Source organism: Mytilus galloprovincialis, chromosome 9 (assembly GCF_965363235.1).
Source record: "Mytilus galloprovincialis chromosome 9, xbMytGall1.hap1.1, whole genome shotgun sequence".
In the NCBI taxonomy this organism is placed as follows: Eukaryota; Metazoa; Mollusca; class Bivalvia; order Mytilida; family Mytilidae; genus Mytilus; species Mytilus galloprovincialis.
In genome coordinates, this window is record NC_134846.1 from 2,281,937 (window position 1) to 2,354,025 (window position 72,089).

The following is a 72,089-nucleotide window of genomic DNA, read 5'->3' on the forward strand; positions in this document are numbered from 1 at the left end:
AGGACCCCCACGTGCAGAGTTGCAGTAAGCATGGAATGGTTCAAGATGGCTACCGTTTCCATGGAAACAGAACAAATGTGAAAAAATCCAGTTTTGTCTTTTGGTGAACTGTTTGGATATGCTTAAACTCAGAATCATTATATTTTAATACAATGTAGGTGCCCACTATATACAGGTGTTGGTTGATTTTGGTACTCATTGGAACTACTATGTTGCCATGGAAACTGCACCAAAAATTTCAAGAATATCAAAATGCTCAAAACTTAATGAAACTTCACAGTAACGATGAGCAACATTGGAAGATGTGGAATTTGGCGTTGGAATTTCCAAAATATCTGTTTTTACCATGGAAACAATGCAAAAAGGTCAAAACTTTGAATTTTCACAGAACATTCCAGAACATCAACGTTGAATTTATTCTAGAGACATTAAATGGTATATGATGGTATATATAATTATGGAGGGAAAAATTGCAGCGGGGGTTTGACTTTGGAATATTCAAAATGGCCGCCGTTACCATGGGAACAGCAAAATTATGAAAAACTTCAGAATGCTTTAAATTTAATGAAACTTATAACAAATGTTGCCTAGCTTATGTAGACTTAACTTTTGAGTTTCGAATTTTCAAAATGGCCGCCGTTGCCATGGAAACAGCAAATTTTTTTCTAAATGGCTGCCGCTGGCCTGGCAATGGGGAAAGGGTGCCATCCGCTATTGCTTGCAATGGCAAATTTAGTTATTATTTTTATTCTTCCACACTTTTTTGTCCATTCTATTTCTCGGAATTGGCTTGAACAATATTGATGGAACTATACCATAATGTAGACCACCACATTCTATAGTGCAGTGGGGTATGGCACCATCAAGATGGCTGCCGTTGCCATGGAAACGAAACAAATGTGAAAAAATCCTGTTTTTTGTTTTGATGAACTGTTTTGATATGCTTAAACTCAGAAACATTATATTTTGATACAATGTAGGTGCCGGCCATATACAGGTGCTGGATGATTTTGGCACTCATTGGAACTACTATGTTGCCATGGAAACTACACCAAAAATTTCAAAAATATCAAAATGCTCTAAAACTTCATAAAACTTCACAGTAACGATGAGCAACATTGGAAGATGTGGAATTTGGCGTTGGAATTTCCAAAATATCTGTTGTTACCTTGGAAACAATGCAAAAAGGTCAAAACTTTGAATTTTCACAGAACATTCCAGAACATCAATGTTAAATTTATTCTAGAGACATTAAATGGTATATGATTATGGAGGGCAAAAATTGCAGCGGGGGTTTGACTTTGGAATATTCAAAATGGCCGCCGTTACCATGGGAACAGCACAATTATGAAAAACTTCCAAATGCTTTAAATTTAATGAAACTTATAACAAATGTTGCCTAGCTTATGTAGACTTAACTTTTGAGTTTCGAATTTTCAAAATGGCCGCCGTTGCCATGGAAACAGCAAAATTTTTCTGAATGGCTGCCGCTGGCCTGGCAATGGGGAAAGGGTGCCATCCGCTATTGCTTGCAATGGCAAATCTAGTTTTTTTTGTTTTTGTTTTTTTTTTATGATTAAGATTATCACACAATGTTGACTGCTGTAGCCCTATTTTTGACCTTTTTACCTATTATGTCTGTTTTGTTTTGTTTACGCATCGTTGTCAATATAATTAAATTTGATGTAACTTTCATAAAAGAGAGGTTCCGCTAGCTATATACCAAGTTCAATCCACCATTTTCAACATAAGAAAATGCATGTACCAAGTCAGGAATATGACAGTTGTTATCCATTGTTCAATGTGTTTGTGCTTTGAGTTCGCCATTTGATATTAGGGACTTTCCGTTTTGAATTTTACTCGGAGATCAGTATTTTTGTGATTCCACTTTTTAAAGATCAGTAACAGTAGACACGAAACGTCCTAGAGAGAAGGACAAAATAAAAGATTATTCAGCCTTAGAAGATATGTATCTATTTCGATACTCAGTCAATAACTGTTGTTTTAACTCTGTTGTAGATCATGTTAGTTAAACAGATGTGTTGATACCGCTGAGTAGAAAAAGTTAAAGATTTTTTGTACATTTCGCGCCAAAAAGTGACCTCTAAGGGAAATAGTCTTGTTATAATTAACATTATAAAAGGACCGTGAGGAATGTTTTTTCCTATTTTAAATAAATCGTTTGTTTTTAATGATAATTTTCCTAATTTCTATGAGTGCAATTTTTCAGTCATTCGATATGCGATTGTTCGAAGGGGTGTTTGGTATTTGATTAGAACAACTATTTTTATTAGGAACAAGATGACTGCTAAAAATATATTAGATAAAACAAAATTTCTTGGTCAAAACTGAGGTTTTCCACCAAATTTGAGATAAATTGAGGAAGTATGAATCATTCTGTACGCAGGAATTCGTTACACATTAGTATATTGTATCCAGTGTTTTTTCGAAAAAAAACAATACATCGCTCTAAAGTTTGTTTTGTGTCGCATTAACTACACATTTTTACAATCAAAACCATATGCCGTAAACCAATACTTTGCACTTTAGATAAAGGCAACGGAAGTAGACTGCTGTTTAAAAGTCATAAATCGATTGAGAGAAAACAATCTTTGATAAAAACTGCCAAATTCCTGACTTGGTACAGGATATTTACAAAAAACTGGTGGGTTGACCCTGGTTTAATGACTGGCCAAAGCCCCCGTTTTATGACATTGTGAAAACAATATTGCTAAAATGACAAAACAATCTGACAGAAATACAGCACAAACACACGCAAAAACATTCATCACAGAGAAACGCACAAATAAATAATAAAATAGTGAACACAACATGCAAACCGCTGAACAACAACGAACATATCACATCTACGACAAGCACCACATAATATCAAAAACAGTGACACGCTTACGTAACTAACATGCAATTGCGAACTTTACACAATTATTAACAGAATACTCGTTCAAACAATTTTCATGACAATGATGGTATTGAAAGGCAATTTTATACGTCGGTACTGGCATGAAAATACGGGTTTTGTATTATTGAAATTTCCTGAACTACAGAGTTTTTGAAAATTATCTAAAATTATGCAATGTATCTCTCTAATGCTAAATTCTGATTCCATGCTCTGCTTTGGCTGTAAGATTTTGTTCCTTTTGGTTTATAGCTCTGCATCTGTTAAGAAGCTTTGAATTTTCAAATAACTTGACCTCGAGCATCACCTAAGAAGCATTTATTATCAAAATGCGCATCTAGTGCAGAAAAGTTGGTACCGTTTATGTTATTATAATATTTTGGACTACAAACGATAAGACATAATAGGTAATCCAACCGAAACCATAATAAAAACCTCAAAAATAAAATCATGAATGTTGTAAGTACAAAATACCGAGAAACGTCGTATAACAATAAAAATTCACACTCGGTATTAATGATAACAGTCATAGAAGCCAACAGGGAACTGCTAACTTGATCAACAGAACACCCCATATAAATTCATGTACATATTTCAAGCTTCTGATTTTCTATGCTTTACACTTAAATTGCATATAGTAATTGAAAGATTGACTTCATTGTCTCATGAAACAGTCGAATCGTAAATAACAATTCCATGTTTTCGGTTATGAAAATTCTGACTGTGCGAAGAACCCCACTGATCCCAACAACACATACGCAAAAAATAAGATTATTTGATCGACACCATATGAATATTTGTTGAGTTTGGACGATTGGTATGACAACAGAGTTAGCATTCCAATTGGTACTAAGTATACACCCTACTGAACGATTTGTTGTGTTGCTAATATGAATCAAGCTCGTGCAGATAAGTACGTTAATAATTTGACTATATTAATGTTGGTCAGAAACTCAATTACCACTTTTTTTCAAATATTGCTTATATCTCATATACTAGTATCCTAGTGAAAATAACAATGATGATTGTACAAAAATAAGGTGGTATAGTCCACATTTAGTCTTTTCGTCGATATATTGAATAAGACGAGCGACTCTCAAATTGTGTGTTAAGCCTGTGCATATGCATACTATACGAAGATAATTAACAGAGGTAAGCTTATTTCTCGATCAAAAACTGCTTCATCTGTTTTTCAGTGGTAGTCGTTTGTTAGTGTTGTTCATAGGTGTTTCATGTCCTGTCCCGCGTGTTTTATAAAGATAAAACTGTTTGTTTTCCTTTTTTATTTCAATTACCATCCCTATGATGATTTCACGGACGCCATCACGAGTTGACCATTATGGAATATCTGTATCACAGATGATAGCAGCTATGTTCCAATTGTCGTAACTATATATACTCCTGTCGCCTATTCCAAGTAATAACCGAATATATAAGACGTAGTACCAGATTTGTACTTACAATGAGCAATACTATAGTTGTCAAATGTTGAGCAGTATTTGCTTACCCTTCCGACGCATCTGCGATCATCCTCAGTTTTATGTTCGGGATCGTGGTGGGCTTAATATCAGGCTTTATGTGTTGTCTTTTGTGTTTTTTTGATACTGCTATTTATCTGTTTCTGTTTTAACAATGGCGTTGTCAGTTTATTTAGACTGAGTTTGCATATTCTGTTAGTATGTTTTGACTCTCGTTTAGATCTTTGGTGATCAGATTAGAATCTTAATTTGTATATACCGATTGGGATATTCAACTTAGTGAGTGTTTAATGATTAATGCAAAAAAGGATGTTTTAACTGTTTTCATATCGACTTTATCCTTATTACCAGGTTTGTAATAACATGAGCAGCACGGCGGGTGCAACGTGTGTAGCAGGATTGGCTTAACCTTTCGTAGTGCTTAGTTTTTTTGGTAGGGCTCGTCTTGCTCAGACTTTGTTTTTTTATGTCGTGTTCTATGTACTATTGGTTGTCTTTCTGTCTGTCTGTCTGTTCTTTTTTTCATAGCGTTGTCGGTTTATTTTCGTAATTATAGTAAACGTAAACTTATAGTTTAGATTCCCGGCCTCTGGTACCTTCCGCCCCTCTTTTATGAAAACTCATGAAACTCATTAATACAAATTTTTTTTTATTTAGAACATACCACACAGTTCACCTGCACATTATCCGTGTATGGAGGGCATGGTATTGATCCACATTTCAAATTTGAGACGTACAGACGATGTTCGTCGTTATTTCTCTGACCTCCATTCACATAAGATGGGTGAGCATCAACACATATATATGGTGATGGGTTGTGACTGTGGGCACTGGACGCTAGGACTCCATTGTATTCTTCTTTCCAACCGGAATAACATGTTTTTCGTCCTGGAAACATCACCGTTGACGACGTGTTGGTACTTCTACATAAGGCACACGAAACGTCTTCATTTAATGCACCAGTTACCAGGTCATTGTCTTCAAATTCAGTTCCATAAATTTGGCTGTTAGTTGAAGCTGTTCTATTACTGAGCTCTGGGTCATCTGGGAGGCACAGCATATTTGATGCACCACCTCTATAACTTGAACTGTAGAAATACTTTTCTCCTGCAGCATAACCTTAATATACGAAACTACATTTTTTAACAGAATTAAACTGGGAAAAAATATCGATATTATGACAGACACAAGATTCGGTTGTGGTTCTTATCAAGACAAGAATATACTAATTAACAAATAGACTCTAAAACCAAAGCATTGCAGCAACAGTAGAATTATTGCATATTTAGTTCAGTATTATAATACAATTATGGCCTTAATCAAATGTTGATATCCAAAACTATTAAAATTAAAAAAATGAAAATCCCTATACCATATTTCTTATATTTTTGTCGCAGCTTTAAGTAACTTGAGCTCATTTAAAAATTTATTTCCAATCTTATAATAACTGTTGCTTATAACATCTGAAAAAAAGAAATATTTTGTTTCTCTAAATTGCAGAGAAAGATAATTATGATGATATAATATCTGTTCTGAACTACTAATTTGCCATAAAAAAGAACAAATGTTTACTTATAATACTATTGAAAATTAATTATTTACTAGAACACACCCGTGATATCACGGGTACGTGACTGAATTATAGTATATAACTATGTGCAAGCCTTATTTTAGTATTAGTATTGTCATCTGATAAAGTCATGCCGATTATAAGATACACAGTTTTTTCTCTGCTTTCAAGTCTTTCTGTTTGAACCCGTCGAACTGAAACAATAATATTAATTATTTGGAAAACAAAAGGTCCTGGAATGGAGTATTTTTTAATCAACAGCATTGTCCTATATAAGTTATAAATACAGTTGAATTCTTTGCTTCGCTGTTTTACGTCATGCCCACTAACAAATTGAAAACTGTACCGGCTATACGCCTTATTTTTAGTCCAGATTTTTAGCATTCGTATTGTTATCTTAGAAAGTCTTACTAATTAAAATACTACAATAGGTAACAATTTGACAATTTAGTAGTGTCAACCCTGTGGTTATGACCCGTGTATATAGCATATTAATCCTGAAAACAACGTTTGGTGGTGCGCCTGTCAGATGCGGAACGTACAGATAAGGTAATAGGTAACAGGTGAATATACTATTGGTATCGGTAGCGGACTCGACCCGGAACTTCTTAATTATTGGCAATATTAATTACATGGAAAACAAAAGGGCCTGGAGTGGTGTAATTTTTAATCTACACCTTTGTACTATATTAGTTATATATAAAGTTGAATTCTGTGATTCGTCGTTTTTACGTGATGACGGCTAACAAATTGGACCTCGTAATTTTAGTATTATAGATGAGTATCATTACAGACTGGTATATATAACGATAAAGTAAAGAAACAGCGCTTTATAGCTATTCTCAGTCAGAAACATTCAACAACGAGCCAACAATGGATAACTAAATACTTGCAATAGAATAACTTTTCGATGTTCTTTTTATTAAAAAAAACCACCAAGTAAACAAATTTATACAAATACATAAGTCCTTTTTTTTTATATTGAATCACATAACAAACTTCAATCATGGTTTTTTTAAATGTATTGTTTCAGATTACTACATGTAGTAAACAAGTGACGACCTCGACTGTGGTCGTTTAAAAGAAACAACATCATGGCCGACACTCGGCTAACCGAGAGTTTGGTCGGTTAATCTATATTGAGTATGCGGCTATATCGGCGGTTGGTCTGTTAATCGGGTTAGCTAAAGTCTGTTAATCAGGTGTTATCGAGAAAATCATTGAAAGTTCAGCATGTTTCACTGTATAACTTTTTAAATATATATTTATCAGAAAAAATATTCTATCTAACAAAACAATTCAATGTACTGAATCCAGTGGTGTAATTATTATTTTTCTAGCTTCAATGCACGATCTATAAAATGAAAAGGCGGGTTACTCATCAATAAATTTATACACATTTTACACACACAAACTGTACACAAAATGACACGTTGGTTGAATTTACGTGCATGCAATATTTTAAACATCGAAAAAAGACAGGCATTATGTTTGTTAACCATACTGAAATCATTGTGTGAAAAATCTTCACGAAAATCTGTATTTTGGTGACATAAATTAATCTTTAATAAAAACCTGGTCTGTTAATGGGTCGGATGTATAAAACCCGGTCTGTTAATTGGTCTGTTAAGAGTTATGAATGGCAATAAAAGTATAATTTTATTGCTATATGGGGTGTTATCGGATCAAATGGGTAGGCTAAAAACGAGCGGCTAAAATATACGGAAGCAACACATGAGCAATGAAACATGAAATATACGGAAGCAACACATGAGCAATGAAACATGAAATATACGGAAACAACACATGAACCAGTGGCGGATCCATGGGGGGGGGGGGGGGGGGTCCGGGGGTTGGAACCCCCCCTTTTTTCTGCCGATCAATGCATTTGAATGGGAGCATATAGTTGGAACCCCCGCCCCCTTTTACTCTGGGTTGGAAACCCCCCTTTTTTTAATGGCTGGATCCGCCACTGTGAACAATGAACAATTTAAACAATGGAAAAAGAAAATTGATAAAAACGGTTTCAAAAAGTGTAAGATTAAAGTAATGTTAATTTCATCCAAGAATGGTCTCATATGTAATGTGGATTCTGTTTAATTGTCATGCATGACACCAACTTGTCATCTACATTGGTAACCAGTATATAAATCAGAGATAAACGTGGTGATGTAACTAAACATCAGTAAATAAAATATATTGGGATGCTAAAATATAAAGAATAGAGAAAGAATAATGAGTAAGATAAATAAAAGGTAAAAGGAAAAAACGTCACGGAAGAAACGTGACATAACAATTTAAAGAATACAGAAATAAACAACACCCCCAATCCGAACCCTCATGGTATACACGATAATCTGGATGGAGTAGCAGAATATAGAATAGTAGATAAGGACAGTAGAGAGTGATGCATTGCTAAAAAAGAGAGAAAAAATAATAATTGTTTAAGAATACACACATGAAACACCCTTGGGCGTTGAAACAGTAACGGATTGCGATGTACTCATATTGGTAACAAATGCTAGAAGTTTACATGCGGACAACTGCCGTTCTCCTCTACACTTATGAAGAAAGGAAATAAACGGAATAAAATGTATTAAAACTTAAGATGACCAAATGTAGCTGCATTCGCTCCTTTCCATTTACTTCTTGAGAATGACTAACATTGCCTATGAAAATTTTAAAATCGTTTGTATGCACATTGAACGACAAATTTATGTGACGTATAAAATTTTCTGATGTCAGACACTCAAATCAATGAATGTGTTCGTAGATAGTAGATGCTTTTGTGTTCTGTTAAATTGTTCATTTTAAAATTGTTATACGATGATGACTGATGTACCCATATTTTGACTATTTTATTTATTGTGTCTGTTTATTTAACGCCATCAATGTAAATATAACGAAAGTTTTTGAGACTGTCATTAAAGTGAGAGGGTTAGCGCTATAGAACCAGGTTTAATCCACCACCATTTTCTACATTTGAAAATGCCTGTACCAAGTCAGGAATATGACAGTTCTTGTCCATTCGTTTTTGATACGTTTTGTTATTTGCTTTTGCCATGTGATTATGGACTTTCCGAATTGATTTTCCTCTAAGTTCATTATTTTTGTGATTTTACTTTTTTTTGTAAACAACATATGATTAAGTAATAGAAATAAAGAACCAATTGGAGGATGCTTACGAATTAGGGTTTTTCGTCCAGTGACAAATATCATGTGCATATGAGAATGACAACACGTTATATGCACTGGACAGATGTACAGTTTATATTTATTTAACCTATACCCTGTGTTGTATTAGAAAGACAATTTCAGTCGGATTTGAGAACGTGCTACTTTGAACAGACACAAAAATTGTGGCTGATTGAAAACATTAATAATAAATTCATGCATATTCCAGCGGCCAATTTATATCACGCTATATTGAAGTGACACCCTTCAATAAAATGCAAAGAAAGTCAAAATAAAAATGCTCTTACTAGTAAATCACAACCGAAATGAATGACAGACGGACATTTTTTTACAAAACTTAATGAACAATTGCAATCAAGATATTTGAGGTCTGCGTTATAACGCAAATATAGGAAGAAAGATTTTTTTTAAAATGTGTGGCGCTTATTCGCTTCCGTAGGATACTGTTGCACCGTATTATCATTTTTTTTTATTACTTAGGAATATCTCATTCTTAACTTTTTCTATGGGAAAATATAAAGGTAGCAAAAATAACTGTGGCTAAATAACTCTTAACTGACACAATTTCAATTGTCCAACCCATTAACAGACTTTATTCCCATAATTTTCACTAAAACGTGGTAATATTCACGTTATATTACAATTATGAAATATTCACCAATGCAAATTTATTTTTTAGACCCAAAGTACTATTTTGTGTCCTTTAAATGATATCTAAAATTGTTTGTTTCGACTTTTATTAAAAAATTCCTATGCGTATAAGCATAAATACTACATACGTGCGCGACGCCTTTTAATTTTACTGAAAACTGCGTAGACTATGAAATGTTTTTACAAGTGGAAAATGTTCTATGATAGATATCATTTTGTCAGACACTTTTCTTTTTTTGATTTGGTTCTTATAATATGCCAAAAATCTGTATATTTGATACAGTTTAACATTAAATTGTGCGTTTTACTCTTAACAGACGTATAACCAACCCGAGTAACAGACCAATCTCCCATATAGCCGCATACTCAATATAGATTAACCGACCAATCTCTCGGTTACCCGAGTGTCGGCCGTGAACATATACATTGTACTTAGGATTGAAGACAATAAGCAACCAGTTTTTAAGATTACCTTTATATATAAGCTCTGTATTTTGTGCGACACAATCATTTCGTCCCCATCGTATGTAGGTTGATCCTTGATCTATTGAATAGATAAATAGGAAAATGTGTATCTTTGTTTTACATAGTTACTTAATATTAAAGTTAACGTATTAATTGTATCTGGTATATAATAACAAGTTGTTCACATTACTTAAAACAAACATTTTGATGCCATACAGGTATATTAATTATATATAAAAATTATATAAAAATGAAGATGTGGTATGATTGACAATGAGGTAACTTCTCAACTAAGTCATGTTTTATTTTATGAACCATCGACTTCTTGTGTCATTTTTAAAATGTTTAATTATACACAAAAAATGCAGGTAATAATGATGTCGTCTTTATTCCCATTTAATTCCGATAACATCAGAATATCAACGGAATATCAACGGAACAACAAGAAACAAAAGAAACACTGCAAATGTATCTCTCATGACAAACTAAATGAAATCCAGTTAAATACATTCGTTGAATTATTAGAGCTAAATTAATAACGTATTAGGTACATTTTCTGTATTATTATTTTTTTCCAACTAAATGTGCTATCCTTTGTCTTATTGAAATGGGAAAATAATTTTTACAAGAGAAGACTTGCATGGTATGCTTGCCAATAAGTCAACTCTTCACAAGTGACCAACTGACCAAGTTAGCAACTATAAGTTACCGTACCACCTTCAACAATGAGAAAAACTCTTACCTTAAAGCACCTTATAAAAAAACAGATGTGACAATATATAAATCATCACTATGTGATTATTGGCATTATTTTCATATGTTTCTTTAGGGGGGCAAGGAGTTTAACTGTTATGCTGTTATGGGGCAATTTAATTCTTTGTTATCTGTTATTTTGAAAATATATTTGCTGTTAGCTGTTATTGTCTTATTCTTTGTTAGCTGTTATTGGGCTTTTAGTTTTTTTGTTATCTGTTATTGTGATAATGTATTTGCTGTTAGCTGTTATTGAAAATTGGAATGTTAGCATTTTTTTTGACAGTCAATATTCGGTATTAATTGAAGATCATTGGCCATTGGGGTCTACCACTACTAATACGTTTGTCCCGTATTCAGAGAAGGATTCCATTAACATATACCCATCAACGAAGTCAGGTCCAGGACAATTCAAGTATATCTTATGATTATCCTTTGTAATAAATTCCATTTTTTTTTTATGAATGTGTATTAAGAATTATCTTAATTTTTTGTATGAGAATAATGTTCCTTGTTTTCCGTACGAACATATTAAATTAAAACAATTCTTAATATGACAAAAAGGAAAACATATGGCCAGGAATATCTGACAACGATCTCAATTAAGGACTAGGTCCTAACAACCACTTAACCTTTTATATACATTGTAATATGGTACATAGACTCAGCTCTGTGATTCTTTTCAAAGCAGAACCAAATGCATTGTACAATGAAAGTTCCAACCATGTACTTGGGTCCGAAGCTGTACATAACTCATTACAAACAAAGATTTATTTCGTTTCAAGCCATTGTTTCCCTACTAAACTATGTATTCGACTTACTAGTACACTTGGTACAATCAAAAACCTCAGCTGATAAAAAAATTGTTCAAATAAGGCCTTTGAAAATAGTGGAATAAATTGCTTTTAGAAGGTCAAAATTCGTTCGAAGTACTTGATAAATTGCATGCTTATAATTGGTGCTTTTGATTTTTCTACCCTATATACCACTTTGTCTCATAGTTTTATTAAGAAAAATTCACACACCTCATTAAATGGTCATTTAGAAAAAGTCAGAATATTTAAACTCTTTTAGGTCACTCTTTTGATTAGCAACAAAGGGAGCTTCAGTCAATATATATATATAAACAATACACCAACGTTTCATGAGAACTGCTGAAAACATTTTTGTGTTAATGTCTGAAAACTAGAAAATCACCCCTTTTTAATTAATAAAACCCGTTAACTTGGAAACGTAAAATCTAAAATTTATAAAAATTGAAAGTTACCTCATGTTAATAGATATAAACAATTCACCAAAAATCCTTGCTTTGTGAAAGCATTTTTGAGATATTATCAGAAAACTGAAAAAAAAACATCCATTTTATTGAATAAAAACCCATTACCCAGAAACTTAAAATCTAAAATTTATAAAAAAAAAAAAAAAAAGGAGCTCACGTCAATAGATATTTACAATTTCCCAAAGTTTAATGCAAGAGTTTTTGAGTTAATGTCCGACATGTTGACAACAGTATACCATAATACGTTCCGTAAACGAGCGGATAAAAATATTATAATATATTGAGTAGTACTGTAATTTAAACACATTCTAGATACATAAATTAATACTAAAAACATAGTCATAAAAAATGGAATGCATTACAAAGGATTATATCCGTAATAAGAAATACTGATTTGTCCACGTGGATTTGTCAAAGACCGAAATATTTTAATATTTCATTTACTGTTATCTGTTTTTGTCCATTCTAATTCCTTGTTATCTGTTATGAGCCAAATCAATTTGCTGTTTTGCTGTTATTGGGACCCCCTTGTCCCCCCCTCTATACTATATCAATGATCACCATGGATCGATTAGTAAACTTAGAATTGAAAGTAAATACACTGTATTTATATAGTAATGAATGTTCATAATATACAGATAAGCGCTTAAATTATTCATGTGAACTTTTGATACCTTTTCTGAAATTCTCCAGTCATTAAATATTTTACAAAATTCATTGATTACAAAAAAAAGAAGATGTGGTATGATTGCCATGTTGAGACAACTCTCCACAAGAGACCAAAATGACACAGAGATTAACAACTATAGGTCACCGTACGGCCTTCAAAAAACGAGCAAAGCCCATACCGCATACTCAGCTTTAAAAGGCCCCGAAATAACAATGTAAAACAATTCAAACGAGAAAATTAGCCTTATTTATGTACAAAAAATGAACGAAAAACAAATATGTAACACATAAACAAACGACAACCACTGGATTACAGGCTCCTTACTTGAATGTTCATAAAATACTAAATGTATGTTCATATTGAAATTGATAGAAAACCCAAAATTGGCAATTTTGAAAATAAAGGTGGAGGGATAAAAAAAAAAAAAAATCCTCTCCCAAATAACCTTATGATACTTTTGCTATAATTCTCCAGTCATTCAGTATTTTACAAAATTCTTCTAACAATACTTTACATACTTTAAACTACGTTCTGAATGCCCGCGATTTCGCGGGTGTGTTCTTGTGTTCATTAAAGATTGCATATTTTGGCGTTAATATTGATTCACTTATAGGGTCTTTTCATAGGAACTAAACACATTTATTAAAAAACCAGTTGTTGGCATGACACGGCATATGTTCTTCTCATACATGTATATGTTATGATGGTATGATACTAAACCCCTAACGGAAAGGATTGTGCCTGTAATTCATATGATGAAATCATAATCTTTCAATCTGTTTAATTGAAGTCTGGAGCTGGTATGTCAGTTAACTGCTAGTATAGTCTGTTGTTATTTATGTATTATTGTCATTTTGTTTATTTTCTTTGGTTACATCTTCTTTCCATACTATATATTATTAAAAACAGTTATAAACCAGAGTAAGATTACGTGTCCCGGTAGAGAAAGATTTGTTTTTGCTTTATTCTGCTTTATGACTCTTTATGTACAAGATATTTTTACTTAAGTTTAGGGAAAATTTTGCAAAGACTGAAAATGAAAGCCCCCTGAAGTTGGTCATTTTTTTGTGGTTTATCCGGCTTATTTGGCTGTCCAAATCGAATTAATTTTGACTTCGTTTCAAAGATACAATTTTCAAACCTTAAAATGAAAATGCATACTCAATAACTCATAATTTTATCTATCAAGTTCAAATTATTAAAACGTAACAATGTTTGTATACACCAAAAACGTTTTATTCTGGCTTTGTCAAATGCTTAGGTGATTTTTTTCTGACTGGACAAATCCCATCTTTTTAGCACTTCTATGTATTCAATATTGCCAACATTGTCACTTGTTTGTATGCAGATGCAATAGTATTTGGTGGGAAAATTTTATGTGTGCAAAGGAGTTGAGTTGGTTACCGACCGTTCAGATCCTAATATTGAACACACCTGCATGAAATTATGATTAACCAACTTGTTGTTTTAACCAACAACCAGTGCTATAAAAATTATGCATGATCTTAACCATTTTTTTTCTTTTCTGTGTTTTTTTTTTCTCCATTTTTTTGTCAGTGAGCCCGCAATAGGAGGCAACTGCCTACATGCCTCTGTGTAATTTACGGCCCTGATTAATATTACTTTTACTGTTATGTCTATTTTTTGGGATATACATTTGACGTGACTCTGTACTTATGTATCTCGTCATACTTTGAACCACACTATTATTTTATCTATTATTATTACATGTACTGTTCAGTCTGTTTTTGTTATATCTATTTTACGTGACTGTATTTATGCCATATTCCGTCATAAACCATAAAAACGACAAAATTATTTCATGTCTACCTGTGCGAATTTCAAACGCGCAATTTTACACCAGTACTTAATACCCTCCATCCTTTATGGGTGCACATTTTAAATAGATAAATTAAATCGTATAATATAAACAAAATGAGGATGTTAAATTTGATGTATGCCTTTTTGTGCTTCTTCGTTACATTTGTTTTTTTTATAATGATTAAGATGATAACAAAATGTTGACTGCTGTACCCCTATTTTTTGACATTTTTACCTATTGTGTCTGTTTGTTTTGTTCACGCATCGGTGACAATATAATGGAATTTGATGCGACTGTCATACAAGTGAGAGGTTTAGCTAGCTATAAAACAAGGTTCAATCCACCATATTCTACATTTGAAAATGCCTGTACCAAATCAGGAATATGACAGTTCTTGTCCATTTGTTTTTGATGCGTTTTGTTATTTGATTTTGCCATGTGATTATGGACTTTCCGAATTGATTTTCCTTTGAGTTCAGTATTTTTGTGATTTTACTTTTTACACAACACAGAGTTTAGATCAGTGAGAACACGGCCTAAGCCTCTCCTGTCAGTACATAGCCTCTACACTGTGAAGACGTATACAGTGCCTAACCGCGACAGCGCATGGTAAATTGGATATATTATCTCAAGCTTCACTGTAAGTGATCTTGAAGCAAGCAGTAAGGGCCCTAAAGATGCAGAGTGTAGGCAAACCGGTGAATAAGCTGGTTCTCGGCTGACTACTACTCTTTTTTCATAGAGTTTGAATGTAGCGAATACGAGCGGATTCCAGTTTAACCGGTAAACTGACACACCCTTACACTCATCAACCTTGCCCTGGCTATGGGTAAATAGCCGGTTAGATGAAAATCGTTAACCATTGATGATTATTCATCTAGAAGAAAGAAAACTCTGAAATAAAAACGTGCAGCTAATGGATCGTCAGGCTTGATCGGCAACTTATCTAAAGGAAGGAAACCTCGACCAAAAATCCCTTGTCCTCCAATAGGGGGTACAGCATAGGGCCAACAACTCTTTCCTGTAAAAAGATTTAACGGAACGGAAACAGCAACAACATTAGCTACAACATATTAAAAAGTGTGAAGATGAAAAATAACTAAAGCTCATATGTGAACCACGGCTCCGTGTTGAAGACCTTGCCTTGACCTATAATGGTTGACTATAATTTATAAATTGTTATTTGGATGGAGAGTTGTCTCATTGGCACTCATACCACATCTTCCTATATCTATGTGTTTCAGTTCCTACTTACTTTGTAAGCTCTGTTCGTGTTTCGACTTTTCATCGGCTAGTTCCTTCTGCAAATCCTGAAGCAAAGATTCAATATGCAATAAGCGATTGCCAAGTACATCAGGGTCATTGAGAAGGAGGCGCTTCGACTTCTCTTCCCCACATGTTGCCAATATCACCATTGACAAAATTAATATAATACACATCTGCATTTCAAACATTAATGTAAACTATTATACATCGAAGGACAGATAAAAATGAATTAGTACACGAAATTGAACTATGGTCGTCCTTTTTTTTTATCTAATTCGCTGTAGTGCATGTGTTATATATTAGATACCATTAGAATGGAGGGAATATATTGGTTTTATATGTAAAATGATAACAATAGTCTATGTTTTGGAAACAGCTATGCAAACAGTATACATTTTTCAGGAAGACCTTACATATACAATCATTATTTCGTTTAGCTCTTAAATGACATTTGTTAGAGCCTATTGTTGATTAAACCAATGTACAGATCTCAATAATTTTGGAAATGGCTGGCTACAAGCGAGTCTACCTTAAAAAAAATATCAAAGTTAAATTTTTGAATTTTTTTTTTAAGGGATTCTAAATCTGAAACATTCCCACCCTTTGGAGTTGCCAATAAAACCAAAAAAGGTCCGCACTTCATAACACCATCACTGTAAAGGCACGGATAAGTCATGAAGGAAGCTTAAGGGCATACGATACAGTAAATATCATAAAATGTATTGTGTCACACTGCATCCTATATAGCTATGTCATACAATCCGTACTCCGAAGAAAACACTAAATACTCATATTTTTTTTAAAATAAAATAAATTTAAAAAATATTTCCCCATTTAACAAATATTTTTCACGGAATCGTTATTCACTGTTAAGACGACACACTTTTATAAAACATTTGAAACCATAAGTCACATGAGATTCTATCTCTAGTCGACACGAGAAATAACAACACACGGACATATACATGTACATATAACAATACTAATAATTGTTTTTTTATAGAATGCTGAAACACATTTTTTCACGGAGAAAACATGAATTTATCATTTCATCATGAAAACCTATTATAGTCCAGGCAATCTATGAAAAAAGGTTAAACTAATTGCAACATAATATATTATTGCTTTAATGTTATCAGATGACTGCCATATACAGCATATGAAAATCAAAAATGTATAAAGAGGTCAATTCGGGGGGTCTAATTTGTGGATTTTGGCATGCAGATATTGTCACAAAGGGAGACAACTACAACAACAAGACTTTTAGTGTCGGTACAAACGTTATCGTTGATTTATTCTTTAAAAATAATTATACAATGTGAAATTTCAATTGATGGTAAGTATCTCTAAATCCTATCTGGTCACGATGTTACAAATATGAATCTTTACTGTATATACCCGTATTTTTTTTTTAAATCTTTATAACTGTATAACAATTATACATCTTGCTCCAAATTTTGTGATTTATCAAGAGTATTATCACATAAACTTCCTTTAAAGAGAGGGTGCATGTTGTTCGTTATACATTGCTGGGTGTACCAATTGTACCTTGTATATTACTTAACCAAACAGTATAACCAATGTTTAAATGGTTATGGCTGTCCGCTTGATTGTCCGGGATGTTAAATAGCCACGTTTAGTCGGAAAAGGGACGTACCATCTGATTTAGAGAAAAGGGTATAAATAAAATAAACATGGAGCTATAGATGGCATGTTGCAAGACAAAATATTTGCCCCTGTATTATATATTTAATTTTCAGTTGCAGTTGCAATTCATGATGGTATCCTGGTCCACCTACTCTATTCATCTTTTTTCTTTTGTTTCTTCTCCTGAATATGCATGCAGTTTTTGTCACCCTTGTATCAAGCAACAACAAAAAAAATCAACCAATCAAACCGGCATAAATGTTTGTAATTACTGAAAAATATTTCGTTATTCTGATTTGCCACTAACCGTCTACTCCCTATTGGAATTGAGGCCTTTGAATCATGTTGATGCTGAGATTGCTACCACTAAAACCTTTTGAATCACTTTAAAATAAAATTCAAGCTGTTATATATACTGTTATATTCTTGAAAAAGTTGTTATCATTATAATATTTAATAAATAATCTGCTTTGGTTTCATAATATTTATACAAGGATAAAATTTAGTACTGTATATGGTGTTCTTTAAAATACTATCTCAAGTTTAAAAAAAAACAACATCACATTTGCATGCCATGAGGCTGTATTGTACGATATCCGAATTAAGAAAGTGCATTAGGAAATCAGCGCTCGTTATCGTTAAGCCCCAGTCCCACTAGACCAAGATCGCACCACGCTCACCGCGATCTTAAATAAATTCAGATCGTGATGAGGTCATAGTATGAGCGGCATGAAAATGTAGATTTCCGTTGTTCTCACGATGCTACTACATCTTAATTACTCTTCTACAACGATCTCGCTTCGACTATTATTATACCACATTTTTACCGCGCTTATTCTGAGACCTCACTACGCTTATCAAGATCTTTCTACGCTCATCACGTTCACACTACGATCATACCACGATTTATGCGATTGCAACACGATCTCACCACGCTTCTACTGCGATTATAGCACGTTCTTATCACGATTATACTACGCTCATACCGCGATCTTACTACGTTCTCAGCAATAATGTCAACATCGTGTTCCATGTCAAAACAGTTCCATTCCTTCTATTTTTTATTAAATGAGGATTTCGCGGAAACAATACAGTCATGCCACCAAAATCTACTAGAACACGTGGGCGTGGTGGTAGGGTTGATGTAGTGGAGGAGGAAGCTCTGGTAGTAACGAGTCCTAATCAAGCAGAAATTTTGGACCGACCAGTCGAACCTAAATTACAACCTATTGCTGGTCCATAAAGCTCAAATGACGATATTTTAGTGAACGATACCAGAGATGACACAGATGTGTCAATAGATATAGGAATATGTGGTATGAGTTCCAATGAAACAACTCTCCATCCAAGTATGATTTATAAAAGTAAACCCTTATAGGCCAAGGTACGGCCTCCTACACGGAGCCTTGGCTCACACCCAATAACAAGCTATAAAAGGCCCCAAAAATTACTAATGTAAAACCATTCAAACGGGAAAACAAACGGTCTAATCTATATAAAAACGAAAAGCATGGTTTAGCCGTTAGATAAAACGGACAAGAGGTCATAATTACATACAGACAAACAAAACCTGGAAAGATTTAATATATTGTATGCGAAAATGATAATGAGAATGAAGGTTGTAGTATGAACGTAGTCAGGTCACGCTCTCGGTACGATGGTCTGCGCTCTCACTACGCTTCTACTACGACCTGATTTCGCCAAGACCGCACCACGATTGTTTTGAACATGTTCAAAGTTGGCCACGCTCATCACGATCTTGAAGATCTCACCACGACCATGATACGACATTACTACGAAATTACTACGATCTACACGATCGTTCTACGATCATCAAAATTTGCATTTATTTCATAGATCGTAGTGCGATCGTGGCCTAGTGGGACTGCGGTATTAGGTGTTCGTTTGAAACATCAATGGGCAAGGTAATTAATCCCAAAATCTGCATTGCAATGCATATGATAGGTGGTCACCGTTAATCAGTATTCATATATTATGGTTCGTTTCATAGGAACCAAAAAGTTAAATCACCATATGCAACTTCGTGGTGTTTTCGATTTTTTTATTTATTTCAGAACGAAAGTGAAGTCAGAAAGAGTGTTATAACATATTGACAAACTAGAGTCCTCTATATACCTTATGCTCTTAACATAGCACCAATCTCAATAAAAGACAACAAAAATACAAACGTATGTTTGTCTACTAGCTTGTATATAGAAATAAATAACTATGATGCAATTTTAATATGGATGAAAAGGTACAAGCATGTAATGGGCTAACAAAAAGTTGAACATACAAATGTATGCATGCGACACAAACAATTCTAAAAGGTAACTAATCATGTTGCTGTTGTATTTAGACCTTACGCAGTGATGACTTTGGATTTATAAGACAAAAGCAACTTCTGTTAGGCAAATTCTTTATTTAGAGCATACAATACAGTTCACCTGAACATTGTCGGTGTATGGCGGACATTGAATGGATCCGCACTTCAAAACAGAGATGTACAGTAAATGTTTTTCGTTATCTCTCTGACCTCCATACACATAGGCCGGATGAGCATCTACGCAAATATAAGGTGAGGGATTGTGAGTGTACGCGCTGGCCGCTAGAACACCATTGTACTCTTTTTTCCAACCCGGATAACAAGTTTGTCGCCCGGGAAACATCACAGAGGAGGAAGTGTTTCTACTTCTACACAAAACACATGATACATCTTCATTATAAGAACCGGTGATGATTTCATTTGTATCAAATTCTGTTCCATAAATCCTACTTCTGCCGGAAGCTGTTTTATTACTGACTTCTGGATTATCTGGGAGGCACAGCATTGTTGAATCTCCACCTTTATAACTTGAACTGTATGTAAACTTTTCTCCTGTAGCATAACCTAATTAATAGTATAACGTCAATTATTAAAAAAACTATTTGTTATTTTAAGTTTAATGTTCTGCAACTGGCTAAATATAACATCTCTCATTCAACAACAGTCAAAATATGTGCTATTTTAATACTTCTGGATTATCAAACATCTATTTTAAGGTTAATATTTAACTGGAATATAATTAGTATATGTTGTGTATAAGGTGTAATTTTGTACATGTTATAATTTTTATAATGCAAAAAAAATAAAAATTTATAACATCAACAAAAGTACCTTATACATGTTAAAGCATATACAAAATATTGTTTACAAATGGTTTTAACTTTAAAAATTTAAATATAAACTGAATAAAGCAGAATTTACATTTAAGATTTATTGAATAATAAGGAACCATAATCAAACCCTCATTATAGTGTTTGCTTTAGGTCACACATATCCCAAAGTTTCAGACTGAATGTTTTTATTGCTTCACTATTTGTATTGGCATAATGCATATATATATATATACAAGTCTAAATTGAAAACTACATTCAAACCTATGATTGGCTAGGATAAAACACGCATTTTTAATACGTGTGCACGTAAAACAAATTTCATCGTAGAAAGGTCTAAGTACAGCACAAACAACATTTTCCAAAAGACCAAAAACATGAAAAAGTATATTTAAACAAAACGCATTTGACTAACAGGTCGAACAACTGATGTTCTTTAACCCTGCTGACGGCCATTGGCGATTGCTAAATAAAATTTATCACAAGATATAACAAAATGGATCTTAATATAACTTTAATACTAAACAGAAAATACTGCTGGTGATCCGATTGACAAATCTGTTGTAGAGTTGTCACTGGCTCAGACGTACTTATAAATATAATTATTTTCTGTGACTGTATCTTCCATTAATTTGTAGGATCCTTTTCTATAGATAATTTAGCTTATCTGTAGAATAACATGTTCTTGCCTTATATATCATGTACTGTAGTACGACGTTAGATTAAAAACTGACGTGGAAAGGTAACACCCGGCCACCGAAAGCTTCATTTTTATGAAGCCCAGGTGATTGTGTGGTCTAGCGGGACGGCTACAGTGCAGGCGATTTGGTGTCACGATATCTTAGTAGCATAGGTTCAAATCCCGGCGAGGGAAGAGCAAAAAAAATAAATTCGAAAGCAAATTTACAGATCTAACTCTGTTGGGTTGATGGTTAGACGACTTGTATATATATACAAACCACATACATATTATCTCACAGTCTGATATGTGTTTTGGGATCGCTTCAATGGTATTTTCAACTCAACAAACAGTTATTCGATTTTGTTTAATCTATAAGCACACTTGGTTTTTTATAAATAAATTCAGATCTAACTTAAATGTTGATACATGTGACTGGAAATTAAATTAGACAATTATACACTTTATAGGCATTGAAGAAGTCGCTTTGTATCATTAAAAATGCAAACTTCTAAAATTACCTTTATATATCATATCTGTATTTTTAGCAGAACAATCGTTTCTTCCCCATCGTATGTAAGTAGATCCTTGACCTATGGAGTAAAATTTATAAATTGCTTTTTAGGAAATTGTTTTTTGATTCTGTGCATTTATGCAACAATATACATTTATTTACATTATGAAGGCTTGTTCCCCAAAGAATATTCTTAATTCACGAGAGTATCACAAGAAGGAATTTATTTTCCAGGGAATACATATCTTCGATTAATAGTAAACTCCAATGATTTTTTTATTCAAATAGAAAAAGTAGCGTTTTTGGCACCTGAAATCACCCCATGTTTCATGTCGTGGCCTTTTATAGCAGACTATTCAATATTGGTTCAACATTGTTGACGACCGTACGGTTGCCTTTAATTGCTTAAATCTTCTTAATTTCACTATATCAATAAGTCATGCCACCATGTGACCACATGTGGAACAGGATCTGCCTACCCTTTCAAAGCACCTGAGATCAACCTTGGTTTTTGTGTGGTTCGTGTTGCTTAGTCTTTAGTTTTCTATGTTGTGGCTTATGTACTGTTATTCGTCAGTTTGTCTTTGTAATAGTCATAGCGTTGTCAGTTTAATTTCGATCTATGAGTTTATTTGTTCTTTTGGTATCTTTCGTCCCTCTTTTTGAAAATATAATAATAAAGTACAACGTTACGAATTTAATTTCTTGTTCTGGTTTTGAATTTAAACGTAGTCTTTTCTTAATGTGAGTACTGCAACAAGTTGTGCTAGTGGTAGAAAAATGCTACCGTTTTCCGTCTTACATGGTTTGGCAAAGGAAAGAAACGTATATTCCCGGACATTATTCGTTTTGATCTTCTGGTCAAAAACCAACATAATTCAGATTTTTTTTGCTGTAAAAACTGCATACGTTTCTTGTCATATACCCTTAGATAGTGTACGATTGAAGGCCTATAAATAACAAAATATTTCGGAAAAAACGATCAAAACAATACGTGTTTGCCCCAAGGTGTATGTGTAACATTAACATGATGATAAATACCTGTTTCCACTTACTAATTAGGCTCTGTTCATGTTTTAATTTTTCATCGGCTAAACCTTTGCGCAAAGACGTAATTTCAACTTCTTGTTGTGAATATTGTAACTGCAATTTGTCCTGTATCAGCTTTCCGTTTGCTAACTCATTACGCAAAGACGTTATAACACCTTGTTGTTGAGAATATTTCAAATGTAGGTCCTGAAGTAACATGTCCATATTTGTTAAGCGTTTTCCAATAACATCCGGGTCATTGAGAAGTATACGCTTTGACTGTGAGTTTTCAGACATCGGTTCCTCACATTTTGCCAGTATAACATTTGACACCGTCAACATAAATACAATAAGCATCTCAGTTTTCCACATTTCAATATATAGAACTTTAAACCTATGATAGATAAGAATGCACTAAGTACACGACAATATTGAAATCTATCTAAATGTCGTGTTTGTGTATTTATAAAACAAGAGAACATTGAGAACGAGAAAATATTGATTTAGTAACCACCTTGATTCATAAATGTGGATAGAGTGTTGTCTCATTGACACTCATACCACATCTTCTTATGTCTAAAGAATGGCTCTGATGTTAATAAGCTAGGCTAGCTTACTCGGTTACAGTTTTCGGGTACGCACGTCACAATACTATAACACAATTTGAAACTTCTTATTCTCAAAAGTCTTCACTTACTCAGAAATTACATGTGCAAAGTCATGTTACTAATCAGAAAATGATAATAACTTATTATTATTAAGGTTCGTCCATGGTGCTTTTTTTTTATTAGAAACGCTCAAAATTTTAAAAGAAAATAATCCGATTTAAATTTAGAAGATTATCAATTTTGAATCCTGCGTCCATGACGTTCACATAGTTATAAACTTACGTAGTATTATGGAATGTACTCTTCCGTTTTAAAAAAAAAACTTATCACCCGGTTCTTCCCTATGCAACACGACAAGTTCTATATGTGACAGCGGATCGGCGTACCCTTCCAGAATACCTGATATCACCTATTGTTTGGATTGGGTTCGTCTCGATCAGTCTTTATATTCCTATATTGTGTTTTGTATGGGTAATTTTGTTTGTCATTTGGTCGGGGTTTTGTTCGGCAAATTTCGTATATTGTCCTTACGCAAAGCGATCACTGGAATACCGGAAAAAGCATACAATAAAATGAAAATAGAAAAAAAAATAGTTTTAGCTCAGCATCATCGGTAGAAAACGACATCCACACAGCGTTTAGTAGAACAATACTACAATAACTTGTCAAGGTATTCGTGTTTGTTCCGTCTGATAAGGCTGATAATAATATCATTATTGTATGACGTAAATTTTACATTAAGGTTCTACAAAAAAAAATCACGAATTCACCATTATTCCAACTGACTCCATTTTCGAAAAAAACAAATCTGTAACAATCATGGAAAATGGAAAGTCCTTAATCAAGTTGCAAAATAAAATGAGATGTGCCAATGCTAATACAACTGAATACTCAATATCATTGACCTACCACAAGTAGTTCCCCTTAAACTGATATAATCACAATCTGATACATGTAAGAGGGCGAAAGATACCAAAGATACATCACACTGATAAGTCTAAAATAAACTGACAAGGCAATCATGGCTAACAAAGAAAAAAGACCAAAAAACAAAAATGATACACAAAACAAAACATAGATAGGTAAAGATTGAGCACCACGAACCCCATCAAACAAACTTATCTCAGTAAACCATAACTGACCGAGGAGGACAGCATAATTTTTATGACAAAGAGATGTGCTTACAATGTATATACATGCATACCAAATAAAAAGAAGGCTTGCCCAAAACAAATAAGCATCATTATGCATTCAATACCTCCGATGGATTTGAATTTTTTAAGGTATTTTTTGTCATATAGCTCTCCAAATGTTTCGGTACTTATACATCCACAACTTTAAATATTTGGCTTTGAGCGTTCCTGATGAAGGTAAATAAAAAAAAGTGCCTCAGACGCATGAAATTAATAAACGTGTTGTTTTCATTTTTTTAACATCACTGGGTCGATACCTCTGCCGGTGGACAATTAGTTCCCGAGGGTATCATCAGCTCAGTAGTCAGTACTGTACTGACATGATTTATGTTGCGTAGGTAATTGTTAACGAACAATGTCTTGGCTGAGAGGTTCACCAATAATTCCACACTTTATAATGAAAAACACATCAACGTTTTAACATTTATTCTATCATTTATAATAAATCATGCATACAATTCACATATTCCTATTCAATTCTTACGTAAATCAAATATTTTTTTCCATTCTTATTTATAGGAAAAAGTGAAACATAAAGCACGAGAAATTAGTGAATATCAAGTGTTCTATAACGATTAACGGAGATACTCAAATATGATTAAGAGAGAAACACAGTTTACCGGTTTACAGTAACAATAAAAGAAGATGATTAACGACAAAAGATATGATTAAAGGAGCATGTTTCATGTAAAGCAAAATGTCAAAGGAGAAATATGTTTAAACAATAATAGTGTTGATCGTAATTCGCGACAATTTATAACAAATCTTTCTACAATTGTCCGTTTATAAATTTTAAAATCATAATGAAACTTAGATTTCAACTCCCTCAGGCAAAGTTAACTTAAGATGGATTTGGGTTTTTTAGGGTATTTTTAGCTACATTTGTAGCTCTTCAAATATTTCGGTACTTATACATCCTCGGATTTTAAATATTTTGCTGTTAGCGTTCCTAATGAAGGTAAATCCAGAAAAGCGCTTCGGACGCATGGAATTAATAAACATTTTGTTTTCAATATTGTTTACGAAATTGTGTGCAGACAACTCTGTTAAAATTGTACCTAAGTTAGAGTTTTGATATGATAAATTAGGGTTTAGCTTAACAAAAATCTTTGGCCGGTTCATACCCAGACTCACAATCATCTTCCCATCTTGACCATTCTCTTTATTAAATATTTTAGCAATCTTGGTTATAAACTATAGTAACCGCAGATCAGTGGTGTAGACGACTATACACGATTAGTATTTTTTTTACGCAAAACTCATTCATATCCAAAAGCTTTCCGAATGTTTATTAGTTTCGGTTTGTGGACACTTAATATAAAAACAATGATATGAATATGAGAAACTGTACAGTTAGAAATGGAAAGTAGTAGTACAGGTTAGAAAAAACTTACGGGTTCATTTTTCCTACCGTATAGGCGTTATACAAATGCAATTTATAACGTCAAAATTTAAAACAAGAATTGCCATTCATATACATTCTACTTGATCAGAGATCGTAGGTTTTACAAAGTTTTCGCAACATACTTTTAGGGTTCCACTTTCCAAATTTTCCTTATAACAAAAAGACTTCTACAGAGACATCTGGTCATTTGTTTGTTTTCCTAGGATATCCATCAATCTTAAAAGTCGCTTTTATTATCATCTGAATGAGTATCATACAATCAGTACAGTACGTATTTCCAAGTGTTAAAAAAAAAATGATAATATTTATTCTAGAAAAAAATCCTCTTAAACGGTCGATAAATATATATATGATTGTAAAAAAAAAGAGTAAATGAAACGTATATCCTTATTTAGAACAGACTACACAGTAAACTTGAACGTTATCCTTGTACGGAGGACAAGGCAGTGATCCGCATTTAATCGCTGTGACATACAGCAAGTGACCAGTGTCGCTTCCGGCACCGTTTACATACGTAGGATGAGCATCTATACAGATGTATGGAGATGGAGTGAGACTGTATGCGGTTGCAGCAAGTATGCCATTGTATCCTTCTTTCCATCCCGTATAACATGATTTCCTACCAGGGATCATTACTGATGATGACGTGCTACTGCTCCTACATAAAGCACAGGGTACATTCTTGTTTGCAGAATCGGTGGCAAACTGATTTCCAGCAAATTTTGTACCGAAGATATAGCTATTCCCTGATCCAGCTTTATCACTAAGTTCAGGATTGTTTGGGAGGCAGAGCATGTTTGAAGCACCGCCTCTATAATCGGAACTCCAGAGATATTTTTCACCGGCAGCATAACCTGTGAAATACCAATTGCCTATATCACTTTATACATGAAAAATAATCATATCCTTTAAAATATATAGTGAAACTTACATGACATTGTGTACTTTTTAGTGGACTTTTTTAAAGTGTCCTGTAATGTTTTGCTATAAAAAGATTAAAAATAAACAGCGAATATTGTTTCATTGCAGCTTTTAGTAAGTGTTTGTTCTTCTACTAATCTGTTTATGCCTTTTACTAGTTTTCTTACATTTCTTGAAGAACTTGTAATAAAGCATGTAAAATATTGGAATTAACAAGGTTAGAAAGTTTAAAAGAACGTGTTTTCGATGGTCCTTCTAGGTTGGCTGACAGTTATGACTTTTCAATAACTTGAGTATCATTCACAAATCTCTAGTTAATTGTACCAATAGGGTCCATATCAAAAAAGGAAGGTTGGAATTGAGTATGGGGGTTAACCGTTTAGGAATAAGGGACCCAAAAATAAAACTTTTCTGATATTTAGTATACATTTCTAATTTCAAGATCAATTTCAATATTATTTAATTCAAAGTCTTATAGTCTTGGGGGTCTTTGATATGCTGAATCTAACCGTGTATTTAGATTTACGATTTTCGGCCTCATTTTTAAACTGGTCCCCATTGATGTCAACAGGCTATTGAGAATGGAATTGGGGAATGTGCCAAAGAGACATCAACCCGAACATAGAGCAGACAACAGCAGAAGGTCACCAACAGGTCTTCAATGCAACGAGAAATTCTCGCACCCGGAGGCGTCCTTTAGCTGGCCCCTAAACAAATATATACTGGTTCAGTGATAATGAACACCATACTAAACTCCAAATTGTACACAAGAAACTAAAAGTTAAAATGATACAAGACTAACAAAGGCCAGAGGCTCTTGACTTGGGATCGGACAGGCGCAAAAATGCGGCGGGGTTTAACATGTTTGTGAGATCTGAACCCATAAATTAATTCTTGGCGAAGGTGAACATGGCCAACAGTCATACAGTGGAATTAGCAACAAACTTACAGAGTATATAAACAGCAGGTTATGTTTTCATTGAATTAAGATAAAAACTCTATTAAATTGACTCGTTTTAAGACTTAAATAAAATATGACCAACATATAACAAAACGAGTATCAAAACAAATATCAGAGAACAATGAGGTCTTTCAATCATTGAATTTTACATTCATTGATTCGGTTTACACAAAATTACTAATAGTGTTAAATCATAATAGGTTTATGTACACTGATTTCAAAATTATATGGTTTTTATGTACTTTTTCAATGAAAAAGGAAGATAATTTGTTATTTCTGTTTAAGAACATGTCATTCCGGTCTCACATTAATTCCAAATTTTATATATGGTTTTGATATACTATTAACGGTTTACAAAATGTCACGTCCGGTTTGAAATGATAGGTTTAAGCGAGATAATTAAACATATTTTGTTTCTAGGTATTTTTTCTTGAAGGATAGGCAAAGATACCGCTACTTCTGGATGACACAAAGTCCCTTCCTGTTGACATATTTCAAGGTATGAATTCTTCAAACCTAATGCCAAAACAAATGTTTGTATTTATCATGAACCTTTATGAAATTATAGCAAATGTCAAAATATGGAATGTTAAATTCTCATTGACCATGATCTCAATTTAATCCCCATGAAGGGAGGATCTCAAATTAATATAACATGGGTTTTAACTATGTATCATTATGAATTACAAAATGTAACTTCATATGACTTATTTCAAACTTTCAAGAAGAGAAAAATCCTATTAAGGTGGTATGGTCTAAGGTCCGGATTATCAATCCAATTAGCAACATTTGATGCAGACATGAATATGCATTTAAAAGAACTAATTCATAAGATTATGACTTTAAAATAGTAATATTTTTACAAGTAGACGTGTCACGGTACTTTTCTATCCAAAATTCATGTATTTAGTTTTGATATTATATTTGTTTTTCTCATCGGATTTTGTCTAATGCTTCTGTGTATGTTACATTTTATTGTTGTGTTTCTGTTGTGTAGTTGTTCTCTTCTTATATCTAATGCGTTTCCCTCAGTTTTATTTGTTAACCCAGATTTGTTTTTATCTATCGATTTATGAGTTTCGAACAGCGGTATACTACTGTTGCCTTTATAGCTTTTTTTTGCTTGATTTTTAATGTTTTAAAATTGGCATTTTAAGGGGATGTAACTCTAAAATAGTGCATTTTCTGAAGGAATGTACATAGAATTTTGCTATTTTGTATTTTAGCAGGAAAAAATGCATGGTGACCCTATCTTTACTTTTTATTAGTGTTGTCAAATCGTACACTTGTGCCTAACCTGTTACTTGGATAATCGTTCGACCGATTAACCGGTTAACCGGTAGTTTAAGTTGATAGAACTCTACACACATATATATATATATATATAAGTTGTGGTATGGGTGTCAATGTGACAACCGTCCATACAAGTCATAAATTTACGTTTATGATACGATGAATCGATGTTTGTCCTTTGATATTATAAGGCTTGTTTGTGAGGATTCCTGGCGAAGTTTGACTTTTCATAATAAAATACACCGAATCAACTATGGCGTTTGTACTACATGTTACTTTAGATTGAATAATTAAAAAAAACGTTAAATTGAATATGTCTGAAACCGATAATTCTTTTATTTTTTCTTGTTGTCTCCGAAAATAAATGTTGAGTGTTCTAATTTGAAATGATTAAGCACTCGTACTATCAATTATAATACATTGATTACATTCACACTGGTTTGTATTTCAAAAGTATAACACAGCTTTTCACGGCAGAGGTTGCATATTCAGATGTAGCTACTAGGTCTACACAATATTAGACCAAATATGAAATAATGAAGTAAATTGTAAAATTTAATCGTATTACTGATTTAAAGTTACTGTTAAAAAAAACATGTATACAATTGTGTTTTCTTAATATCTTGCCCCCAGCTGATAGATAAGTTCTTATTAATAATGTTTTTTGATTAACAATAGCAATCAATATACTGGACAAGTAATCTGTCAAATTAATTACCACGACGACAATTTTTAAATAAAACATAACTATTTAATGATTTCAATACAAATTTATCCAACGGGACAGTCAAACTCATAAATCTAAAAAAAAACTGACAACGCCATGGCTAAAAATGAAAAAAGACAAACCGAAAAACAATAGTACACATGACACAACATAGAAAACTAAAGAATAAACAACACGAACCCCACCAAAAACTCAGGTGATCTCAGGTGCTCCGGATCCGGAAGGGTAAGCAGATCCTGCTCCACATGTGGCACCCGTCGTGTTGCTTATGTGATTACAAATCCGGTAAATAGTCTAATTCGGTAGGTCACATTCATGAAAGGGAAGAGGATTGTAGTTACGACGTAAGAAACATATCCGATATCATTTGTGAAACGGTTATTCCATAACGGTCAACCAACTCGTGATGGCGTCCGTAAAATTTACGAAGGGATGATTTCAACTTAACCATTTGGAACTCTTGGTTTAATAGCTTCCTTGTGAGCAGTAACCCTCTTTCAAGAAAATCATGATAGGAAATGCAAGCACGGGAATATCGTATCAATTGGGAGATATATAAGATGATATTAAAATCGAAAAAATGTCCGGTTAACCGGTAAGCATTTTTGGTATTCGGTATTCGATCGTTCAACCGATTAACCGTTGACAACACTACTTTTTATATTCACAAAGCATTTACTTAAAGCTATGTTTTCGTATTTTTTTTCACAGTTCTATCATTTAGTTTAGCTTCTTATCACATAATGATGCTTTATCCTGTATAATCCATACAAAATGTGTCAATTTCTCACAACCTGTCGCTTGAGAAAATACGCGGTGACCTATCATTTTTATTATATTTTTGAACATATATCAATATATACTATGTTTTGGGTGAGTATGAACAAACACAAGGTCATGTTTTTATCTGACTGTTTATGACGTTTTTACACTAAATCCATTGGATGTTGGATGTGGACGAATTGATAATTTAGTTTTAGATGCATGATTTTTTTTTATTAGTTATAAGTGGCTTTGAACTAGCTGTCAGATAACTGCGAGTACTCTCAGATATGTTCCTAGTTCCTTTTTGTTGTCGGGATTACAAGAACCCGGCCACATCTACTTGCATTTTTGTGCATCTGATGAGTTCAGCCTTTTTCAACTGGTCTTTATAGTTCGTTCTTATGCTGTACAGTTTTACCACTGTCCCAGGTTAGGGGAGGGTTGGGATCCCGTTAACATGTTTAACCCCGCCGCAATATTAATGTATGTGCCTGTAGTCAAGAGCCTGTAATTCAGAGGTTGTCGTTTGTTTATGTGTAAGTTACATATTTGTTTTTTGTTAAAAAAAAATTATATAAATAAGGCCGTCAGTTTTCTCGTTTGAATTGCTTTACATTGTCACATCGGGGCCTTTTATAGCTGACCATGCGATATGGACTTTGCCTGTAATTCAGTGGTTGTCGTTTGTTTATATGTTACATATTTGTTTTCCGTTCATTTTTTTACATAAATAAGGCCGTTAGTTTTCTCGTTTGAATTGTTTTACATTGTCTTATCAAGGCCTTTTATAGCTGACTATGCGGTATGGGCTTTGCTCATTGTTGAAGGCCGTACGGTGACCTATAGTTGTTAATGTCTGTGTCATTTTGGTCTTTTGTGGATAGTTGTCTCATTGGCAATCATACCACATCTTCTTTTTTTATATTTGATCAATATATTTGATGGCAGTATCGATCAGATTTTATATATTTCTCAAATACTTTTGATCGGAAGCATTGTCGATAAAGAAAATTGGTAATTGTCTATGAGATTTATAGAACAACACATATATCAAGTGTTCTGGAGATAAAATAACGATATAACCAATTTTATTTGCTAATTGAAAATTAAGCGGAATAAAATAATTTAAGACAGCAGAGAAGATAATTCTGTTTTAATTGGTTTATTTTATTACTAACCGACTTAAATAAAAGAGTGAGCTATTAATACTCTGAATGTATGATGTCTCTAGTCTGGTCAAAGGTTCAGAGTGTCCTACTTAGTTAAACTATAAATTGTAGAAATTAGATAACATGTTTCCACGTGCAGAGAAATTTCACTTATGACCAATGCATGATTGGATTTCATCTTTCTTATTGGTCAATGATCTTGCGGGTCAGCCCGAGTTCACGTGTAAGTGCATTATGGTCACTTCCTTTTATCATCAGCATTTGATGTGTTAACTTGTGATTCTTATCAAACAATTTGTTCAAAATTATCTTTATTTCACACAATTTCGCCGTATCTTGTTTTGGGTCAGTATTGCCTGCTAAAACGTTTAGGATCTTTATTTCATACGATTGTGTCTTTATTGCCGTCATCCTGCCGGTGCTGACTTTACACATTGTTCAGACTGTCAATGCGATCATTCGATAGGCTACCTTTAAATTGTGTTTTAATTTTATGGCCTGTTTGTATACATGCTTTGTTCGTAAATCATGATATGGTTTTTAATGTTGCCTATCTAATTCATATTAATTATTCAAATTATATATATAAAAAGACTTGATGGTTTATTCCATTGTTGTACTAAATGCTATGGTCTTTAGAGGTAAATCCATCACAAACTAAAGTTTTATATTTAACTTAACTGGTTATTTTTACTACATTGGTTTTTTTTCTTTTCTTTTGGCATGTTTGGTTTAATGTTTAACGTATGTGTCAAAAGCTATAAATATTTTCTCGGTTAAACTTACTTCTTTTAACTTTCATCGCAATTAAGGTACAGTTTAATTATATGAAACAATATTATATTTTTCATTTTACAACTTTATTTACTTCCATACAATATAAACCTTTTAAATGTATTACGAAAATTATTTCTATAGTCTCTATCAATTCGGATCACAACAAATATAACTGTCCCAAGTTAGGAGTCTGTAGTTCAGTTGTTTCGTTGGTATATGTGTTACATTTTGTTTTTCGTTAATTTTTTATATGAATAAGGCCGTTAGTTTTCTCGTTTAAATTGTTTTACATGGTCAGCTTGGGGCCTTTTAAAGCTGACTATGCGATATGGTCTTTGTTCATTGTTGAAGGCCGTGCGGTGACCTATAGTTTCTGTGTCATTTTGGTTTCATGTGGTGAACTGTCTCATTGGCAATCATACCACATCTTCTTTTTTTTTTATATTTATACAATTTCGATTGAAAAATGTTAAGTGTAGTATGAGAATCATTTGCTCATGATTCCATACAGAAATAGTCAAATACAAAACTTCGTTTTAGAAAGGATCCAGGGCTTCGTAAAATGTACTTTAGTTTTGTTTGAACTTTTTAGATTAAAGATACAGTTTCGATTAATTAATGTACTAGTTGTGTGTACTAAATTATATAGAGGATTCTATTCTTAAATGTCTGGATGTACGAAGAAATATGAATTCTGGAACATACTTAACGACGATTCCATTGTAATTTTATTGCTGTGATCCTGACCGGAATAAAATTTACACCTTTAATCATTTTTTACCAGTAAGAGAAAATTGAAAAGTAATATCTTGGTACATGTTATTATGAAGTTTTAATATTTCTGCTAAATGTGGAAACGTTTTACATAATATAATGATATGTGTTTGGTGAACATATCATATATATCTAGTCATATATAAATTGTATTCACGTCGCCAGAGTCCTCGGGTGGGGGATCCACTTTTTCAGCCTTAGAGTGGATTTCGGATCCACTCTTTCAACCTAAGAGTGGATTGGTGGCAGATTTTTCTCCCCACCTTTGCTATTCTTTGTCATTTATTCAATTGATATGATATTAGTTGATGTAATTTCGTATTAATTATGTATTATTATTTCATATTAAATATGAACTTTTATGTCAAATGTTTTATTTGCAAAATGTATTTTTTGCATTTTATGATTTTGAATAAATGACCTTTTTTCGTCAGTTTAGTTTTTATATCATATAGCAAATCAAGCTCAGACTCTGGCATGTGTATACATAGTATGTTTCTGGTATCTAGCTGTCTGTCTTAAAATGGTTATATACGACTTTTAAAAAAACGAGACGCCGTACGTAACTTTAAGAATGAAAATAGAACAGCTGTTCGTAACGGATCTTATGGCCGTGCGTAACTAACTTTTAATTTTATCGATTTGTCAAATGTATATCACTAACTTCTCTCAATTTAACAATTTTCTGGTCATATTATTGCATTGTTTACAAAATACATAAAATCTTGGAATACAGATAAAAACAACATATTATGTACGTAAGTTTTTAGTCATTGATATAATGTAATTCCGTGACAAAATATATTTTATTATTTTTGGGTGATTTCCCGGTATTAAGGCCACCCACTGTCTAGCCCCTACCCCATGTTTTTGACACTTCATTTGAAAAAATGCATCTTAACAAACTCTGATGAGTAGATTTAATCTTCTATGATATTTTCCCCCAAATCCTTTTGAAGAAATAATTACGTTTTTTTTAATGCACTATTTCAACTGATTGCATGCTGATAAATTATCTTGTTGATTTGTTATTTGCGGACTTCATATGCATGTAAAAAAATATGAGTAAGTATCTTTGTGGATATATTCTTGGACAAAAAGGCAAACTTGCATTGTATGTTCAGTTTTTTTTTTCAATGTAACGTTTCTTTTGTCCAGTGTTTAGTATGTTTTGCTTGTTTCGTGTCGGTGTTTTATAGAATAAAAAACAACAAATGAAGAATGATCTATAAATTATTTCTTAATGAGAAGAAATAAAAAGCGAATGAATGAATTGTGATTCCGTATTTTTAGAATTTTATCTTTTTTAAATTTTATCCAAATCTTAACTACATATCTAAAAAAAAGTTTACACGACATATACAGCGTCCAATGAATATTACGAATACTTTCCATTTTTATATACATTTCTATATATATATACGTCTATTAGAATGGTGGTGTTGTCTTATATATCTATGAAGTGCCATCCGTACTATCTGTTTGATATCTATATATTGTTCTGTTTTTACTTAGTAAAATGTCTTTTTGTTATCTGTCATATAGCATAACAATACAACATTCGATGCGTACATTTTGTTGATGTAGTAAAATGACAACTTGCAAAATTGTATGTTCCAAAATACAAGTGATAAAGCCATAAACATTATGATGTACGCATTGTGCTAAACTTGTTTTCTTTAAACGTTCCGTACAGCCGTTCTATATAAATACCTCACGTACGAACAGCTACCTTCAAAGTTACGTACGGCTTCTCGATTTTTTAAAAGTCGTATTAAACCATTTTATCGTTATTTTATCTCCAGAACACTTGATATTCGTGTTGTTTTATATATCACACAGACAATAACTAATTTTCTCTGTCGACAATGCTTTCGATCAAAAGTATTTGGGATATATAAAATCTTACCGATACTGCCATATGCCATATTCGGCGGTCCGTAACGGAATTTACGGACGGCCGCTTTCCTCCAGTGATATAGTCTTATATAATTCAAAAGAAAAATTCCTATAGGATATATTCAAGCACCAAAAAAAAAAAGAGTGAATGATTCCGGAAAACAATTGGATTCTTTTTATTTCATTGACAAAACATCTGTACAAAATTTAAACTTACAGTTTTGTACATATATAGACTTGGTTTAAGAGAAACTTCATCAAATTTAGGTGTAAGAGCTTATCGGGTAATACTTCCTCTAGAACGAAATATTGATTTTCAATCTATGATGTATCTTATTAGATTATATTCGGATAACATAAATATTGATCCTCTTTTAAAAGAACCCTTTATTTTCTCTCAAAACTTAGACTCTGTTGAAATTTATTCCTGGTTCTCATATGTAAAACATGTATTAGAAGAAACAGGTATGGATTTGGACACTTTGAAGAAATAATTTGTACTCTTATAGTCTTATTTATCTTTGGTGAGGACTATAATATTCATGACAAAAGATAACTAAAACTAGAAGAGTACAAATAAAAATGAAAAGCTAGTTAATTATAGAATATCAGATATAAAGGATAACAGCAAACTCACTATTTATAAACATGTAAAAATAAATAATACAGAAGAAAAGTATTTAACTTACTAAAAATTTAATTTACAAAACTGATAACAAAATTAAGAATAAGTAACCACAATTTAAGAATAGAAAAGGGAAGATACAAAATGTATCCTACAAACCAAATGAAGAAAGATTATGCAAAAACTGCAAACAATTTGAAGATAATCCATTTCTCTTTGTATTGTTATAGTATCAACAATAATAGAAAAGTTTATTTTGATTTTTTGATAAATGAGACTGTGCACTTTACAAATTCAAATGGCATAGATACAGTTAATATATACTCAACCCAAGATCACACATTTAGGTAAATAAGCTAGGGTCCTTTTTTAAAACAGTCTATTGAACTGAGGACAGGAGACTCTTGAAATATTTACTTCTATTATGTATATTAATCATCTTGTTGTTATTGTTTATTTTTAATTTTGTTATGTTTTGTCACATACTATAAATATGAAGTTTTATGGCAGTAAAGAATTGATTCGAATTGATTTGAATTGAATTATGATTTGTGATGAAAAGCGAAATCAATAAAAGTTTTAAATTTAGATCATCACCTTCACCTCAAATTTCTTTATTTACTGAAAACAAAATACAGTACATGCGAAATAGTGTTGGTGAAAAAGAGGGACGAAAGATACCAAACTCATAAATCTAAAATAAACTGACAACACCATGGCTAAAAATTAAAAAGACAAACAGACAAACAAAAGAACACATGACACAACATAGAAAACTAAAGAATAAACAACACGAACCCCACCAAAAACTAGGGGTGATCTCATGTGCTCCGGAAGGGTAAGCAGATCCTGCTCCACGTGTGGCACCCATCGTGTTGCTTATGTGATAACAAATCCAGTAAATAGTCTAATTCGGTAGGTCACATTATGAAAATGACATGAGTGTGCTTGTATATTAAGATAGACGTTTGTATGTTCATTTTAATATCGATACAAAGCGGAGTATTATATGTAAGACAGCAGTTGAAGGTTAATAGCACATATTTTATATTTCATATTTCATATTTTGATAAAAAGTAAGAGGATGCGTAGAGCCTAACGAATAGTCGTTAAGAAGTTGATGAACAAAGGCGACAAACAAAGAATCAACAAAACCTGTCTTATAGAAATTACGTAGACAATTAAATCCTCCTCCTCCTCCTCCTCCTTCATCATCAACGTCATCTTATCTTAGTACCATATTTGTGCTTATGTTACTTGTGTTTTTGATTAAGATTGTTCTTGGAGGGGTATTTAAATCAATAGATCACATGTTCAGGCCATTTGTACTTGAAGGAACAAAATACTTTCACTATGCACTGCATTTTTATATCTTCGTTCCTAGATTTGATCAAAACTTTGTCAACATCCAATATATTTAATTCTGCCTTTCGTACCTTGTACTTTAGTTGCTGAACAAATATCATACCTGAATAGACAACTTCTGTATTAACTCCAGAACAGTCACTTCTTCCCCATCGAATGTAGGTGGAACTCTTCCCTAGAAAAGAAATTTTGAAATTAAAATTAATGTAACGGTATTAGTTAACGTAATAAAGTGACATTTTCTAAACACAATATTAATATGATATGATACGAATAATAAGTATGCTTATTTGATACCATTTTTACCTTGAAAATAAGAGACATTATAAAAAAAAACTGTTTTAACTTTAAAATACAAAACATTATAAAAAAAATCGTATCAAAATAGAGTTAACTGTGTGTTTCCTTCAAAACGTATGGATTGAGTGTAAAACAATGGTAAAACAGTTGTTTACTGGTTTTAGTTTGAGTTTGTCATGGATCTTGAAAATGCAAATGTTTCATGTGGTTTGAATAAACATTATAATAAAAAAAAAATGAGTGAAATCTTATCCTTTGAGATCTTGCTTGAAAAAGTAAGAACGTGTTCACACCTAACGCAAAGTACAGTAAACATGTTTACAATTAGTTTAATGTTATGTACACTGGTGTTCACATCTATACACATCTATAACCTGTACATAAGAGTTGTTCACACTTGTAAAAGAGGGACGACAGATACCATGCAGAGGGACAGTCAAACTCATCGATTGAAAATAAACTGAGAACGCCATGGCTAAAAATTAATAGACAAACAAACAAATAATAATACAGCAGACACAACATACATGTATCTATATAGAAAACTATAGACTAAGCAACACGAACCCAAATACTGTTTGCTGTTAACACTAAAACGTAACTTTATCTACGTATCATGTTGCAGATACAAGTTTCACACCAAAACATGAATAAGAATCACAAAATAACGTCAGGGTAATGAATATGTCACATTAAATATTTTAAACCTCAAGGTTGGTTCGAGTATGGTAAAAAATCGGGAAATCTCTATATAACGATTTACAAGATGTGAACATGTGTAAAACACTGATAATAGTTATCCGTAATACAAGGTTATGTGGGGCAAATGCAGCAATAAAACCAGGTGCTATACAATTGTTAGGTATTAATTAAACTTAATGAAAAGTACAAGATGTATTAAGATATGAATTACAGATACCGTCGAAAAAAGTGTAAACGGTAGACATATCTGTAATTCTTACTAACTATTAACAAATACATTTTATAATTTGTGAAGCATTATTCTATTTATTAAACTTGCAGTTAACACTTCTAAATTATCATCGATATGATCATAGTTATCAATTAACTCTTTGCAGAACTTTGAATTTTTGAAATAATAAGACTTTTTCTACCTCAGGAATAATAGATTTTTACTGGGTAGATGATATCCTCGGGGAATGCATCTCCACCAACAGTGGCATCGACCCAGTGGTTGCAAATAAACTCATCATAGATACCAGGATTACATTTTGTAATTTCGCCGTTTCCTCATCATAGATACCAGGATTACATTTTGTAATTTCGCCGTTTCCTCATCATAGATACCAGGATTACATTTTGTAATTTCGACGTTTCGTCCCCAAGGGTATCACCAGCCCAGTAGTCAACATTTTGGTGTTGACATGCATATCAATAATGTGGTCACTTTTATTTGAATTTTCGAAAAAAAACTTAGCATTTCTTATTCCAGTAATAGATTACCTTAGCAATATTTAGCAAACCTTTTTTGGAATTTTGGGTCCTCAATGCTCTTCAACTTTGTACTTGTTTGGCTTTATTAGTATTTTAATATGAGCGTCACTGATGAGTCTTATGTAGACAAAACGCGCGTCTGGCGTAATAAATTATAATCCTGGTACCTTTGATAACTATTATTAAATATTCAATTCACTTTAAGTATCATGCATGCACTTTTATTCGTGACTTTTAAAGGCTTGAAAAATCTCGACAGGTTCGTGCCGTTCTTCTCATATGGTCCGTCTTGGAAACGTTTACATTTCTGTTGGTCAATACAAAATTTCAAACAACACTTCCGTGTATTATGTGGTTTGTTTCAGTGTAATGTCCATGCTAAATATTTGAAGATGGGGGTATATTTCGATTGGTTGCTAGTGCACTGATATTTAACCTTACAACTCTTGAATTTTTTTCAGATAAAATATAATCTGAAAGTGTGGAATTGGGTGATCTTCTGAATCAATTATGAATTATAATTGACACAAAAAATTAATAGAATGTTTTATGAAGAAAATTTACCTTTCCAATAAATATATTTTTCTTACCGTTTTCTTGGTCTACCTTGACAACCATTTTGTTAATGTAGTCAGTCAGCTGATCGGTCAAATTCCTTTCAAAATTAATAATTTGAGATTTCATGATCCCTTCTATAGCTTTCATTTTCGCATCAAGTGTTTCAATAACAAACTGCTTAGATCTCATCGTCTGCTCTATATTTTTCATTTTTGCTTCGATTGCATCACTTACAAACTGCTTAACACGTTCGTCTGCTTTCGACATGTCCAATGTGGCCATTAATGGTGCATTTTGATTATCCAGTAACCGAACCTCTACACCCCCTTCAGAGTTTGGTGTGGTCGTTGATGCCAGCACAACCAATGTGAATCCATAAATTAAAATTCGGAACATTATTATTTCCTCTTGATTTAGTTGCATGTAGCACTGGTGATTGAATCAATAGGAGTGACCACTTCGTATTTATACATTTCACTCAAATTAATGTGTTTGTTAAGATGCCAAGTATTTTGTTTTTCTTCTGTCAAAACCAATGTGTTTCAAGCTTGGTTTAAACCTTCTTGTTTCAATTAAAGCCAGCTGTTTTTTGTTTTTGTTTTTTTGGATAGGATTTTCACTTTCGCATAAATGGCTTGTTTGTAATACATGAATAATTATGCCGAATCATATTAAAAAAATAATTGGGGATCGGAAGAGTAAAGAAAGGCGATACAGATTAAAGTTTTCGCTTCACAATTGTGAACTTTTCAATTCTATGTAGCATCACTCAAAAATCGTCTGCATTCGGGAGTATATATATCCCAGTTGATACTATATCCCAGGGCAAGTGTTTCCTTTCCCGATGTCCTTGATAGAGGATTGCTGATCACAAGAAAGCTATTGATATAAGAGTTCCAAGTTAGTGAATATATGTTGATGATCAGATGATTACAGATATTCTCTTAATGTCGTAACTACAATTCCGTACCCTTTTCAATAATGTGACCTACCGAATTAGACTTGTTAACGGGATTGTAATAACATGAACAGCACGAAGAATGCCACATGTGGAGAAGGATTTGCTTACCCTTCTAGAGCACATGATGGCAGTATTTGATGGGCTTTGTGTTGCTCAGTCGTTAGTTTTTTTTTATGTTTTGGATGATGTTCATTGTTTATTGGTCGTTTCTTTTTTAACCAGGGCGTTGACTTTTTTTATATTTGAATTTGTATGTTCCTCTTGTATCTTTCGACCCATTTTTATTATCAATAAGATTCAATAGATATATCTGCACATTTAAATATAATTAGTAATTGACTGGAAGAACAACTCTTAAAAACGACTACTGTACACACTTTAAAATGTGTAAGTTAATTGTAAATTCAGATCATTTGTAAAATTTATAATTACAAAATTAAGGATCATGCACTAAAAACATTTGATGGAACACCAATTGAATATTATAGTACATTATTTGTTTTTATCTTGGCAAGGTATAATCTCAAACAGAAATGTGGTCAAATTCCTTAGTTACAATAAATCTTTTAAGCTGGAGTATAGAGATATAACATATTTTAATCGGAATTTTGTGACAAACAAAATCTATGAAGTTGGAGCCTGTTACCTTTCATTTGTCCTGTTGACTTCCAAATCAGAAAGATAATTACAAATTGCTGTTAATGTATATTTTCCTACATATTTTATATTGTTAAAATCTATGATAAAGTAGTGGTCTTGTTTGATTAAAGATTGACATATACTATTGTAACTATTGATAGTCTTTTTTTTTTTTTAGATTTTTTGAGTGCAATATCGCACAATCCTTTAATAAAATGAGAAAATGGATTACAGCAGAAAGTGTTATATTTGACTAACATTTGTCTTTATGTCTAACCTTAATAACATCATAGGGACAACATTTAATTCAATAATAATCGTATGTCATAATTGATATCTTATATTTTAATCAATTTTTTTTAAAAACTAAGGATTTTCTTATCCCAGGCATAGATTAACTTAGCCGTATTTGGTTCAACTTTTTGGAATTTTGGATCCTCAATGCTCTTCAACTTTGTACTTGTTTGGCTTTATAAATATTTTGATATGAGCGTCACTGATGAGTCTTATGTAGACGAAACGCACGTCTGGCTTACTTAATTATAATCCTGGTACCTTTGATAACTATTATATGCTATGAATGATAATTTTCTACATGTACCATAGAATAAGTGTTTTAATATATAATAACAATTCTCCGAAGAGTAAAACATATTTCTATAGTGTAAAGCTTTTGTTTTTTGCGTTTTATGACGTTGTTATTGTTAATGATTCTTTTTCAATAAACTTCCATATAAGTTAGATGTTTTCTGTATACTATTGCTGCTGTCTATAGTTTGTTGGTAATATTTATCGACTCTGCATTTAAGAGCACACATTCAGTGTTAACGAAATTTTGTCATATTTATTTTCCGATTATGACATAACGGAATGAGATTTGCTTACCGGGAGCTTCGCCTCATATGACCCTAGAGTAAATAGGCACTGCAATCGACCCGTTGCATTACATTTGCGAACAATTCCTCTGCATTACCCCTCAAAATCATTACGTTTGCGCGCGTCTTTTGGTTACATTTGCGCGCATTTCTGATCAAAATTATGATGTCGGTATATAATAAGTTGCAAATTTTAATAGACAATTACATCTGAAAAAACATGCTTGGTTTTTTCATGTTCTTTTGTAAATTTATGATAAGATGCTATCTGAACTACAATGCTCTTCTGTAAATTACCATAATCAAGTCAGTTTTTGTTATCTGTACTGAAAAAAGGTATTAAACGGAACAAATAGTAATTCATGTGCATTATTTTACTTTACATGTCAGATTTTCATGCCTTAAAACACACACCTGGGTGGTTCAAACTTTAGTCTGTATAATGCTTATCCGTTACAACTTAGAAAGTTATGGACTCAAATCATAATTAGCAGCAATTCTCAAAGTAAATTAATAACTGTTTCAGTTGACGTGATTAAAATGTTATTTTGTTTGATGCTTCAAATCATTTCATGTACAGAATGCCTTCCCAGTCTGAAGTTCTTTTGACCGAAATTATGAAGATGCTTGATTTCTTGATTGACGACGTTTTGGAGGACATATTATTCATCAATCAATCAGCATTTTCCTATAAACCAATTGCTCATTTTCTTGTCGACTTGTTCCATTAATCATATGAGGCTGATTTTATACAGATGCTTTTTAGGAAGAATAAAAAGAATGTTTCGGTATATTCTATCTTCACTTTTTGCTATATAGCTTAAAGCATATCAAATTCTCAAATTTCTATAGCTATGTCAAGCGCATCTATCCTATTAAACTCGTAATTGAACTTGTAATACCAGTAAACACGAGATAAAGGAATGTTTGTTTCATATCTTTACTTCATTTCGGGCCTTGTAAGGCTAGCTTTGCGTTATGGGCTTTGTGCATTGTTGACCTATAGCTTTTAATTTCAGTGTCATATGGTCTTTTTTGAAGAGTTGCTTCATTGGCATTCACGCCACATCTTCTTTTTTTAATATTAAACACATTAATTGAAAATAAGGATAGGTTAAGAACAAAACTTTACGACATAAGTAATGAGCTCAGCTGTCCATTCGTGAACATTATATTTATATGTACATGTAGCAACATTCCAGCAGCGCCTAATATGGAGTATATATATCTCCATCTGGATACGATATCTGCGGCTTGGATATTTTGTCATGAATTTTTTTATAGCGGACAGCTGCTCAAATGGATTTTGTAAAACCAAGAGTTCCTTACGGTGAACTTTAAAATTTCTAAATGATATAATGAGAAGACAAAAATGTAAATTACAGGAAATTTATTTTTATTTTGAACAGACTACGCAGTAGACTTGGACGTTATCTTTATAAGGGGGACAAGGTAATGATCCACATTTCATCGCTGTGACGTATAACAAGTGATCATTGTTGTTGCGTTCACCTCCATTAATATATGTTGGATTGGCATCTACACAGATATATGGGGAGGGTGTGTGACTGTATGCGCTAGCAGCGAGTATCCCATTGTACTCTTCTTTCCATCCAACATAGCATGTTTTCCTTCCAGGAATCATAACTGATGATGCTGTATCACGACTCCTACATAAGGAACAGGGTACGTCTTCGTCGTAGGAATCGGCGGCAAACTGATTACCTTGGAATTCTGTTCCAAAAATATAGCTACTCCCTGACCCAGCTTTATCACTTAGCTCTGGATTATTCGGGAGACAAAGCATATTTGAAGCACCACCATGGTAACTGGAACTCCAAGTGTGTTTTTCACCGGCTGCATAACCTGTTGAATAATCAATTAAATTTAACATTTCTGATACTTAATAATATTATTAATTCGCATATTTTAACAAAGTTGATTCGTTTAGGGATAGTCACATGTTTAACTATATTTTTGAAGGTAGAGAAAAAACGGCGGATAACAAAAAGCATATTGCACAGCAAAAAGGATATTGCACGGTTGTTTTAAGAATATCTAAAAACCGATACACTTTGTGACGTCATGTTATGAATTTCAGGATAATGTTAAACATTGAAATAAATGATATTTGTAATCGATTATTTGACGAAAAAAAAAAAATCAAATACATAAGATGTCAAACAAACAAAAAAAGTAAATGAAATAACAACTAATATTTTGTTATTGCCAAGGAGACAATATGATATCTATAAAATTCCAACAAAATCATATGAATTTGTTACCATAATGGCTTGAAATTAATTATATAACAAATATAGCCCTTTGTACATGTTGTATGAGGTCAATACGGGATATATCGACCCAAAGAAGTATTTCGACCTCGCACTTCGTCCTCAGTCAATATTCTACTTTCAGGTCGATATATTATTGTATTGACCTTATACAAAGGCTATGTTTGTATAGTATACACTGGATTCAATTATTTTCATTGTAACCACTTTTGTGGATTGAGAGAAATTTGCGTTTTTCGTCGATTTTCAAATTTTCTTTAAAAAAACTAGAAAATATGTATTGCGTTGAACATTGAATTTCTGTTTACATATGAACCGACAATAACTACGAAAACTGGTACTAAACGAATAAAAATAGATCTAACAAAATATTAGATACAAAAAGTGTTCAGGCAGGATTTCAAATACTTACTTCATTTATCCCGTTGGACATAACTGGACAAAAATATGTTTTAAGTCGCATTGTGTGCTGTTTCGAAAACATGTCAACATTTATTATTTTAAAACGAAATCAACTTTTAAAGTCGGTCATCAATTCCAGTGTAACAAAATTTGAAAGCAATATCGGGTACATCGATAGGATGGCCATCTATTTTAAATTCATTCATCATCATTATTATCCGGATTTAGTTAAGCCTGTCACACCGTAGAATAGGACACGATTCGTAAGGTAGAATATATGATAAGGACCTTATTTGGCCATTTATATTTGAAAATGGAAACAACTTATAAATATACGAAATAAAATCTTTCTGATATCCAAAAAGCATGAGTGTGACAAATGCCAGTACCAATAGTTTCGAAGACTGCAAAACTGCCTGAATATCCCTTTGACATTTTGTCCTAGAGAAAGTAAATTAAAGTTACCTTTCTGCATTTAAGATGTTCATATCATATCAACTTGTTAATTTATGAACAAAAGTTCGTAGGATTTTTACTTTTTTTGCAATTGAAATAGTCAAATAATGGCATTTATCTACCTACTCTTTTTTATGTATCCGGTATTGCAGGTTAACAAATAGATGCATCATATTTTTCTTGTATATAGAAATTCACAGTACTCATAAAACCGATCGAATTGAATGTTTCTCCAAAAACATTACAGTTGGAAGGCCTAAATAAAAAACGATATTCAACCATTGATGATCAAACATTGTAAATATTTTTGCTTTATCTGGATAAGGCGTTTAGTATTTTATACTACCTGAATAAACTAGTTCCGTGTTAATTCCTGAACAGTTACTCCTTCCCCATCGAATGTAGGTGGAACTCTGACCTGAAAAGAAATTTAGTACTTTATAACAATACGCTTTCCTAAAAAGCCTTTAAAGAATATGATAATAGGGGAAACACTCTAAATGTATAATATCTTGTTTATCATTCTTTTTTAATACATCGTTATAGTTGAATGTGTAGGTCACACCGCTGGACCCATTGAAAACAATTTATGGTGTATTCCAAACACATATATATATATATATGTCCAATGATGCTGGATAAAAGCTCTTTTTCAATGCAAACAGGCTTAATGTCCGAAGCTTAACACTTATATTCGCAATATTATTATAGGATTTGTGGTTGTAAAATTTTGTCGTGTTATTTAACTATCTTAGACCAATGTTGATATTCAAGATTTTCTAAACCTTAAGCTTGTACAGACATATATATTCCAGACAATGAACAGAACCTTGTAATAAGGTTTCAACAGTACACTAATCATTTATGGCTGGAATGAATTATCAAAGTTACGTATGTTCTGTTCGATGTTAAACTATCCTGCAGAGAAGAAGATTTCTTACATTGTTAGGTTAAATAACTGAAACTTTTTCAATTTCTTAACGTATAGAAGAAGGCGATTTTATCATTAAAAATGTCTTCTTTCTTTTTTAAAGATGTTGGTCTTTCTTATAATGATTTATATTCATATTAATACATTTTATTTCATTCAAAACGTTATAATATTGTATAAGCTCAATTATAAGTCTGTAATGAAATAATTTTTGTTGCCAGTTTTGCATGTACCGAATTAAATGTATGTGCCCAAAACTAAAGTTTCCACTTTCCTTAAGATATAAAAGATAGTTATATTAAAAATATATATTTGTTCATATTATTTATACATTTTGTATATTTTCATCGGCCTTTGTTCTGAACATTTTAAACAAATAAATCTTTGTAAACTGAAAGCCATCCCCCTTTCTGTACAGTCGCATACGTTTACTAGGAAAACTCATTTAATGATAGGTTTCCTCTTTTTAAGTAATAAAAATAGGTTCAATTTTTCATACGTTATACTGCAAAAAGAGTATTTAAATTGGTATCAGATACATGTATTTAATTTTGCTTTTCCTTCAAAACGACATGAAACCTTTGGTGTTAATTCCTTAAAAGCTGCACCATATTTTCTTTTGAACCCAAAATTAATCTTAAACTACACATATATTCGAATCGACTGATATATGATATAGTCGTGTACTATTTTTGACGATTAATATTTTACGATTCCGACTTTGGTCACTGGTTTATAATATCTTAATTAAATTGCCTTGTAGTAAAACAATACAACTTTGACTACATACAGATGCAAAAGAGAAACAAAATATACCAGAGGGACAGTCAAACTCATATATTGAAAATAACTGACAATGTCATGGCTAAAAATGGAAAAGACAAACAAGCAAACAAAAAACAGAAGACACACCATAGAAAACTAAAGACTAAGCAACACCATCCAACCCCAAAATAAAACAGGGATGATCTCATGTACTCCGGAAGGGTAAGAGATCCTGCTCCACATGTGGCAACCGTCGTGTAAGTATCGTTTCATGGTGATTTTTATATTGCTGTTACATCAATATTAAATCTACATGGTCGTTTGTATTTGTCATGCATCTTCAATGAAAACACATAAAAACTTACCCTGTACAGTCAGCATATCACGTATGTGTTGCGCCTTTTCTGCCGCCAGATCTTTCTGTAAGGTTCCATACTTTGTTTGTAAGTCGGTCAGTGAACCTGTAACGGATTGTAAATTCTGGCCCATAGTAAGTAACGTTGACTCGAGATGTGCCAGTCGGTTAGCAATCACATCAGGATCATTCAGAAGAAGTCGGCGATATTGATCTTTGTCAGAAGCTTGACATCCAAACACGAACAATAATCCAAAAAGCAAAATAACGACACGAGACATATTGCAGACAATGAAATAACCAGACGACTAGCGTAAAATTGATAAGATAAAAACCGAGGTCACAGGGTTGTTCTCTTAAGGCAACATGACATTAAGACTAAGGATAAAGTACTTTCCAATTTGGATTTTCCTTGGATTTCGGTAAAAAAAAATGTAATCGGGAGGTACCAAGACCTTGTTCATAAATATTCCGATCAACTTTACAAATAATACACTATGGTCTTGAAGTAAAGACACTGGGTACTAACGTTGTTTATCTTTTTAATAGCATGTTATAGTATTCTCTTTTTTTTGTCTTTATGAATATTACCTATTGTTTTGGTGGTATCCTTTTGACTTGACTCTGTACTTTTACATCCCGTCGTTGTATTATTGTTCTATGAAACGTTTTATAATGTTGTCTTTCATTTTTGCTAATGTGCTTTATCTATACTAGTATTTTTTATTTTTTTTTTGTATTTCTTTGATACATATGACTTGGCGCTGTACTTATACATCCCGTCATTGTGTTTGATGTGTTTTAGCTTTTGATTTTGCCATTTGCTTAGGGACTTTCCGTTTTGAATTTTCCTTGGAGTTCAGCATTTTTGTGATTTTACTTTATACATAGAAACGAACTATTTGATAACAACTGCCATAGTTCTGTGTTGTCACAGGACATTTTAAGACAACAACAATGGTCGGTTGATCCTTGTTTTATGGCTGGCAAAACCCAGTCGCTTATATGACAATGTTAAAAAATATCGCTAAAATAACAATACTACGTGACACAAAATACAACACAAGCACACACTAAAACTCATTACAGAGAAACAACGTACAAACAAATAATACTAAAGCCGATACAACATGCAAATGGCAGAGCAACAACGAACATCTTCTATCAACGCAGAGAAAAACAGGACATCACAAGCAGTGACTCACTCACTCACGTAACGAGCACACAATCTCGATTTTTATACAATTATTTTCCTAATATAACTCCAAACAATTATCATGAAAATGAGATATTGAAAGGCAATTTTATGATTATTTCGACTAGAAACGATAAGTAATAACATATCCAAAATCATAACAGAAACATCAAAAATAATTACATGAATTTTGGATGTACAAAAGACCGAGACACGTCGTATAGCAATGCAAATGCACACTGGGTATAACAGTCATATTTCGGTACTAACGACAGACGACATAGTAGACCAGTTACTGTACTGTATCTGTTTGGCTCTGACAGATGAGATATCCGTATGTATCAAGGGAGAGGACCACAATAAAACTATGTTCTGCCCAGACATCCTAAAGAATGCCAACTAAAGAGTAATATGTGCGATTTGTGAATAGCAGGTGAAAGTTCCAATTAGCATATGACGATTAAAATTACAAGAAACAAACCATTAGATATCGATTTCCTAGCTTCTATGAGAAATATCTAATAAAGAAAAACGAGCAGAAAAAAGAAAGTAATAAAATTGTATCCTATAAAGTGAACATTTATCTTGTTTATATTGCAATAAATAACAGAATTTCTTGAACAATATTCCTTCCCTGGTTTGGCAGTACATCTTAATAAAGGCAACAGTAGTATACCGCTGTTCGAAATTCATAAGTCGATTGAAAAAAATCAAATCCTGGTTACAAACTAAAACTGATGGAAACACATCAAATATAAGAGGAGAATTGCGACAAAACAGAAACACAACACTAAAATGTAACACACACAGAAACGAACTATAATATAACAATGTCGATTTTCCTGACTTGGCACATGACATTTTAAGAAACAAATGGTGGGTTGAACCTGGTTTTGTGGCTAGCCACATCTCCCGCTGTTATGGCAATGTTAAATATAACATTACATGACAGGACTACAATACAAATAAATGGGAGAATATATAGGATAGAGAAACACACGAATGCTAGCTACGAAAAGGTACCAGGTTTATATCTTAATACGTCAGACGCGCGTTTCGTCTACACAAGACTAACAAATGACGCTCAGATAAAAAAAAGTTTGAAAGGCAAAACAAGTTCAAAGAGCATTGAGGACCAAAAGTTCCCAAAAGTTTTGCCTAATACGGCTAAAGTTTTCTGTCTGGGATAAGAACACCCTTTTTAATTAGAATAATTAATACTTTTGCAAACAGTAAATTTATAAAAATGACTATATATATAATAGATATACATGATAACACCGAAGTGGTGACTAACTTCAGAATAATTACGAATACATAAAACAACCTAATCGTTTTCAGTTATATTAGCTCGTCATCTTTTTATGTACAAGGTTCCGGATATTTATATAGTTTGGTCTCGACCATCAATGAAGAGATATTAAAAACTTTCCAAATGCGCATCTGATGCAGAAAAATAGTTACTTGCTATAATAACTGTATTGTTTAATCATCCCAAACTGTAAAATAAAGATAAGAATATTTAAAGCTGGCATGTAATTCCTCTCAGTCGAACTGTAATCGATAACCTTTGACACGTAATGTCTTCATTTAGATAAAGATATACACATTAATAATCGTAAATATTGTACATATATTAAAACTTTAATTTCTTCAAGCCATAAATTTCGACAATTTCTGATTTGACAAAGCATATATTGAATTTAATGGTTTGTAATCTGGGGTTTGCCAAAAGCTCAGTACAGAATTAAGATAAAAGAAATATACTATTTCAAAAGAAATATATATTCATCTAAATATTTTTCATTAAGCTACTCCTATCTATGTGAGTCACATCATTTTTACATCTCAGTACTTTTCAATGATAAATATGAGAAATAAGTTGGAAAATTATTTAACAAATATCTCGACCATTCACACTATGTTATCCGAGTAACTAAAAAATTCAGAAGCAATTATTCCTGACATATGAATATGTGTTGGGGTTACAATAGTTTAATTTTAATTTTTTATCTATACCTTCCTTCTTGTATTATCAATCAGTTGCCCAACACAATGTGTATAAAAGGACATAATATAAAAAGAACATTTTCTTGTAGCTCAGAGGGTGACAGATTGTTACCCCAAAGAAACATGGTCAACCACGGCGAAGCTCTAGATGCTCTTTATCAACCAAGTACACATATAAGAAAGCATGAGTTCTCCACAGTCATAACTTTAAATCGTAGAAACATTGTACTTTTATTAACAAACTAAATATGTCAGCAAAGCTGCCAATAGAGTTAAGTATTCAAAATTTACGATCTTTTAGATATAAATGTTTGCTTTCAAAAATGAAAATTTACGTAATTGTTACAGCACATTTTTACCTTATCGTAACGTGGAATAGACATTAATCAACACGAGTTTTATAACAAATGATGAGTATATTGCTTTTGTCTTGGTATGAGAGGACATTATTGTAGATGTATTAGATGATGAAGATGATTTCTTTTATTTATGGTAAATAACGCAGTTGTCTACGTGTTTATCTCCTAACCTGTTATCGTTGCCAATATTTCTTCCCTGACGTATATGTTGTAAGAGATTTGTATGAATTAAAGTACTCGTGTGGTAAATTGCAATTACACATTCCATAAATAATGTAACTTACATGTACATAAGGAGAAATTTTAGAAAAAAAGTAAAAATTTAAACTTCAAAATACTTTAAATCAAATTGTAAAAATTTAATAATTTTCACTTAAGTTTTGGTCTGTTATATTAAAATTTTGTCTTTGGAAATTCATAATTTTACTATAACAACTCTTCCTCAACAGTTGGTATAGTAAAATTATGAATTGCCAAAGACAAAATTGTAATATAACATGTTTATGGATCGGGAACTGCTTAGCCTTCTAGCTAGACTCTGGAGCATCTGCATTTATTCTCGATTTTCCTATAGTCTAACGTCATGTAGCTTGGATATATAATTATTTGGCTTTATGTCAATTTTCTTATCCTCTTGTTTCTCCGTTAATCTCATGATTTGAAATGCCCTAAGAATCTTCTTACTTTTCTTATGCAGATATTTTATTTATTTGTAGACTTAACAAAACTGAAAATAAACACATAATAAAACAAGAATGTGTCCCCGGTAAACGGATTCTCCATCCGCACTATCATTTTCTATGTTCAGTGGATTGTAAAAATGGGGGGGGGGGGTCTCTAATCTCTAAGATCATTTCATAGGGAACATGTGTACTAAGTTTCAAGTTGATTGGACTTCAACTTCATCAAAAACAACCTCGACACAAAACTGTAACCAAAACTTTAACCTGAAGCGGGACAGACAGACGAACAGATGGTAAAACAGACGGACGGACGCACAGACCAGAAAACATAATGACCATAAATGGGGTATAAAAAATATTAAAACTATGGGGTATAAAAAATATTAAAACTATGGGTATAAAAAATATTAAAACTATGGGTTATAAAAAATATTAAAACTATGGGTTATAAAAAATATTAAAACTATGGGTTATAAAAAATATTAAAACTATGGGTATAAAAAATATTAAAACTTGACTACTTTTGTTAGTCTTTCGATTTCTCTCTGATGATCTTGTATTTATGAGAGAAACCGTTATAATCAGTTACATCGCATTAGTTCTTAGCATTTTTGTCAGTTTATTATTGTACATACATCTATTTTCAATTGTTTATCATGTTTACGAATGTTTTCTGATTATATCCCTCTGCAAAAAACTTGAGACAAGCAATGATTAAGAATTGAGAGTTGTCAGATTTAAATAGATTACCTTCATTGAAAAAAAATAATTGGATGTGTAAGTAAATTCGTTCACCTATATATATTGTAAGGTTATTTCAATTGCTTTAATACAGAAATTATGAAAACAAAGTTAAGGTTTCCTTTTTTGTATCTGGTTACTGGCAGACTTGCTGATGATTTTAATCAGATGTAAAAACTTAACCTAAAACTATTACAGAAAATCTTTGAATTACCGTTACTGAGTATAGATAATAGGAAGATGTGGTATGGGTGCCAATGAGACAACTCTCCATCCAAATAACAATTTATAAAAGTAAACCATTATAGCTTTGTAAATGGGTTCATTCTGGCTATTCCTACATTATGAATTTTATAGGTAAAATAGTAAAATTTTATGTAGGAGTTCCCAGAATTTTTGTGTAAACAATGGGATTATGTAGGATTATGTTGCAACAACACTAAACTAATGAGATCTAATGAATCAAGGTAAATGCAGGTAATTCTTGTAGAAAGTAAAGAAAAAGAATAATTTATATCACAAAATATTATTTTTTTTAATAATATTTCATAGCACAGTTTATGTAAATAATATTCAAATGCACAATATAAATTTATAGCTATAATGACATGCACAAGTAATTCCAATTATTTACAATAATATATACTCACATAGTAATACATTGAACACGATTGAACATATAAGAGAATTCAAAGTGTCTTAATCAATGCTCAACTGGAGTAAGTTCATCATTCTGTAACCTTATTTTCTATTATTATCTATGATAATTAAGTACTTTTGATATTATATTCGTTTTTAAAAATCATAATTTGTTAAAATAATGAAATTAAGAAATTCTTTGTGCCTGTCCCAAGTCAGGACCCTGAAATTCAATGGTTGTCGTTTGTTTATGTGTTACATATTTGTTTTTGGTTCATTTTTTTTTATATATGAATAATTAAGGTCGTTAGTTTTCTCGTTTGAATTGTTTCACATTGTCATATCAGGGCCTTTTCAGACTTTCCAGACATTTAAATGCTTTTACTACTTTTTCTCTCATTTTATTTTTATTTTTCCAATGCTTTTACTTCCTTTTTCTTTCAATTAGTTTTATTTTTTAGAAATTCCATGGTTCTAAAATACTTAAAATTATTACTTCATGCATGTTTTCAAACAAAAAAAGTCTCATTTTTTACATATAAATAATGATTTTTATTTAATTTCCACAGATGAATTTACCTTTGACCAAATTAGACACTAATGACTAAAACAACATATTTTGCAATAAAAACATGTATTGTTCTTCTACTAATCCCCCATGTAGGAATAGCCAGAATAGTAAAATACAAAATGTAGGAATAGCCAGAAGACACCTGTAAATGATATCCATTGTAGAAATATGAGGATATGGTTTGATTTCCAATGAGACAACTCTCAATGCAAACATAGACTAAATGCCATAGAAGTTTACAGCTATAGGTCACCGTAAGACCTTCAACAACGAGGAAAACCCATATCACCTAGTATACTATAAAAAGTTTCGAAATGAAAATGTAAGAAAATTCGAAAATTCATCGTAAGACCGTCAACCATATGAAAAACCTATAGCAAGATGACAATCATGAAATACTTCAAACGGGAATACTCAAGACAGGTTAATGTAAAAAACAAAAACAAACAATAAACAGAAATAAAAAAATATCTACAGCAACAAAATACATCCAGTGACCTACAGGGGACAGGCACAAGTGATGTCGGGTTGAATATTCTTTCGGGGGCCTAACTATAATATTAACATGAGACCAGGATGTAACAGCATAACATAAGATCAACTTGAACATACTTTATTGTTCACTCTTGGTTGATGCTAGAATTGCCAAATCTTTTATTTTCTCTAATGAAGGTGGCATCTTGTTTGTCTCTTAGCGCTTCATTTTGGTATATTTGGTGGGTTTTTTTCTTGTCTTTTTCGACATAGTATTTTAACAAATTTGTGTATTCTTGCACATTTTTTTAGAACATCAAAACGGGCTCTTCCGCAAAGGAATCGACTGATAAATGAAGACCAATTACGATACACATGACTGTATATATAGTATCTAAAAACATTAAACACATGGGTGAACGGAGTAATATCTGTGTTGAGATTCAAGGTCATATTCTTCTGGAGCTTTTTTTATTTTTTATCTCTATCATATTTATTACAGAAACTACTTTTTTTAAGCACTTCCCCTCTCCGTGTTTTGAAAAATGCCGTTTCGCCAATCGAAACACACTAAAAACAAAACACTCGAGTCTTGTATGTATGACGGCTTGCATATGTATTCCCCTTCCCCTCCCCTCCCTCTCCCCCTCTCGCCGAAAATCAAATGGTAGACCCTTTGTAGTTGTTTTTAATAACGAAAGTATAACATTCAATCAAATTAGAACTTCAACGAATAGAATGACTTATAATTCTTACATAAGAAATCAGAAGAGAGGTTGTATTAGACAGATGGAGAAATAACGATTATACTATAGTATGTTAATGCGTGCATTATTTTTTTTAAATTTGTTTATGCTTTTCTAAATTTTTTGTACTTCATTCATGATATAAATGTTGATGCTACAAATTTCGTTCTGCATCTTTTGAGATCTTTGTTACCTTTAACCACGAGTAACAATTTTAGATAACCTTTAGGATATTTTTGATCACTTCATCTTTATTTAGTTTGGGCGAAGTTTGATTCTTTAATCATACAAGTTAATAACCTTCAGATTGTGATATTAACAAGGACAAGTAACACAAATAACAAATAATGCCAAAAACTCTGATTATAAATTTCAAGCAACTTTAAAGTGCATTAGATCCGGATATAATATTGAGGGATATATGTTAGTGTGAGACAATCTTTGTGTACTATTAAGAGCGATTAACTGTGTACTGCCATCTTGGATTATAAAATAGCAGTGCACAATCGCTCTAATACTTGACTTAAACCTGCAAGTTTTGGGACGATTGGAAACATTTTGTGTGAGAATTTTACTCATTTAACAAAACAATATGCGATTTATTGCATTATCAAGTCTGTATTAACAAATACCAAGGGAAGATAACTCTCAAAGTGATTTTTTTTTACAAAGGAATAGTGATCAAAGTTTCAACTTGTACTTGTAGCAAGAAAACATGTTCGGTTACACTTTTTTTTATTAATTTTCTCAAACTATATAATTAAACCTGCCTTCGCTTTTTTTATTTCACAATTCTATCTCATAGATTTCCTTTTATTCACAAAAAAAAAGAATAATCTATGCAAAATAGTACAGTTTTGTACGACTTGCAACTTGAAAAATTGCTCGTGGCCCATACTTTTGATTATATCTTGGAAAAAAGTATGGTAAAAATTCTTTATGATGAAATATAATGTGATGATCGACCTTCAAACCTAATCATGACTGTATTCGTTGATAGCTGTTTTAACGTCAAGTAGATTCTTGTGAAAGGAAAGGTAACCCCGACATATTTAATTGCTGGTCAGATTTTGTATAAATAAAAGGTGTATACATACGTTAAAGTTTGTGACTGATAAAAAACGTATAGTTTTACATAAGTGCATAAACACATAATGAAAAAAGCATATCACCATAATACTGTCCCTCTGTTTCTCTAAAAAAATAGAAAAATAACCAACAATATTCTGACAACATAAAACGTAGCATGTTTGATGTGTATTTTAACACTCCAACAAAAAATAAACACCATACCACATTTTCAATAAAACAAGTGCTCTTATATCGGTGCTGTGTGTCTATTGTTTCCACATTGGAGGTTTTCGTACTGATCTGTTGATGTCAATTGAGCCATTCTAAACTAATTTTTATAGTTTGTTCATAGGGTGTGCTGATATTTGCATTTTTGACGGATATAATGAAAAAATAAAGTATATAACCGAAACTGTAAAGACAATATATAGGTGTACGCTTCTCTGCGCTTGGACTAGGTACAAAATGTACATATTAAAGAAGGTTGAAAATACAAATTGATCGCCGTGGAATATTTAATTATATTTATGGGAAGGTCCGTTGTTTATCAAAAAAAGATTTTTAACATGTATTTCATTGACATAAAGAATAAATCCGATGTTATAAAAATAATAAATAATGTTCAATTTTAAATCTAAAGAAGAAGTTATATTAAAATCAAAATGATTTTTTATTCAGACAACTAATTTAAAACGAGGAAATAATATAAGACATTACCAATAATAAACTGTTATAAAAGAATTTGGCTGTTTACACACACAAAAAATTAATTTAAACAAAACGTGTGTTGAGCACCATTATTAACGTGACCTCTAAAGACTGTATATACGTAAGAACTGATGGGACCATCTACAAGAAATATGGGTAACACCCGGAAATGTCATGGTAAAACACTTCCTAATATACAGATGTACCATGTCAAAGAAACTCTCCCGATTTTAACACTGTGTCTTCATTAAAACTAGTTTTGCACTTTCCATGCCAATATGTTTCTTTACGTGCCTTTCGTTCCGTACAATATGAAATTAAATAAATTCGAATCAAGGTTCACTCATTTCGTCATTTTGACGTGTATTTTTTTTTTTTTTTTTTACTTATTTCTCCGTTAATCTAAAACAGTTGTAGAAAATATTACAATCGTTGTGCACATATTCTACGATATCATAAAAATATCAAATAAATAAGTAGAAACCTACATGTATCTTTTCTCTGTCTATTGATGTTCCGTCACCGTGGCGGGGTCCTATGTGAGGGGACATCTGACTTGTTTTTATTCCCCTCAATTTGCTACATACATTTTATATACTAGTACATGTACCTCCTATAATGCCTGTACTTGGTAGTACATATAAAACTATTATCTTTTCTTTCGTTTATTCTCAAACATATTTTTCCTCCCTTAAGATATTTCATTCTCCCATAGGATATTTTTATCTGTAATGATTTGCTCTCCCATTGGATTTTTATTCTCCATTAGGATTTTTTTTATCCATTAGGATTTTTTTTATCCATTAGGATTTATTTTATCCAATAGGATTTATTTTTTACCCTTTGGACTTTCTTCCTCCCACTGGATTGTTATTCTGTATTGAAATCCTTTAGGATTTTTATTAATCCTATCGGATTTTTTTAATTTCCCACAGGATTATCATATTAAACAAATATCCTATAGAATAACAATATATACTGTAGAAAATGCTTTTATTTCTCCTAAAGGATTTTTTTGGTCTCAACGGAGAAAACATATCCTGTAGGATATTTTTATTCTCAGGCCTAATGGATTATAAATCCCATAGACGTCGCGTACGGTGTTGGTGATAATACGGGTTTTGCTTTCCAGTTCGCCTTTATTGCATTTGTTAGAAGTTTCGGAATTGATAACTATATAAATGCATATATCAAAATGTGCGTAAAAAAAAGTAGAAATGGAATTTACCTTAAAATCATTACTTTTTTCATTTTGTAAGTCAATTGATCCCTTATAATACTGATTTTGAGCGTGTGGACAAGTAACACACAACAAATGACCAGTTTTGTTTTAGTGCTCTTCTCATTTTTTTAAAACTTAAACAAAACAAAAGGGGTATGTATAGAAAGAGCAGTCTTTGGTGCTGATGACGTATGTTTTATTTATGACGTCATCGTTTACTGGACGCGTCTGACCGGGACGAAAGGTGCACTCTATTTTGTGGCAGGCCGGAAAACGTAAAAAAAATATGGAAAGGAGAGAATGTAAGAGTCATTATAAAAAAAATCAAATATATAATTCCATAAAATGAAACATCGTTTTATTCCTTATAATGACAAGGAAAAAACAGTAAAGTTTTGTTACAATATTCCAAAAGATGGTTGCAGAATTTCAATCTCCGGCGCAGAGATCACATATCCGTTCCGTTCAATACTTTGTAACACTACACTCAATATGATAGGTCAAATATAACTGTTTTAGTGGGGGAAAATAATTTGAAAGTATAGCACACAACAAACAACATAACAAAAAATTAATTTTAAAGGATTCATTTGAACCTATTTTCGACTATTTGTCGAATATATTAACGACACAATCAGCGCATACTTTTGTCTAGTCATAATGTCACACCATGCTTTTTTTACTTGTTTTGACGTTATATACGTTCTTTTACATATAACATGTAGAGTCCTTAACGTCGCAACTCTTTTGCCGACTTATTTCATGTAAATCTATGATTTGTATCCGTTTTTAGTGTTCATACTTGACATTAAATTTCCTTTTATTTGCAGTTGGCAATTTATATTAAATTATTTAGAGTAGTAATTCTGAGTTTGCTTTCAACAATTGATACTTAACCTTTGATACAGGTGATGAAATAAACGCTTCAATTGATATTGTTATCCAGAAACTTTCAAAAGCAGATAGAAGAAAACAGCAGAAAAGAGAGTGGTTCGAAAAAAATAAAAACAAACTGTTACAATCAAAGAAAGAGAAGAGATCTTTGCTCAAAGGTGATACAATATAATTTAAATACTGTCATTTCTCTTTTAATGTAACTGCACTCGAAAATAATATGTGCCGCTTTTGCCTTTAATTTGGTCCTACACGTAGCAAGCGTGCCTGCATAGACATGTATGTTGCACCATGAAACAAAATAAATCTGTCTCTTCAAAAGTCGGTACTTTTTATTACACACAAAAACCAAAGAACTTTAAAAATTTAACATAATTATTTAGTTGAAGAACCATTTACTAATATATTTATATATATATATATACATATATCTAGTACATTATATAGTGCGTGCACGTACAGTAATTATTTTTATGAACACATTTTGGCTTCAAAAGGCTCCACTACCCTAGGTCGATTATCCCTACATATAAGTTATTGTCAATGATATTATATAGGCAAAGAACGAAAATACACAAATAAACAATTTACAACTTTTCCATTATAAATCGCGTGTAAATATATAAACAACTAGAACACACCCGCGAAATCGCGGGCATTCAGAGCGTAGTAGTATGTAAAGTGTTGTTGGAAGAATTTTGTAAAATACAGAATGACTGGAGAATTTCAGCAAAAGTATCATAAGTCATAGGTTATTGGGGACAGGAAAATTTTATTTTTTACCCTCCACCTTTATTTCCAAAGTTCCCAATTTTTGGGTTTTTTTTACCCTCCACCTTTATTTCCAAAGTTTCCAATTTTTGGTTTTCTATCAATTTCAATATGAACATACATTTAGTATGTTATGAACATTTATTTAAGTAAGGAGCCTGTAATTCAGTGGTTGTCGTTTGTTTATGTGTTACATATTTGTTTTTCGTTCGTTTTTTGTACATAGATAAGGCCGCTAGTTTTCTCGTTTGCACTGTTTTACATTGTCATTTCGGGGCCTTTTGAAGCTGAGTATGCGGTATGGGCTTTGCTCTTTGTTGAAGGCCGTGCGGTGACCTATAGTTGTTAATTTCTGTGTCATTTTGGTCTCTTGTGGAGAGTTGTCTCAACATGGCAATCATACCACATCTTCTTTTTTTTTTTGTAATCAATGAATTTTGTAAAAGATTTAATGACTGTATCAAAACTTCACATGAATAATTTTAGCGCTTATCTGTATATTATGAACATTCATTACTATATAAATAAAGCGTATTTACTTTCAATTCTAAGTTTACTAATCGATCCATGGTGATCATTGATATAGTATACAGACCCTCTCTATTTTATCAACTCTGTGACCGCCGTGGATAGTAAACTTGAAAATGATAGCAGATAAATTTCTGAAAATACACTTTATTCGTAGTATATGTATGTTGAAAGTATACAGAAAAACGCAAACCGGAAGTCTAATCTGACTTAAAATTTCGTACAATGACGGGACAATATCCGGATGCCTTTTTTCTCGTTTTTCTCCTAAAATAACTCAATCTGAATAATCATATGAATGGATGACAAATGCGACTATGCACTGTACCTATAGGACACAGAGGCGTGTTAATTAATTTATTGTGGAAAGAAGAGAAGCGACACCAAAAATGAGGTCTTCTCGTTTAATAGTATAGATATCATGCATTTATACATGTAGGTACATAGTATATTAAAAACTACTCGATTTTGTAGGTTTAAAATCTGTATCTGCTAGCACCATTCGCAAAAGAAAACAAAGAGTGAAAGAATTTATAATAAAAGAAAATTGTAAGAACAGAAAAAGAACTGAGAGGGAGCAAAATAAATTAGAATGTGAAAAGCGGCAGAATTGCCTTGAAAAGAAGCGCGAATATCAAAGAAGAAAAAGGGCAAGCTCTTTTATTACAACAAGAAAACCTGAAAAAATCCCACCTTTCTCTAACAAAATGAGAAAACACAGAGCAATAAAGAAGTTAAGACAAAGCCTTCCAGACTCACCAGGAACGCGCATTTCTACACTAGCAGCTTATCTTAGAAATGAGAAATCACCAACAATAAAAACACTGCAAAGCTCCAACATCATATACTCACCAGAGGAAAATAATGAAAATCAACTAGGTCTTGCTGTTCTTGAAGATATGAAAATAGCAATTTCAGAGACAAAACTTAAAAGAACAGACCAGGCTCGATTATCCATGAATGTTTTAAGCGCGTCAGTAAGCGGTAACTGCGTAAAACAATTACGATCAAAACTGTCATTAGCAAAAAAATTGGGTGTACCTGCAAGGCGTATAAGCTCCGGATTTACACTCCGGAATAAAATTTCTAAAACTTTATCATCGTCTTATGTATATATACAAAAAGAAAAGTAAGAACAGATGCTCTTTCGGATGCAAATAAAAACTTAATTCATGACTTTTGGTGTTCTTCGGAAAATTCCCATCCGACCGGAAATAAAAATGACGTGAAAAGAGTGCGTATTGGACCCAAAAAATATTCGAGTCACCATGTCCAAATATTAGAAAAGATTCAATCTGAAGTTTATATAGACTTTAAAAATAAATACCCGTCTGTTAAAGTTTGTCAAAGTTTGTTTGAACGCTGTAAACCTTATTTTGTTCGTGCTGCTAGCACGAAAGATCGTGTAACGTGTTGTTGTAGATATCATTTAGAAATGAAACATGTTTTTAAAGCTGCCATGAACAATCGTAAAAAATGTAACCAAAATCTGCCAAGTGACAGACAATTTCCCGTTTATGCTTCTGTGACTGATATGTGTAATGCAACTTTATGTAATCCTAATGAAAGCAGGTTTCATGACAAGAAATGTCTAGATAGAAATTGTCCGAATTGCGGAGTAAAACTTCTCAATTTCTCCAATGAAGAACTAAAAACTGATGACTCCAGTGAAAATATTAATTGGGAATGTTTTGAATATATCAATCAAAATACAAAACACGGACCGAAAAAGAAACTTATGCTTGTGAAAAAAACACAAATCCTGGCTTAATGGTTCAGTACCTACAAAAATTACTTGGAACATTTCCGGCGCATAATTTTAGAGCAAAATGGCAAAACAATCATTAAAACATTTAGTTACAAATTTACCGCAAAATCACGTGATATCTGTGCATGACTATTCTGAAAATTATAAATGCAAAGAGAGAGACGAACTACAATCAAGCTATTTTCAAAAAACAGAAGCGTCTTTACACGTTTCTCTGTTATACAGACATGCTATATTAGAAGTTGACGGTGTCGAAAGCACCTCTGAAGACCCTTATATAGTAACAGAAAACTTTTTTGTAATATCAGAAGATGAAAAACATGATCAATATTTCACCTTTCAAGTTCAAAAATATATATCTGAATATTTGTCATCAATATCATGTCATGTGCATACAATGCACGAGTTTTGCGATAGATACAGTTGCCAGTACAAGAGCAGACATTGCTTAGGTCATCTTCGAAAAACATTAGATGAACTAGGTTATGTTAATTTTATTCGGAACTTTTTCGAAACGTCTCATGCGAAAGGCCCACAAGATGCCGCAGGAGGACTCATAAAAAATCAGACAGACTTAGCAATCGTTCGAGGAAGAGCAACTATACAAAATGCTCGTGATTTATTTGAATTTGCTAAAAGCAATCTATCCGTTCCGAAATCAAGTCATTGTAAACGTCGTTTATTTAAATATACTGAAAACATCAATAGAAATTTCCCGATGTTTTATAAACCAATAACAGGAATTCGCAGCGTTCATCAGGTAGTTGTTAATAATGACCATCTTTTAATAAGATCTTTATCATGTTACACTTGCAATAATTGTTTAGAAGGTAACATTAACGAATGCGAAAACACAAACATACTAGGAAGTTTTTCTCCGGTACCAATTGTCCCGGAAATCGGAACGGTTGAAGAAGATCAAACTGACGAGAATGATATGGAAGTCCCAATTAATGAACTAATATCTAAATCCACAATATTTGCGGTTCTTTGTGATGATGATGATTTTGATTATTACCTATTAAAAGCTCAAACTGAAACTTATCAGTTAACGAGTCGTGAAACAGATAGTTGGGGGGGGGGGGGGGGTGTCTTATCAACCCGGAACTAAGGTAATCAAAGGAAACTATTTTATGCAAGGTGAAAATCCACTCCATTTCAAAATGATTGAAAGAAAGTATGGGCTCGTTCCTTCAAATTCATGCTCATATATTTGCACTGATGTTTGTGTACGTAATGGTGAAGTTAAACTTCCTGAAGATATTCACCAGAATATACTTAAATGTGTTGAAATGAGTACTTATGTGTTATAGATTATTTGAATAAAAAGTCAAAATATTGTAAATATGTAAATATTTTAGCATGGACTAAAATAATTAGAAATGGGTCTTGATTGAGATAGACTAAAGTATATATCTGCATGACAAATATAAACATATATATATATATATATATACAACTCGTCTAAACATCAACCCAACAATGTTAGATCTGTAAATTTGCTTTCGCAAATTTTTGGTTCTTCCCTCGCCGGGATTCGAACCCATGCTACTGTGATATAGTGACACCAAATCGCCTGCACTGCAGCCGTCCCGCTAGACCACACGACCACCTGGGCTCTCAAAAAAAGAGCTTTCGCTGGCCGTGTGTTACCTTTCCACGTCAGTTTTAATCTAGCGGCGTACTGCAGTACATGATATATAAGGCATGAAGATGTTATTGTAACAGATCAGCTAAATTATCTATAGTAAAGGATCCTACAAATTAATGTAAGATACAGTCACAGAAAATATATATATATATATATATATATATATATATATATATATATATATATATATATATATATATATATATTATGGGTAAAAAAATAGACTGAAAATAATCTCAACTCAATATCAATATTCAATATCTGGTCTATTGAGACATGGTTCTTAAATGTTCCTCATAATTCCTAGCAGTTACAATGTAATGTGTTGTATGAATATTTGTGAATCATTGAAACAAGTAGGAACGAAAAAAAATAGTTTTGTAAAGAGTTGCTCAGCAATCTAAAAAAAAATGGCACCATACTTTAAACCTTATTTTATTATCGGCACGAAATGAAATAGTTTTACGACGTTATTTATATAATGCATGAAAATAACGTCAAATTAACGTTACCAAAACTAACACCAACACCGTACGCGATTTTAATATCCGAAAATATTCTTCTGGATAATGGTTTTATCCTATAGGATTTCTCAAAATCCTGCAGGATTTAAAAAAAAATCTATGGGAGAAAATAATATCCTGATTTTGTCATTGCTTTCACTGCAGTTACTAACCAGGTAAGCTACACAAAAGTTTTTTTGTATTGTTTTACCTATCGCCAGAGGTACATTATTGACAAATTTGATGATTCTACCGTTAAAAAAGTGTGGTTCCAATTTGAACTCGTAAGAAGTGAAAATTAATCCAATAACATGTTAAATGATATTTTAGAACTACAATTGTTATAGAAGTAAGGTACATAAAATGAATATTATCAAAGAAAAGAAGTTTATTGGACTTAATATAATAGATCGAATGATACGGTGCTTTTTGTCCGCGATTTGCTTTTTGTCCGCTTTTGCTTTTTGTCCGATTATTTTGCTTTTTGTCCGATACTTTTGCTTTTTGTCCGTTGCTTTTTGTCCGTTTTGCTTTTTGTCCGATAATTTTGCATTTTGTCCGATACTTTTGCTTTTTGTCCGTTGCTTTTTGTCCGTTTTGCTTTTTGTCCGATAATTTTGCTTTTTGTCCGACACTTTTGCTTTTTGTCCGTTGCTTTTTGTCCGTTTTGCTTTTGAGCTCACCTGGACCATAGGACTAAGTGAGCTTTTCTCATTTTCTCATTATTCGTCGTCGTCATTAATTTTTACAAAAATCTTCTCTTCTGAAACTACTGGCAAAATTAAAGCAAACATGGCCAAAATCATCCTTAGGGTATTTAGTTTCAAAAAAGTATCCGATGACCCCGCCCAATAATTAAGATGGCCGCAATATCTAAAAGAAGAGCATCGCATAAAATGTAGATTTTGGCTTATATATCTGAAACAAAACCATAGAGACAATCTAACAAGGGATAAGAACATTTCGCCTCATAAAATAATGTGGACCAGTCAGAACTTTTCATGTGGGACAATATGAGCTCTTAATTTTAAAAAAAGTGGGACAATCGGGAATAAGCCATACAGACTTGAGCAATTCTAAAATAAACACTGTTGATGTATCTCTTTTAAATTTTCTATCAAAAAGTGTTTTACATTTACGAATGCACTATATTGTATCTGTATCTAAAATATTAAACGCATTTATTTCGTGATAGAAATTAAGTAAATGCTTAAGTAACCATTTTATTACTTTTCCCCCTCTTTTCGAGTTTGTCAAACAAAAATAAACTACTTTGTTGAAAATGCTGTTGTGTTAACCAAAGTTTCCTTAATCTTATTACTTGAATAACCTCGAACTTCCTCGTCATTTGGATATAGTTGCTAAATAATTCCGAAATGTATGGATTAATACAGTTTATCTAAATAAATAGCTACACATGTATTACGTAAACTTTGTGATAGTGTTCCAAAAATGAAGTTTGTTTGTTTGATATATTTGTAATATTTGTAATGTTTAAGAAAAATAAAGTTGTTGGAAATATGACGAAAATATTACCAGACTTAAAAAAGTTTTTTTTTAACTGAAATGTTGCAAAATATTTTGGAGCGACTGTCAATCGGCCATTCGCATATAAGTGCAAATGGTGACTATATATTATTAGCGGGAAGAAGAAACTGTGCGTTTAAGCAATAACATGTCGTAAATGTGTGCACTTCCACATGTAGCAAACGCTGACACCATTTAACATAATGATAAAACTATTCAAACGAGAAAACCATTGATTTACAAAACACTATACGACAAACAAATACAGAAACAAACAACAACTATTGAATTACAGATCGAAACTCCGTTCCTGACTTATTCGTATGATTATCATATATAATATTTAGCGCGGTTAAACATCAATTTAGAATTTCAATAACGAAACCATCACTCAAGGATTATTTGATTTGATAAATTTCTAAACTATTCTAAAGTTTCGAGCATATAAAAAAGAAGATGTGGTATGATTGCCAATGAGACAACTATCCACAAAAGACCAAAATGACACAAACATTAACAACTATAGGTCACCGTACGACCTTCAACAATGAGCAAAGCCCATACCGCATAGTCAGCTATAAAGGCCCCGATAAGACAATGTAAAACAATTCAAACGAGAAAACTAACGGCCTTATTTAAGTAAAAAAATGAACGAAAAACAAATATGTAGCACATAAACAAACGACAACCACTGAATTACAGGCTCCTGACTTGGGACAGGCACAGATTTAAATAATGTGCCGGAGTTAAACATATTAGCGGGATCCCAACCCTCCCCCTAACCTGGGACAGTGGTATAACAGTACAACATAAGAACGAACTATAAAAATCAGTTGAAAAATGCTTAACTCATCAGATAGACACAAATACAAGTGGACGTGGCCGGGTACTTATACATCCCGACACAAAAAGTCACAATGAACAGATCTGAGAGTACTCGCAGTTATCTGACAGCTATTTCAAAGCCACTAACAACTAATAAAAAGTCATGCCTCTGAGACTTAACGTTCGTTTAAGTCTTTGAATATCCCATGTATTCTACAAATTGGTGTACGTACACCATTGCTCACACATTTGAGGATGACAGACTAACTTACGACCAGAATGAATAAGAATTAGTCTATATAACAAGATCTAAAATATTTCTAGTGTAAAAGACTTTAACCTCGCCACATTATTTATGTATGTGCATGTACCAAGTCAGGAGCCTGTATATTCAGTGGTTGTCGTTTGTTTATGTGTTACATATTTGTTTTTTCATTTATTTTTTTGACATAAATAAGGCCGTTAGTTTTCTCGTTTGAATTGTTTTACATTGTCTTATCGGGGCCTTTTATAGCTGACTATGCTGTATGGGCTTTCCTCATTGTTGAAGGCCGTACGGTGACCTAATGCTGTTAATGTCTGTGTCATTTTGGTCTTTTGTGGATAGTTGTCTCATTTGCAATAATACCACATCTTCTTTTTTATAAGAATGCCAACTCCTCACACGTACAATTATTACTTCATTTTCTTTTTTTCACTCATCTAATTATTATATCTATTTTAATTCAATATTGTATCCATATAAATGTATATGAACGCTTACATATATAAAATTATTGTGATATCATATATAAGAGAGAGGCAAAGTGTACCAAAGGATAATCACACTAAAAAGGGTTGAAACAAACCAACAAAGCCGCAGCTGAATGAAAAACAACAAGATACACAACATTCCACAAAACAAATGGTCCGAGAACACAATTAATTCGTAGTGCATTTCTTTCAGAACATAAATGAAAATTTAAAAAATCCCACCTGCGCTTTCTCAATGAAACTTTTACAGTGTGTTGTACTAATTTTGGGACAAATTATATCAAAATTATAGAAAACTTCATCGCATCTAACTCAAAATATGGACAATTTTGTGTTTAGGGTGTCTTGAAATCTTTTGACAGCTTCCGAAGTGCTAATTTTTAACCTTTTTCAGCTGGACCAAATCACTACTTTCCTGTAAAATTCTGGACCCAAATTTTTTTACAGTGTAATTTCACGCCCCCCCCCCCCTACTTACAATGTGAGGCATTAAACAAGGAGAAATAAATTTGGAAGGGGTATAAAAATTATTGGCAAGTAACCCACTGTTATCACTAGGGACTAATAACGAAAAATCAAGGGACGACAATTGTGGTCTCGGACGAAATCATTGAAATTTAAAATCTGAGCAACAAGAACCAATGCATGTGATGATGTATGGTTAACTGGAAGAGTAAGATAATCCTGCTCCGTCCATTAAGTTTTAAAAAGTCATGTATTAAACTCAAACTCTCGAACACGTTGTCTTGGAAGATCTTTATTCCAAGGGGGTCCTTAATAGTTGCTTTTTGATAATCCTATAAGGAGTTTATAATTTAACTCTTGCGAACACTTTCATAAGGAACGAAAATTCCCATCTGCATCTTTTTGAAAAGATTGCAAATATTGTTTAAATTAAATAGGGTATCCCATTTCAAACCCAGCGTCTCGGAAAATCTCATTTTAGGGCACTAGACAATGATTAAATGTAGTAATTCGATAATAATACATGGATTTCTCGCGAAAACATCGTTAAGGCGAAATTTAAAGTTTGTCTTGGCTGATTGAAGAAATTTCACAATAAAAACTGAAACGCAAAAACGCAAAAACGCATAAAGATGTTTATTCAGGACAATAACTTATATAAAACAACAGCAGAAATACATATAATGTATCACCAATGGAGGTTGTAAAATACTGTATGTGATACTTAAACGTAATGTTCTATTTATTTTTTTTGTCGTTAAGGGGACTGGAGGGTATTAATCCATTATTTTTTAAATATACATGTAGGATTTTGCTTGTTTTTCTATAGATGAACTTTTATCATATACTAAATAGAAAAATCAAATAAAAACATGGGGTTATCGTTCACTTAAGCTCACAATCTGCCCTCGAAAGAAGCAACCATTTTTGTTAAGGTACTTTTTTTTAAGTTGAACTAATAGGAGAAATAGAGAGATATATATATCGAAATAAAAAAAGAACTAAATTACAGAAATCGATTTAATTTTACAACTGTTTAGTTTACGTAAAGCATATTTGAAAAATATCTATAGGTCACCGATGAGTTGAAAAAGACATTTTAATTCTAATGCCAAAACAAAATGTCATTATTGCACTAAAGGGAGACAATTTGGAGCTTTTACAGTGATATAAACATTTGAAAAATAAATCTGAAGCCAAAATCATTCGATTTTTTGGGTTGATTTTTGAGCCAATTCATAAAGTTATAACTAATAGTGTAATAAATAAAATTTGTAATGAAAACAAAAATGATAAAATTTTTGCTGAAATTACCCTCGAGCCTCCGAAAGAGCAAGTATTGCACAAAAAAAAGGAATCATCCTTTAACGGAAACAACTCTTGAAATCATCGGCTATTCGTCGATGACTAAAGGCTATTTATTTCTGAAATCTAAATTTTGTTTTGCTGTTCTGAGTGTTCAAGATGTTACATGCAGCTAAAATATTGGTAAAACATTTGAAAAAATACTGATCTGTATAAAATTTACACAAAAGTAAACGAATGAAAGCCACTGGAATGCAGTCCAGGACTCGGATAAATAAGCACATTTAAACAAGAGTGCACACACTGAAATGTCTCGCCTACTTTACTCATCATTAATATTATGTTGATAGCCCTAAGTATAAAGATTTATTACAACTGCCACATAAACTTAACATTAACCAAGATAGCTAAACAAAGACCAAATGAATTATGAAAATGAGGTAAAGATCAGACGAACCATACCAGGCAGACATGAACAGCTAACAATTCTTCGATACAACAAATATACTTGACCTATTACTTATAGTTTAATAAAAACAGACCAAAACACAAAAACTTAACACTGTGCAATGAACCGTGAAATTGAGGTCATGGTCAAATAAAACCTGGGAGACTTATATATAGATCATAAGATATTTTCATGCACCAAATATAGTGACCTTTGGCATATAATATTAGATAAAAAGACCAAAACTCAAAAACTGAACTTAGACCTCTGAACCATGAAAATTAGGTCAAGGTCAGATGATATCTTCCCGCTAGACATGTACACCTTACAATCATTCCATACAACAAATATTGTAGACTCATTGCATAAAGTATGAGAAAAACAGACCAAGACAGAAAAAATTAACTATAACCACTGAACCGTGAAAATGAGGTCAAGGTCAGATGACACCTGCCAGTTGGACATGTACACCTTACAGTCCTTCCATACACCGAATATACTAGCGCCCTGTTGCTTATAGTATCTGAGATGTGGACTTGACCACCAAAACTTATTCTAACCTTTGTTCACTGATCCACGAAATGAAGTCGAGGTCAAGTGAAAACTGTCTGACGGGCATGAGTACCTTGCAAGGTACGCACATACCAAATATAGTTATCCTATTACTTATAATAAGAGAGAATTCAACATTACAAAAATTCTGAACTTTTTTTCAAGTGATCACTGAACCATGAAAATGAGGTCAAGGACATTGGACATGTGACTGACAGAAACTTCGTAACATGAGGCATCTATATACAGAGTATGAAGCATCCAATTTTTCCACCTTCTAAAATATTAAGCTTTTCAGAAGTTAACTTACGCCGCCGCCGCCGCCGCCGCCGGATCACTATTCATATGTCGAGCTTTCTGCAACAAAAGTTACAGGCTCGACTAAAATGACAGGTTATATGAACTGAGTGGCAATAAAAGCACAAGTCTATCACTTGCTTTTTAGAAAATTAAAATCTTTATTTAAGATGGTCATCTTTAAACAAACAAAAATTGAATATGAAAATTTGCAATTCCAACAATAGATCGATATTAAACAGAAATGTTTCAATATCATTTTTCGGCTACAATTGGTATATGAACCATCAAAATGTCAAAATATCAACATAGAGTAATTACAAAGAATGTTTCTGTTATGTTGTGCAACTAAATCTCTACAGCAAATGGTAGTGACAACACTAGATGTTAATTAGGATCCAGCGAAAAGCCAGGCTTTTGTCCACGAAGGTAGCAAATTGTCGGTGTGACTATCGCTGACGGCTTTTGGTAACACACGATATGGTTGTTGGTCATGTTGTTATCACCAAGGGAAAGTCATCGTGCTCTTAATTTCCACACAAACTGATATAGCTCCAAAGGTTTAACAATGAACACCAATGGACACTCATGTCAATTGGAAGGCCACACGGAATCAATATCGGAGATGTTAAAGACAAATGCATCGGTCATGCTGGGCTTTTGTTGCTTAATGTCTAAATGGACATGGCCTATAATTAAAAGATCCTTTTGCGGAATTTGTGGATTATTTGGTCAACTGTATACAGTCTACGAGCAATTGCATCCTGGGAAAAGCCTCATTAGATAAACCCCAATTTGTTTGTAATTGGTTGTCAGAAAGACCTGGCATATAGTCTTATATTTATTGAACTTACTTACTTACAATAAGGGATAAGCCAGCAAGTTAGGGTTAGGGAAGTACCTTGGTATATAAAAAAGTCGAAATAAACAATTGCCGGCTGGCCAAGAGATTCTCCACGTGATGCCAGAGGTAGAAGTAGGCATTGCCTTAAAAAAGGCACAGATCACTTAGGCCCAAGACCCGTACGAGTTTGACAACAATGAATTAAAAGGGTAAGGTGGTACCTCTGTTTGCAACGAAGTCGAAATACACTTTAATAATTGCCGGCTGGCCAAACTAAAAGATTCTCCACGTAGGCCATTTTATCAGAGATAGAGGAGGGCATTGCCATACAAATTTCTTATAGCACGTATGCCCTAGACCCGTACGAGTTTGACAATAATGAATCAAAAGGGGGAGATGGTACCTCTGTTTACAACAAAGTCGAAATAAAGTATTGCCGGCTGGCCAAACTAAGAGGTTCTCCACGTAGGCCATTTTACCAGAGATAGATATGGTAATTGCCTTTAAAATGGCATATAACACTAATTCCAAAGACCTGTACGATTTTGCCTGCAAGGGGTTAAAAATAAAAGGTGTTACCTTTGTTTACAACGAAGTCGAAATAAACCTCTACCTCTGGTATAATGATCCACGTAGAGAATCCCGGAGTTTGGCCTACCGGCTACAGTTATTTTGACTTTAATGTGAACAGAGGTACCACCTCCTCATTTTATCTCTTTACTGACAAACTCGTACGGGTATATGCCATATAAGTGCTATAGGCTATTTTAAAGGCAATGACCACCTATACCTCTGGTAGCATGGCCCATGTGGTGAATCTCGTAGTTTGAACAGCCGGCAATATTTCATAACGACTTTGCGATATACTAGAATACCCTCCTTTCCTTTTGCTGGCATAAGTGCTATAAACCATTTTAAAGGCAAGGCCCACCTCTACCTCTGGTATCATGATAAACGTGGATCATCTTTTATTTT

General features: G+C 32.5%; 1 protein-coding gene and 3 long non-coding RNA genes across 4 annotated transcripts; all 4 read right to left on the minus strand.

Annotated features, from left to right (window-relative positions):
- Nucleotides 1–5,031: 5,031 nt before the first annotated feature.
- Nucleotides 5,032–16,304, minus strand: LOC143046584 (uncharacterized). The gene is made up of 3 exons (XR_012969165.1): nt 16,056–16,304; nt 10,284–10,355; nt 5,032–5,514 (listed from the first exon to the last, which is right to left on the minus strand). It is a non-coding gene; the product is annotated as an uncharacterized LOC143046584 (long non-coding RNA).
- Nucleotides 16,305–20,073: 3,769 nt separating this feature from the next.
- Nucleotides 20,074–23,460, minus strand: LOC143046585 (uncharacterized). The gene is made up of 3 exons (XR_012969166.1): nt 23,118–23,460; nt 22,070–22,141; nt 20,074–20,603 (listed from the first exon to the last, which is right to left on the minus strand). It is a non-coding gene; the product is annotated as an uncharacterized LOC143046585 (long non-coding RNA).
- A 3,123-nt stretch (nt 23,461–26,583) lies between these two features.
- On the minus strand, nt 26,584–40,336 carry LOC143044236 (uncharacterized). The gene is made up of 3 exons (XM_076216165.1): nt 39,919–40,336; nt 37,677–37,748; nt 26,584–27,151 (listed from the first exon to the last, which is right to left on the minus strand). The coding sequence occupies exons 1-3, from the start codon at nt 40,307–40,309 to the stop codon at nt 26,685–26,687; spliced, it is 930 nt and encodes a 309-aa protein (XP_076072280.1). The 5' UTR covers nt 40,310–40,336; the 3' UTR covers nt 26,584–26,684.
- A 3,400-nt stretch (nt 40,337–43,736) lies between these two features.
- LOC143046586 (uncharacterized) lies at nt 43,737–47,867 on the minus strand. The gene is made up of 3 exons (XR_012969167.1): nt 47,575–47,867; nt 45,860–45,931; nt 43,737–44,227 (listed from the first exon to the last, which is right to left on the minus strand). It is a non-coding gene; the product is annotated as an uncharacterized LOC143046586 (long non-coding RNA).
- Between the last annotated feature and the right edge of the window lie 24,222 nt (nt 47,868–72,089).

What these genes read in the sequence shown, in the direction of transcription:
- LOC143044236 (XM_076216165.1), bottom strand. Translation starts at nt 40,309, where the DNA reads ATGCAACTAAATCAAGAGGAAATAATAATGTTCCGAATTTTAATTTAT. An exon ending in CAAGGTAGACCAAGAAAACG is followed by an intron (nt 37,749 to 39,918) that starts GTAAGAAAAATA and finishes TTTCTTTTCTAG; the next exon opens with GGAAGAGTTCCACCTACATT. An exon ending in TACAGAAGTTGTCTATTCAG is followed by an intron (nt 27,152 to 37,676) that starts GTATGATATTTG and finishes GGTATTTCACAG; the next exon opens with GTTATGCTGCCGGTGAAAAA.